This window comes from Eupeodes corollae, chromosome 1 (assembly GCF_945859685.1).
Source record: "Eupeodes corollae chromosome 1, idEupCoro1.1, whole genome shotgun sequence".
Taxonomy (NCBI): domain Eukaryota; kingdom Metazoa; phylum Arthropoda; class Insecta; order Diptera; family Syrphidae; genus Eupeodes; species Eupeodes corollae.
The window spans coordinates 282,144,834-282,216,379 of NC_079147.1; the positions used below are offsets into that span (position 1 = coordinate 282,144,834).

A 71,546-nucleotide genomic window follows, 5' to 3' on the forward strand; every position below is an offset into this window, starting at 1 on the left:
CTGCAAATGAAGTCCCTTATGTTGTCTGAACCTGCTCTTTATACACCAAAATCCTTGGAGAATCTTTATCAAATATTGACAATTTATTTACCAAAAGGTAAACTTATCCAGCGCAATAGGTAAATTTTAGAATCTATTTATTTTATTCGATGTTCAAATGGTAGACATGTGCATTCAAGAGGACACAAGCGTCCACAGGTTTTTCTCAAAACCCACCTCTGTCTATCAACTCCTACTCTCACCTCCCCGCGGTGAACATCGGGTGCCTAGTACCTCAACTGGAGATGGGGTTCCAACCCCAGTGGAAAGTTGTTGGGGGCAGCAAACGAGAGAGGGGGAGAGAGGTGTTTCCACAAAGGCACCTCTCCTTATCCAGGCGGCAGCGGACGAATTCTCGAGATAGAATCAACGGTGGCGTCTACAGTTCCAGTAAGGTCGAACTACTTAGTGAACACCTTATAGGGCTTCTTCGACATATTCGGAGCCCAGGCCTATAAGGAGCGGTTCATCCGGCCCCCTTCCTTGGAGTTATACTAAGGATCTGGCCCTCCAGGTTGGGGGTTGTGCCGTCGGGGTGACTTCCTGGCCACGTAAAAACATCATAGTTTCGAAGCAACAACAAGCCTCGGATATGGACGGATTCACTGTTGACAACCAACGCAAACGAAATAAGGACAACGAACTTTGGATATGTACGTGGAATGTTAGGTCCCTTAGCGGAAGCCCTAAACTGCTGCAAGGCAGATATGACAGCCATCCAAGAAGTGCGATGGGATGGACCGGGCAAACGCAAACTAAAAGACTGCGATATCTACTACGGCGACTGCTACCGAGAACGAAGACAGCGTCTTTTTGGGTGTGGATTTGTTGCTGGAACTAGGCTCAGGCAAAAAGTCTTGAGTTTGAACAGTGTGAGCGAGCGCATCACGACAATCCGCATCAAGGCTAAATTCGCCAACATAAGCCTAATATGCACGCATGCCCCAACAGAGGAGAAAGATGAAGACATCAAAGACATATTCTTCGAGCTCTTGGACAAGACATATGAGCAGTGCCCTGGCTATGACATTAAAATTGTCTTAGGAGATTTTAATGCCAAGCTAGGAAGAGAAGACATCTTTGGTGGCATAATCGGGAGATACAGCCTGCACGACACTACCTCCGACAACGGATTCAGGCTGGTCGATTTCGCTGCGGGGCGAGACGTTCTGGTAGCTAGTACGCAGTTCACGCATCTTAATATCCACAAGGGGACATGGAAATCTCCTGATCAATCAACCGTCAACCAGATTGACCACATTGCGATCGACGCACGACACTTCTCCAGTATCCAGGATATCCGAACATTCCGAGAGGCCAACATTGACTCGGACTACTACCTCGTTGTAGCCAAGGTACGGCTACGGGTATCCCGATCCAAGCCAAAACAAGGAAGTGCTGTGAGAAGATTCGATGTTATACAGCTACAATCGTAAGAGACTGCCATGTCCTTTTCCGATCGAGTCTCTAATAACCTCTTAAGGAGTCCTATGCTTCCTGCATTAAGCATTGAAAAGCAGTGGCAACATTGCCTTGCAGCCATCAGAGATGCCGCCTCTGAAGTGCTAGGTTTCACACGGCCACCACAGCGAAACCCCTGGTTTGACGACGAATGCCAGCAAGCTCACGCAGCGAAACAAGAGGCATACAAAACGGCGCTGCACAAAAGGACTAGAGCTGCTCGCGAGCTCTACGAGCAGAAGAGGAGAGAGGAACACCGGCTTCTTAGATGGAAAAAAAGAGAGCATGAGAAGCGCGCGATCGAGGAGATAGAGGGATGTCACAATAGGAATGAGGTTCGTAAATTTTACCAAAAGGTAAAAAAAACCTCTCAAGGGTACCAGCCACGAACCGAAGCCTGTAAAGACGATCAAGGAAACATCGTAGTAGAACCACAGTCGATGCTGAGAATATGGAAAGATCACTTCTCCAAATTATATAACGGCGATGACGAACCGAATTCCGCTGTAAGGGACATAGAACCACTCAACCTCGGCGACGCAGATCAACAATTCCGCCTACCCGACCTTGACGAAGTGAAGATAGCTATATCTAAACTTAAGTCAAAGCAGCAGGCGATGACTTGGTAGGGAGCATGCACCAACTCAACTGCAAAATATGGTCGGAAGAAAGCATGCCCGATGAGTGGAATCTCAGCATAGTGTGCCCGATACATAAGAAAGGAGACCCTCTAAACTGCGCCAACTACAGAGGGATCAGTCTCCTTAACATTGCATATAAGATCCATTCTGCCGTATGATGTGAACGTCTGAAGCCATTCGTCAACAACCTGATTGGTCCTTATCAGTGTGGCTTCAGACCCGGAAAGTCCACTATCGACCAAATATTCAGGAGCTTCAAATCGATACCCACCATCTCTTTATCGATTTTAAAGCTGTGGATGACAGAACAGAGAATGCACGCTGCTCTATCAAGGTCGGAAAAGATCTTACCGATGCATTTGATGTCAAAAAAGGTTTTAGACAAGGCGGTGCACTGTCATGCGACTTCTTCAACATCGTTCTGGAAAGAATTGTGCAAAACTCAACCGTCAACACTAGAGGCACAATCTTCCAAAGATCCATCCAATTACTCGGATACGCAGATGATATTGACATAATTGGAAGATCAAAGCGTGATGTCAGTGGAGCGTTTTTGAGCATTGCGACGGAAGCGAAGAAGATGGGTTTAGTGGTCAATGAGGGCAAGACCAAGTATATGCTGTCATCAAAAAAGGACACTGAACGACGACGTATTGGACAAAACGTCACCATGGACAGCTATAACTTTGAGGTAGTTAAGGACTTTGTCTACCTAGGCACCGCTATTAATGCAGACAACGACACCAGCGCTGAAATCAAACGAAGAATAACTCTTGCAAATCGCTGCTTCTTTGGACTTAGAGGGCAATTGAGAAGTAAAGTCCTCTCTCGAGCATCTAAAATCATAGTCTATAAGACACTCATCATCCCGGTTCTCATTTATGGTGCTGAGTTCTGGACCCTGTCAAAGAAAGATGAGAGCGTCTTAGGATGCTTCGAGAGAAAAATTCTTCGGGTGATTTTTGGTCCCGTACGCATAGATGGAGAATGGAGGAGAAGATATAACGACGAACTGTACGGGCTGTACAGCGACACTGACCTAGTTAGCAGAATTAAAGTCCAACGGCTTAGATGGCTAGGTCATGTAGAGCGGATGGACATCAACGCTCCAGCCCGGAAGGTCTTCGAATCCAATCCCGAGGGACGGCGCAGTAGAGGAAGACCGCGACTCAGGTGGCGCACCCAGGTGGGAGAGGACCTCAACCAACTTGGCGTGCGAAACTGGAGACAGCTAGCTAGGGACCGAGGTGAATGGAGACGCTTGTTGGTTGAGGCCCAGGTCCGCCCCGGACTGTAGCGCCACCTTAAGTAAGTAAGTATTTATTTTATTCAATGAAAATTAAATCTCTAAATTTAAAATTCGAAACTCAAAGCAAAATCTGGCTTATAATAAATTTGTTCTTTTTTATTCAAATAAAAGAATTTTAAAAACATGAATTTTTAAATAATTTATTTAATTTTTTTTTATAAAATTTAGCTTAATTTATATGGAATAAATTTGTTGTCGTATGTTGATACTAATAATTTATAAAATATTTTAAATAAGTCAAATCTACAATTTATTGACGGTTAAGTAATCTAAAAGAAATTCACATTGGACAACATATTAGAGGCAGAATCGGAGCGTTACATTTAAAAGTTCTTTTATTTATAACATGAAATAACTATTGAAACAAAACAATAACTTTATTTATTATTTGTTTTAAAAAGAGAATAAAATTGCTACTTTTGGCACACCCAATTATGAAAATAGAATAATAAAACCTCAATAAATGCTCGTTTCCAATTTTTGAAACAAAGCGCTTCTTAAGATAAAGAACTGTATTATTATTTAAATTATTAGAATAATTCATGGGTTTAATTTCTTGTAACAAACATTTACATTTATTATATTAAACAACGTTCTGAAATTTCTTCGGAAGTTATGCATCGATCATTGAGAATCTCTCGCTCAACTTTCCACTTCGAACTTCCTCATTACTTTTTTGGATTATTTAGACTATTATCACGGGAAATTAAAAAAAAAAAAAACATTTTGATTTATAAAATACGACGTGTCCAATAAGGTTTTACTTTACACGGATTGAAAACAAATATTTAAGCTTTAAAAAAAATACTCTATTTGGAAGAGAAATTAAATTTTTCTAATTTATCTAATTTTTTTTTCTACGTACATTATATTATAAGTCATCACTGGGGTTATAAATCTTAACACCTAATACAGATAGATACATTTAATTTATGATCAACATTTATACTTGTTTTAAAAACTGAAATAAAGAAAAGAAACAAAGACAATACACACAGGCACGACTTATCAGCCATCACGGCTAAATTTTGACTCCCCAGGAGGAGCTACTCGCTTAAGGACGATTTGGAAATTCTCCGTCACAGCATAATCATCCTTGAAAATAAACACCAAATTGATTTCAAACTCTGTAAAAAATCGAAGCCATGACAATTTGGAAAACATTGGGTAAAAATCTTCAAAATAAGTACCAATTTTGAAATTCTTCGTAATCAGAGTCGGACATGTAAACAATCTTGGCAAAATCATGTAAATTGGAATCTCTAGCTGTGGACAGACATTGCCATCGGCAATTTGAATGGTTTGTATTTCAGTGGCATCTCGGGAGTAACCTTCATCACATCCACAAGTCTCAACTCGAACCAACTGCAGTTCGATGGACTTGATTGCTACTTCAGTATGCTGGACAGACACCTAGAGCAAAGAAAGAGACAGTTTCTTCATAACCAACCCTTTGACAAATATTGCACTTTTATTCAAATTACATGTCCAGTTATTGGCTTTGTCACACAACACTCAGTTTCGTCCAACTTGCCTGTGATCAGGAATCTTGGAATTGATATCCTTTCTTTGGCAGATTTCTGCAACGATTCTGGACTTATGCTGAATGCCACTTCAGTGGGTGGTAGCTTTTTGGCGTCCACAATGTTTGGCTTGTATTGGATGCAGAATTGTTGCGTTTTTTGGAGGCTCTTGGCTAGGAAGCTTCTTTTGACATCACACTTAAGTTGGTAGTTGATGTTCACGAATACACCGTGATATGTTTCGTACAGGATTCGTGGTTCCTTTGTGCATACCAATGGCAGTTCAAAATGAAATTCCGATAAACCTTGAGAGAGTTTTCCCGGGGCACTCAGCTCCAAATTGGTATTGAGTAGTTGGATGGGCTTAACTGAGTTGTAGAAAGCCTCGAAAATGCCAACATTTTTTGTACTTAGCTGAAGGTTGACGATTCCCTCCATGGACAAGTAGATTCCGTCGTGCTTGGCCTCTGTGGGGCAGTTGAATTGGACGACTCCGGTAAGCATTTCCTAGGAAAATAGGGACTTATTTAGGGAGGGGGATCTTATTTTAATGTTTTATGGCAACTTACTCCTTCATAGTATATTTTATTTTCGCGCTTTAGTTTAATTTCGAAGGGTATTGCACTCATTTTTGTGTTTTTTTATTTAATGGGAGGAAATTAAAATTGATTTTCGTTTTTCGATGCACTTTGCCAGCTGAAAATTTGTTAAGATGACATTTCAGTCAATTTTGTGTTGTTTGTTTTGCTCATGTCATTCGTTTGTAGCTGCCTCTAGGATGTGTTCAAAAATGTGGCTGCCACCAAAGATAAGATTTATCAATTTCCGTGATGGGATTATTAGCAAGAAGTTGCATTTTGGGAAGTCAACTTTTTTGGCAGCTGTCCTCATTTAATATTTGCCATTGTTGTAATTCACGACAAAAATAGCCAACATTTTAACATAACTGCTTAAAGTTTTAGAGAAAATCTACCTAACCTTGTTATTTCTCGAAGTGTTGACGATAATTGGCCACCGAGATCATCTGATCTAACATCCTAAGAGCCTGTTCCACAATATAAAAGTAAATTTAAGTAAGTCTAATTAGATGTTAATGTGTCAAGTAACGTATGGGTTGGTTTAAAAAGCTAATAATATGGATAACTGACAGTTAAGAGTGTAAAAAGTATTATCATCAAGAGAAACGTGTTTCGTAATTTTTTTTTAATCAAATGGATGTCCTTTTTCAAACCTTATAAAACTTATTCGATATGTTTTCTTACATCCTTATGAAGCCATTCAAAATACTTCAATTGAAAACAAACTGTACAGAATCTATGGACGGAGTCAACTTTAGGGCTCATTTTTGCTTGAAGAAAGAAATATTGAGTCATGCATTGCTCTTCATACAATAAATATAACCATGTTTAAAGTTTAAAATAAAAATAAATAGCTTTTATTAAGCTTAACTTTTAAAAACGAAAATAAAGGTGCAAGCAATAAGCTCCTACTTTATTTTCGCATTTAATTCTATGTATTAAAAACGAAACATTTTACAGAATCACCCTATTTTTCACATCATGAATATGACATCCCTGACTTTGTTACTGACATTTAAAACTTCAAAACAAACAGCTGTTCTGAAAACTTCATATCTTTTTTCTTCCTATTTTATAACGAACATTTGGTCGAGTAATTTTTGTGCGTGAAAACAAAATAAAAACAAATCCCATTTCAAAGATGTTACGAAAATCCGCGGAGCTCCTCCGCCCCATGCAGTTGACGCGACACATCCGGGTTGCCTCCTTGAAATATCAAGAATTCGACCCCAACGAATCCCGTCTGCCGGACAAAATCAAGCGTGAAATCGATGCCTCAAAGAAAACTCTTCAATGGCGAACTCCAATCGGAGATCGACCAGGTGATTGGAACTCTAAGTTGAAAACATTTGCTGACATGGAACAAACAGCGGACTACATAACCATGATGCAGAAACCAATCGATCTAAGTCCGAAAGCTCTGAAAGAGTGGTGGACAGAGAGGAGAGAACGCACAGAGAGATTCCTCCAACAATACGTGGTCGAGCGTCATGAGCAACTGGGCAATGAGCTGGCCGCAGCACATTTTATCATTTTCCGAGGAGGTTCTGTGAAATTCCATCACGAACGAGATTGGAAGAGAACCGACGAGGAAGGTGAATATAATCTGCCAACAAAGTTCCACCCGGCATGGAAAGTCGAAGCCATAAAGTGTGACAACATGACTTTGTATTACGAGGGTCTTGAGAACATTCGGTGCTTGCCAAACCTCAAATTTCTCTCGTTTCGAAATGTAGCAACTTTCGACGACTGGTGCCTGGATCGAGTGTCAGGATCTGAATTCTGTCGGTTAGAAGTGCTCGATCTTTCCGGAACACAAGTGACCGCCAATGGACTACAATGCCTCTACAGAATACCCACAATGAAGCTCCTCATATTAGACGATCCAAAGGCGTCGGTAGAACTCGAATTGTCTTGCGCCCTCCTGGAGGAGGCAATACTCAATTTAAAGATTTTCCATGCCAAGGACATTCATGGTGAAGCAGAAAAAGAAAGCAGTGAAAATACCTCCTAAATTAGTATTTTGAAAAAATATATAAAATCTTTAAAACTTTATTGTTGACTATTTGGGTTTTGTTTTCATGTACTCGGCTTTGATTTGCTCTCGGTTTTCCGGTTCTGGCAAATAAGGGACGATTCCTCTCGCCCGACGATCTGATCGAACTTTATTCTATAAAAAGAATTATTGTGAGACTATATTCAAAACACAGAGATCTCCAATTTTACCCAAAAATCTTTACAATTGTTGTAATTTGCAAAGAAAAGTTCGCATTTCTCTCGATCGAAATTGTATTTGTTCAAACACTTGTACGACAGTTCTTGTTCCTATGGGAAGTGAAAATGAAACGGACTTATTTATGAGTTTTTGTTGATATTTTTACCTTCAAACAAGGATTATCTCTTTCAGCGTTTGCATTGCGAGGCATTTTTAAGCTTAATTGGCCGCAATTTGTTGAAAATTCAAGTTGTTTTTGTTATATAAAAATAAATCAACATCACGAAATTCCTGAATTTTGGGATCTCAAAAGGTGATACCAATTCGATTTTCTTTATTTTATCTTGACAGTTGTTTCGATAACAAGTTATGGCTGGTCTACATTTGAAAATTGTGCATTTAAGGTATCGGCCGCACCAGAGAATAATTGAACTTGTCAAACATCTTTTTTTGTTTCCGAAAAATATGACCAAATGGAATTGAAAATGACCATTTGACCAAGTGAAAAAATAATGACCAAATTTGGTCACAGACTACCAATGTGGCAACCGTGGGTTGGGTATACCGAGCGAGCTATGAAAGTAGAAATGAAAGATATCTGTCAAAATAATGCACAGATTTAAAAATCCGAAAAATCTTCGTGTAATAATGCGCGAATCACCGAATGACTCTTCAAAACAAAATAGCCAATTAATGCGCATTAAATACATGCGCTGTGTAATACCGGACTAAAGTAGTATTCACATGAGCACGACCAACGAACGACGAATGAATTACAAAATGTGAGTTTATATACTTTTGAAGACATATTTCCACACAAATTCTTAACAAAACGATAGCAATATAGTTTCTATTTGATTTATGATACATACTTTTACTTTACATTATAATGTATTAATAAATTTAAGAAAACAAATTTATTCGTCGCGAAAAAAATTATAGTTGATACGAACTGTCAAACTTTATTCGCGTTCCACATTATCCACACTCGCAACGAATAAAATAATCGCTCGAACTTAACCTAAAAAATCATTCTTGTTTTGGTTTCGGTGGTGTATGGTGTTCGGCTGTGGCTTCATTCGCGACGAATTAAAAACTCTCATGTGAAAGAAACGTCAAAATCGACGAATATTCGTTCATTCGTTGGTCGTTGGTCGTGCTCATGTGAATAGTCCTTAAGCTCTTGACTTGCTTAGTAACAACTTAAGCTTAGTGTACACGATTGCCAGATCTGCAAATATTGCCAGATCTGCCACTGAAAAATTTGTCTCGAATGACTGACAATCGTGTACACACCAAATTAATTTGCAGACAAATGGTTTGGCTCCTAATTTGCAGAAAAATATCTGCCAATTAATTTGTAGATTTCTGGCAATCGTGTACACGCAAGCTAACAACCGTGTACACACCAAATAGATTTGCAGAAAAATTTGTTCATCAATCATTTTGAAGACAAATGAATTTGCAGATGTGGCAATCGTGTGTACACAAAATTCACCAAATTTTTTTCATTTTCTGACGTTTCTTCAAACGTCTGACAATGAATAAATTTGCAGATGCCGTTTGAGGAACATTTGCAAATTTTTTCATTGGCAGACAAATTTGGAGAAAACTACTAGGTAAATTTTAAGTTGTTTTTTTTTCATTTCAAAAAAAATGTATAAAAACGTTAACATTTACTCAAAATAGTCGGAACTGCTACGTTTTTTCCATTTATCTTACTTTTTTAAGTTTCACTTTGTTTCAGTAGCTTTAAAATTTTCTGACCGATGCGATGTGTGACAAATTGTCACTGACAATGAGCTGAAAATAAATTTGCAGATCCAAAATTTGATTTGGTGTGTACACGGTTGGCAGAAAATCTACAAATGTTTGCAAATCTATTGCTAGCTATTTGGCCAAATTAGTTTGTCGAGATTGTCAGACAAATATTTGGCAACAGATTTGCAGATGTTTGTTGATATATGAAAACCGTGTACACACAAATTGAAATTTTCAGTACATTGTCACACATTGTCAGACGTTTGCAGATCTGACAATGATTGTCAGACCTGGCAATCGTGTACACTAAGCTTTAGAAAGAGTATAGCAAACATCTATGAATATGCCTCCATATGACTAGTGAAAATGAAATTAAGTGACAAAAGCTTGGCTACCATTGATATCATCTTATTAGTTGTCAAAATCATTCCCTGGTTTCATTTTATATTTTTTATATTTTGTATTTACTTAATAAAGCCGAAACAGCAAACGAACAACGAAAGTTGAAAATCTGAAGAGTCGTAAAAGGCAAATGAACGCAATACTGAATGACACTTCAAAAGAAAATAAACGAGAACAAATTAGATACATTCGTAATGTATTACCGAACCAACAAACTACTTATCGTTCTCTACACCATATCTTCGGATAAGCAAGAATTATCAATGGACACGTGAGCAAACGTCAAAATTGTATCCACAGTTGCATACATAATTAAATAAGGTGACTCAACAATCCGTTTGCAACTGGTATCTAGTGGCTCACAACTCTCAACTATTTCTGTGTGCGAATCATGTCAGGTGGCGATCGATGGTGGGGACCTTCAGTTTTAATACCGATTACGACAGTCTAATTTGAAAAAGCAGTTTTCGTGACAGCAATTACTCGTGAAAAAATTTTAGGTGGCACAGGCACCTAATATTTTACTTAGACCAAAATCTACGAACGCATCCGTTCTATTCAGTTCTCATCCTATTTTCAAAATGAAAAACCAGGAAATGAAAAAAAAAACAAAGTGAACAAAAGTTATTCACGATGTTTTCTTTCTTTACTAACTTTAAAGTTTTTTTTTAATTTTATAGAGTTAAAATTTGTTCTGGTCTGAATTTCAATAATTGTTGTTTATTTTTATTCTAGCTGTACTATAAAAATAAATACTACGAAACAAGCTAATGATTTTCCTATGAAAACCATAGTTTCATCAAAAGTATTTTTTCTTGGCAGATAACTCTGCGATGTTGATATGATGTGAACACCGCTTTTCTTTTCTTATCGATTACACCCTTTCATAATCGCTACTTTCACTTCTCAATGTTGGCACTACTGAATTCTCCATCACTCTATTTCCAACCGTTCCGCCTTTTGTCTTCTGTCAACCATTTTGTAAAAAGAAAAAAAAATACTACATATTTTTCCATCACTTGTCAAACGTTTACCTAATCCGTAGGCCAAATTTTTTCGTCTACGATTTTGGGAGGTTTTTCTTTTCTTTTAATTTAACTTTTTACTTAATTTATACTTAAAAATAGTTGATAATCTTTTCTAAAACATTAAATCAAGTGAATTTGCATCACACAACATCGCAATTCACTCTCAAAATAGAGAACAATAACCACACAAATCTTCAACAAAAATGACTCATTACGATAATTCAGGCAGCGAAGATGGCCAACTTCGGAGCCCTGGCGATACACATTTTCTCAGGTGGGTATTTAGCTTCGTGAAATCCATGAAAAGCGATGAAAATAATCAAAATATTATCAAAACAGTTAATAACTTCTTAAGAAGTTTTCTCATCTTCATCCAAATACAAAAGATTAAAAAAGTTTAATTAAGTTTTACACAAAAAAGAACCAATAAAGTAAAGTAAATTCCTTTTTTTTGTCACTATCTCGTGTCTTGTGTACCTCGATACGTTTCGAGTACCGAAACAAATACAAAATCGCTTTTCATGGTCGCGGAAGCAAAAATAAAAATTGTTTTTCTCCTCTCTTGTTCCTGGCTTTTGGCTATAATAAATTATAATATGCCACTAAAATAGACAAAAAAAACACAACCACGTTATATTATTTAAAATAAAAATACATAAACACATTTTTTACCTATCATCTTAAGCATATTTAATTTACTTGAGTTTTTTCATTGCAAATAGGCCAGAAAGTGTGTACATGTCCAATGACCGATGCGCGCGATGGCCACACGATCTCTCTAAAATTAAAAAAAAGTTAAAATTAAAAACAAAAAAACATCTTTCCTAATGCGAAACAAATACTTTCTCGAGACGAGTATTGTTTCCAATAAAAATAAAAAAAAATTAAAAATTTGTGTACCTAAAATCGATTTTAGAGTAATGCAACGAAAAAATCAAATCGGGTTCAAGCAACGACGACGACGACGAGGCGAGGCGATGCGATAAAACTCGAAACGAAACGGATGGTTGGTGGCTTGCAGTGGTAATGTGGCGTGGTGCTGGTGATTCTGGTGTTCACGAACTCGCTAAATACCCCGCTTGTACCGCTGCTCGTAATCGAATTCGTCGAAATCGAAATCAAAAAAGAAATCGTCGAAATCTCGTCTATGTTAAACTCGTCAAACTTCACGACTTCATTCTGAATAATGGTGGTAAATTTGAATTTGTTTTATATTTGAAAAAACTTAAATAAATGTTTCTTCTGCTGACAAAAACTGGAGATGAGATTTTAGAGAGTGCTTTGGTAGCTAAATTGTGGCGCATGTGGAATGCTTCGATTTGCATTAATTAAGCCACATAAATAATTGCAAACAAAAAAACAAACAAAATAAAACAACAGCTGCTGTCAACTGGATACTTCCAACTCCTCCTTCATGTGGATGGTCTTCGTCTTTTTGGGTGAGTCTTTTGTGTTTTTTTGATACAAAACAAACAAAAATATATCTACTATTTACCTAGAGGAATGTTGTGTGTGTGTAGAAGATTATTTTATCGATTTAACTCGGGTCAGACGACTTGAGAATGAGATACCTACATATCAACATATGTACCTACATTCAAGTCTAATTGGTTTTGGGTATACCTACTATCATGATGTATGATACTTATTTTCAAATCGATTTTTTTTCTGTTCGTTTCTTTATATTTTTTAAATTTTTGTTCTTGTTTTCTTTGTTGGAGCAACATGTAGTATTTTGATTGTATTGCTGGAGTTTTGTTTGTTTTCCTTTGTGAATCATTTTTTGTGTGTCCTTGTTTTCTTCAATGAATTTTTTATTTAGAAATTAAGGACGATATGTTCAAATTGGATTCAATCCATCGTGAATAATTTAACTGTCTATCAAACAGGAAGTTATTAAGTATTCATCTAAAATTCATTTTTAAAAATTTCTTTCGAAACAATAAATCACAAGTTGTGCTATTAACGATTTAATGAAACATAATTGATTATTTTAATTTTATTTTGTAAAAGAATACCGATTGTACCACTTTATAATATTTAATTAGAAATATTCTGCTTATTCCTTCTTATTGTTCAGAAAACGATAAGTTTCAAAAACTTAATTTTATATGAAACAAAATTTCACCTGCGAATTTTTAAACAGAAGTGTTTCGGGTCTTCTTTGATTGAAGGTTGTACAATTTTAATATTTCTAATAACATCTTTTTCTTTTATCTTCATGGCCTTTTTTTTCAACATATTTTGTTATTTAACTCCTTTTCTTTTTTGAAACAAAGAATTCCACTCAATGATGCTAAAAATATGTATTTTATAAATTATTGACTTGAAACAAAACAATATGGATGAATATAATGAATATGAATATGAATATGAATATGAATATGAATATGAATATGAATATGAATATGAATATGAATATGAATATGAATATGAATATGAATATGAATATGAATATGAATATGAATATGAATATGAATATGAATATGAATATGAATATGAATATGAATATGAATATGAATATGAATATGAATATGAATATGAATATGAATATGAATATGAATATGAATATGAATATGAATATGAATATGAATATGAATATGAATATGAATATGAATATGAATATGAATATGAATATGAATATGAATATGAATATGAATATGAATATGAATATGAATATGAATATGAATATGAATATGAATATGAATATGAATATGAATATGAATATGAATATGAATATGAATATGAATATGAATATGAATATGAATATGAATATGAATATGAATATGAATATGAATATGAATATGAATATGAATATGAATATGAATATGAATATGAATATGAATATGAATATGAATATGAATATGAATATGAATATGAATATGAATATGAATATGAATATAAATATGAATATGAATATGAATATGAATATGAATTTTTAAATTATGCGATAACAATTTTATCAGCTCTTTGAATAAAAAATCTTTTGTTTTTAATCCCTGATTCACTATCAGCATTTTTATGAATGTAGTTTATGCAAATCATGTCGTCTCGTTCGATTAAATATTTATAACATAAGAACTCAAACTACGTATGATACGCGATTAAAAAAAAAACAAGATTTTATCTCGTAGTAATATGAATGTATATAATAATTGCATCAAGTGATTAACATTCATGCCTATTACCGGTGTCGTCTCATTTTTTCGACGACTATCGTTTTCTTTGTCGTGTCGTTTTTTAAGTGGCATTCTATAACTTTTTCGACGCGACTATTTTGTAGCAGATTTTTAAACGCTGAAAATGTATCAGAGATCTGTCAAACTGAAATCAAATTATAAATCATTTCATTACTCGATATTCAACAAATGTGTTTTTATTAAATTATTACCAAATAAATAAATTATTAAAATGATAAGTGTTAAAATGTATTACAACATAAGCAGCGATAGTGATAATGGTGAAGAAGGTAGAGAGCGAAATATTGCAAAGGCACAATTAATTGTACAAATAGGATGAAGCGTCGGCATCTGCATTTGTAGCCTGAATTTGCTTTGACTTATGAATGTCCGGATCATGAAGACGTTGAAGTACTTGGGAGCTGCGATGCACCAATTGCATTTCCACTCAGGCTTAACCATCTATTTATATTTAATTAGATTTGCAACAGCATCCTTAAGGGCAGATAGGATGTGCAATTGGTTTGGCCCTCCTCTATACAAATTTGAATTACAAACGAATTTGTTAATGGTTTTTGTTGCGAGTCTTAAAAATTTCCACTTATGATGAAAATCGTAATATTGCTCAATAAGTTAACAAAGACATAATAAAATACAATCCTGGTCTTATATGCTCAATCAAAAAAGAAACGAGGGTTGATGTACCAGCAAATTGAATGCAGTTTATTTCTGGTTGTTTGAAATAATTTTCTTTACATAAAACAAGAATGCTTTAAGAAAAGTATGTAATTAGTTCTTCAAGTACCTTACAAAATTTCACTACATTTACAACGTTATAAATTATTATTTAACTATCACAATAATTGAATACAAACAACTTCTCCAATGTTAAATAAATAAATCAGGTGGTACAAGAGTCAGTTGAGAACTAAGTTCTAGTGACTTAACAATATCAACCATTCCTGTGTGCGAGTAATGTTGTTAGGGATGAAGGGGACCTACAGTTTTAACCCGATTTTGAAAGGCTTATTCTAGAAAGCATACCCAAGACCTCAGGCATGACAGCGGTCGTGTATCTCACACTAAAGAGGTTGTCCACGTTCCTTAATTGTGGTATATGATATATAGCGGTATATGTCCATTATTTTCATACAACAAAACTCTTACGTTCTTAGCAACTGGTTTTAATTCAACAAATATATGACAGTCCGACGCACTAACCACCACCCCAAGGGTTTCCAATGTTTGCTCCCGAAAAAAAGCAGTACAATGTTTGTAATTTATTTTGTTTTGTTAGTATTAACTTATTCTTCAAGAATAAGAAAAATACAATTTGCAGCAATTTTGTGCTGTTTAGTATATTTATGTTGATACAATCGTCTTAATAACTTCTGAAAGCATCTAATTGGTGAGTCCAACAAGTGTTACTGGGCGAAACGCATTTGGATTACAAACAAAATTTAACCCATAAGTCACTAGGCCCTAGTTCCTTGTTAACAACAAACTGTGGCTGCACCTAATTTATTTATTTTATAATAGTTTACTTAATTTGTTCTTAACCTATTATTTTATTTTAAATCGTATCAATTAATTTCGCCCCGTATGTGGTTTTGAAAATTATCTTACTCAAGGTATAGGTAATTACTTTTATAGTAGCTAGTTACAAACAACTACTTTTTATAAATATTAATTTTAAAAAGCTTATGCTCGTCTGCCTTAAAAAACAATATGTAGACAATTCAAGCAAATAATTAAATGGGGCAATACTTATTAAATACGAGTACCATCCATTTTCTAGTACCCATTTTTTTGTTGGCTTTATTTGAGTAAATGCGCATTAAAAAAGGTTCGGTATTATTTGAAAATAGCATCGTCTATTTTATTTACACGTGTACATCTCTAAATAGATTTATTCATCACGTATTATGCACGTGACACAGATTCACATGAAATTGAATACAAAAAAAAAAAATAGATTTTATTGCCTACGCATTTATTATGAATCTGTTACGATCTCCCCATTCAATATTTTATGTATCAACAAGATAGAAAAAAGTTTCATATTAGGATTGGCTCTTTTCAACATATTAAGTATAAAGCCGTTCCCTCACTTGTTCTTATTATTATTTGTTTTCCAGAAGTTTATATTTCTTGATACTTATTTCAGATTATATGAAAAGGTGTGCAATCAATAATGGAAAACGAAAACAGACAGATGAAAGTGACGGCAACTGCATGTCCTCGATAACCTTAAGTATCATTTTCGTACATCTTATTTTTCGCGTGGCTCTAAAGATAAAAGTCCTTTTGCTAATACGAATGCTAAATATTATAAGGACATATGTTGTAGTTTTTTTTAGCGTAAAATGTTACAATGTAAGCTCCAATGTTGAACTTATGCATTTAAGTTTCGTTAGACAATGTTAAGGCCAATAACCTTTTCTTACAAATTTGTGATTTTGTTGTTTCTTGCGTTTTGTGTGTTATTTAACGTCGGCTTGTAGGTAGCAAATATTAGTAATGCTTTAGTTTTTATTTGTCAAATGTAAAACAAAAAAAGCTTTTCAAGGTGGAATCTCTTGATGAAAACACCCTTAATATTACAACTATTGTCAAAGTTCAGGATACAAAAAAAAACATGCACCTTTATGAGCGGTATTTTAAATATTGTGTGACATTTGTCTCCTTAAGCATAATTTTTAGTTTATTTCCCATTCAACAAAAAGTATTGTTTCTTTAAAGTTATTATATCAATTTTGTTGCTTAGTTTTGGTATTTTAAAGCATGTATTTATAAATATTCATTTTTGTTTGGCTTAGTTTAGTGATTTCTAGATCGAATACCCCTTAACCCAGAAAAGTTCACTTTTAAGGTAAACTTGCGCAATTTTCCGGATCTAGTTTCAAAATTAAGTACAATGGGGCGTAGTCATAAAGAATTACTAAAGTCGTGATCTCTTGACCTACAGTTTAAGGCTTGTTGATTAAATAAGCACAGCTCTTATTCATAGTCAATTTTCCTGATGTGTTTAGTAAAACCATAGTTTAAGGTTGTATTCTACTACAATTATACTTTAAAAGGACAATTGCGATATCAATCGAAATTTTTATTTGATATACATAATTTATTTTTTCAGCTTTTCAATTCACTTTGATTTTAACAACTTAAACACAGCAATTGCTATGTTTATAGTTAATCCACAGATTAAGCCCCAAACTTAGGTTTAAATTTATTTAGAAATAGCCTAAACTCTGGGCTTGATTAATAACAGCTTAGCAGGACAACATTACTCGCACACAGGAATGGTTGAGAGTTGTAAGTCACTAGGCCATGGTTCTTCATAGACTGTTGCGCAACCTAATTTTATTTTTTTTTGGCAGGAGTTTAGCAAACATCTATGAATATGGCCCAATGTTATTGGTCTTTAAAATATTTGTATATCAAATTTGTTGTTTCTCCTCAAAAATTAACTTTTTCTGGGTTGCACGGTATCTGTCGATCTACAGCGACGATATTCCTGATCAGTATAAAAATTACTAAATCATTTTATTTAATTTTTTCAAATTACTAGCGTTTCTAATAATTTTTGTCAAAAACATCATATGTTTTTTTTTTTTCAAGTATTCCATTCACCTTGATTTTGAAAATCTAATTTTTAGAAATGAAAACAGAAAGTCAAACTAGATCACACGTTTTGGCAAATGACCAACAAGTATTTTTCTTGAATACATTTACCTCGTATGTTATACGCATTTTACACTTTTGTTTTTTAAATGTTTGTGGTTTGAATGAAACACGAAACGTTTCTTATTTGAGGGAATGTCTGTTTGAGATTGATACAAAATATAAAATTATGTTATTACTTAGTTTAAATTCCTATTTGCAGTCCAAATAAAAAAAAATGTAAAATTCAAAATAAAATTATGACAAATACAAATTTTCTCTTAATTTTTTCTCACTTAAGTTAAATACATTTAGAGTTTAAAAGCAACCAACCTTTAGCTAAATAATAAAAGCTATATTTTATATGAATACATAGATAGAACATGAACAACAGCATTTTGTATATTCTTTAACAGAATTCTCCACCTACATTTTGTAAAAATAAAAATAGTATTGGTTTTGGAAAAGTAAAAACTCTTTAAATCAATCCTTGAGAAATGCACTTAGTCTAAAAAATCTCCGTACAGCAGTCTAATTTAAGTATTTTTTTGAAAAAAAGTACTAGGAATAAATGTAAAATCCAAAGCGGTAACATTGGAAAAAAGCTAGTTTCCACCTTCCACTTTTTACTAAATTTAAAAAAAATTGTGATTGTGATTTTCAAAACCCTGTTTTTAATATATTGTTATAGTAAATATTTTATATCGAATCGACAAAATGAAAGCTGCTATACGGAATCTTTTTGGACTATGTGTACGCAAAAAGGCTCACAATACGTTTTTTTAACTATGTACGTCTGTTTGCCTTTACTATACCCAACATAATTTGTTTTAAAATATATAAGTCAATCGCTAAATGTAACCATGATAATGAGCACTACGCTTTTTGATTAATATTTTTATTGTATGTTTTTGATTTGTTACATCGACTTTTGTAATAGATATTCATGGATTCTTGTTTTTCCCATATTCAGGAATTAAAAATGTGATTTCTTTCTCTTAAAAAACGATAGAGGCAGCCACTTTCAAAGCGACTTTCACTTCATCAAACGATCGTTTTTTTTTTTTTATTTTACACCACACGGCCCAGTTTGTTCGGACCAATAATTTGTATTTTTAATACAAAACAGTAATTTAAAGAACTTTTTCTAAAGATAAATTTAAAATTTAAATCGGTGATATTTAAGTTAAAACATTGATTTAACTAAGCTTTCAAAAAATATTTTGTCTTGGATCTCTGGTTTTAACCATGCAAACATAATCTTCACATTCAGGCTCTTATTACGAGAAGCGAATCGAACGTTCGACTGAAAGCGAACGTTTTTGACATCACTCACTTCGTGAATATCATTCAATATATTCACGATAAGTCGATATAATATTAATATATTCACTTCAAAAGTCGACTTTTTTAGAAAAAGAGTTATTAACCCATTTGAACGTCGAAATTCACCCATCTTAATTTTGATATATATTGGATTTCTCAAACGTTCGCTTTAAGGGGGTATTCTGGTCTAGAGACATGAATTTTAGGTAATTTTTGAAGTGCTGTAGAAAAAAGCAAGCAACAATTTTACCATCAATTTTTGTATACATTATTTATTTACATTAGAAGCATACAAAAAAAATAAAAAAGTAAAAAAAAAATCAAAATTCCATTAGTTATCAGCTGATGGAGCGGTGCGTCTGAAAAATTTGGTGCGTGACCATACCCACGAATTTAACTCTCCTAGAAATCTGAAATCAAAAACTAAAAAAGATTATTAATCTACAATAATGTCGCAATGTCTGGAACTACGGAAAAGTTACAAACATTTTTTTTTACAAAATGGCGACTGTCTAAAGAAAAATAAAAAAAATTTACAATTTTTTTGAACATTCTTCGATTTGTTAAAAATAGTAAAAATTGAAATTTGGGGATGGCCGTAGTTCCGGACGTAGACAAGTCCCTAAAGAAGACTCTCTTAAAATTTCAAGTAAATCGGTTCGGCAGAACCTGAGAAATCGTGGGTATCAGATTCAAAAAGACAGTTCTGAGAAAAACGCGTTTAAAGTACCCCATTATGTCTTTTGTTCTATTAGTTGCAGCCCAACCGATTTGGATGGCTGCTCAGCAAAATACTTATTTCTCCGAAAATAATTTGAATTTGGGAAAATCCTCTCGTAGACATATTCTTGAATAGTTAAACTATGAAAATATGAAAAGAAAAAAAATTGATTTTTTTTTAATTTCTAGACCAGAATACCCCCTTAAGTCGAATGTTCGATTCGCTTCTCGTAATAAAGGCTATAATAAAATAAATTCGTAGAAACGAGGCAAAACTGTTTTTCTTTTTCTTCATAGAAATTTTTAAGAACTATGTATTCATTTTGTATGCTCTAGCTACCTTTTCAAAATTTTATTTTTTTTCAGAAACTATTTTTAATCAGAAAATTATAATTACACAAAAATTCCAAAAACTTCAATTACTTTAATATTCATATTTTATTTTATGTATGTAAGTAAGCCTTTGCAAGTTTTGTTTTAACAGCATTCTGCTTATTGATGAAATGTTGCAACAATTCTATGGATCTAACTAAAAAAGCTCTTTTTATCTTTGAAAAGAGTTGAATATTTCGAATTGAAGTATAACAGGAGTTAAATTCACCTAGCCTCAGAGTTACTGACGTACTTCTATGCACGGATGCATTGTCTAATTATCCATACTACGCAAATGTGGATTACTTTATTACACTCTGCCTTTCCCCTGCTATTCAGGAATTCAAAACTGAAAAGACACCCTCTCTCCCTTTCTGTATTTTAAAAATAAATAAATCGTAGGCGCAACAGTCCGTTGAGAACTAGGTGCTAGTGACTTACAACTCTCAACCATTCCTGTGTGCTCTAGTAATGTTGCAAGAGATGGAAGGGACCTACAGTTAAAATCCGAATTGGCTAATTTGAGAAAGCACTTTTTATGACAAGAATTATTTTTGAAGGAATTGTAAATTCCTCAGAAGAGGCAGTTACCGTAAACAAAACTTATATGGCACAGGCAGGGATCGAACCCAAGACCTCTGGCATGGCACTCCAACGCACTTACAGTCCCTGGCCATATTATTAGACGCACTTTAGATTTTATTCAAAATCTTAATTTCCAGGTATTTTAATCTGGTTTTCGTATGCAGAATATAAACTACTTCATAGAAAATATGCAACAGATTTAAAGAATTCTTTTTTTAATTTATATTTTCAGTTTTTGTTTTTTTTTTGTTATTTTTGAAGTTTTTTCAATATTTTTTGTTGAACCTCCTTTTGCTTTAATAAGAGCCTTAATTCTGCGCGGCATACTGTCAATGCATGTTTGACTGTTTCCTGCATTTCTGGGTGGTAATTCCACACGTGAATTACTCTTTCAATAAGTGACCGCATCTTTAGCTACTTCCCTCTTCATCAGCTCCCACACGTTTTCAATTGGGTTCATATCAGGGCTGTTTCCCGGCCAGTCCAACAGAGGGATGTTATCTTCCCTCAAATAAGTTTTTATTAACCGGGCCGTGTAACATGGAGCTCCATCTTGAATAAAAATGTAACCATACATCCAGTCTTGAATAATATGGCCAGGGACTGTATAAGAGTAAACAAATCCTCTTGAGTGTTGCTTAATGGTATTGCTAGGCTAGGCGTGTGGGAATTAGTATCGTGAACTTTTTTTTAATTTGTAGTTTTTGAGATAAATGTTTACTTTTTTTAAAGTTTTGCGTTTGGTTTTCCTTCATAACAAAATGATTGTGAATGAAAATTCGGTCTTTGTTTATAAAAAAGTAAAAATATGTAAACAAATGTAATATAATTTTTTGTCAGCATTTACACACACATTTATAGTTCGTCATCAGGCTACGAAAGAATATAATAAATTAAAATTTACAATGCAGAAGCAAACGCAAATAATAATGTAATAATAAGATGTTCTTCTGTTTCCATTGTACCTGTTAACCCTTTTTTCCCGAAGGTATCAATTACATTTTGTACAAATGGATTTGGTTTTCTTCGTTAAACCTCAAGGAACATGTCAGGAAAGTATCAACTTTGTGGCTCCACAGCAAAACGACTACGAAACTAAAGGGTTAATTGAAAGATTGTTGTTTAACGTTTGAAGTTTTTTAAAATGGCTGCATTCAATCTCTTGTTGGAGTGGTTATCCTGAATATCTGGATTTTTAAACATATTCTTGCACTAGTTAGATACCTAAACTAAAATACCTTGCAAAAAATTACAACACAAATTCTCAGCTGGCAAACATTTAGATTTCGAAGTCCAAGATTATAATTAAAAACAAATTTGAATGAGTAATTTTAAAAATTCAATGGAATTTTACCGAAAACTATTCGCATTCGAAATAACTGGGGTTCCTCCTTGAACCATATGTTGAAACAGTTTTTCTGTCAGATACCCACATATACCACAAATTCTTATATAACTTTGGATTTTTTTATGACATCCCAGCTGTTTTAGATCAGTTGTTATTTTACACGTAAAACACTAAGAAAAGGGTATTTGGGTACCCTATTCGTCTGAGATTGAACGTAGCCAGTTATAACGTTGTATGGTGAAAATTCTTCTCTATAGCAATGAGTTCTGCAACTCACTTTTACTTTTACTTGAAACAAAATCGAAAAATATTCAACAAAATCCATCTCGATTCAATTGAATTATCGTCTAAAGCTTGTATAGATTTGACTTCAAAGATTTGATGACATTGTTTTAATAAAAATTAAATTAACTATTTTATTCATTTCTCGAAATGTAAAATATTTCATGGCATCTGTTTTTGTTTAACTTGAGTTTTTTAAAAATCTTAACATTTGTTTGGTAAACTCAGCAAAACATGTTTAAATAAAAACACCTTATCACAGGCAAGAAGATTCTTGATACGAATTATCCCAGAAAGTGTCACTTTTTCGTTACTAAAAAAAAAAAAAACAATTTTTCTTGTAATAATAATTTATTATATTTAATTTATCTATGACTAAGGCTGTGTTGCTTTTGTTGCTAGTTAAAGTATCTCTAAAATTGACTAATTAAAACATACAAAACTTAATCTTAGAACTCCAAATATAACAAGTAATCAATTTTTACAATGAATTAAAATATATCCACCCTACCCCCTTCTTGGACTAGAGTTGTGATGGCCTTATATTTAAAAAGTATATTTATTGTATTTCTTGCATGATGGTTTATTCCATAAATATTAAGCTTATTTTCTTTTTTCTATTTGACTTTTCTATTCTCTTTTCTTTTTTGTGAATAAATTGTTGAACAATATTTGTATAGCAAATAATTATTACACTTTGATCAAGATTTCATTTAAGATTAATAAATCCATATGAAGGAATATCCAGCCAGCTGTTGTTTTATAAAAATCGTCGACATTTCATAAAGAACTCTAAAATCTTTTACCACACAAAAGTAATTTATTTTTCTTCTTATATAATTTTTATTTATTTTTATTAAAATTAAAAAAAAAAAAACATAAATAATTAAATGCCATTGCGCTGTGTCGGACTCTACGACGTTTTGGACTCTGCGCACCAAAATACACACTCTTCAAGTCTGGGTACCAAGCAATGAGATTCAGCCATGGTCACGTCTCTAAATCTGTCATCGCCAAAAACTGAAGAACTCAACGTAGCGGAGAGTCTTGGACAAGAATAAAATCCAAAAAATAAAAAAAACAATTAAAATTTTTAACGTTTTCTCAACAGATGATTTTCCATAGCTTTCTTTTTTGTTTCTTTCTATGTTTTCAGTGGAGGCCAGAAGAATTCTTCAAAAGTCAACAATGATTTGAATGAAGATGACACAGATTCCTTAGATATTAAACCACCGCAGGCAACAATTCACCGCGACTTATCCGGAAAGCGGCGATCAGGCAAAGAGAAAAAACATTCCAAAGAACGCAAGCACAAAAGTGACCACAGAGACAGGGAGGATCGAAGGGAGCGAGGGGAGAAGAGCGATGGCTCGGCGAGTATGTCGGGAAGCATAGGCAAGTATCGAGGTGAACGGGACATGATGGTGGACGATCGCCGGTACATGAAGTACTACGACCGTGGTAGACCTATGTCCCATGGACAGCAACGCCGAGATCACCATTACGACAGAGGAACGCTCGGAGATGAGTACGAGTACCAAAATCGACACAAGCACCGCGATATGTACCATCACCATCAACAGTACCAACAGCCACCTCATCAGCGTTACGATTATCACTCACAGAGGAATTACATGGAACCGCCACCGTACGATACACGCCCCGAAGCAGAGATGCTCGAGCAAGATTTGCGAACAAGACTTCTGACCAAACGCCACAAGTATGTTAAAGAGTCCTCGGGGCCCCACAATCACCACGACAAGAGAAGCAGCCATGATTATCACCGGGAACGGAATGATGGTACCACCGAAAAGAAGAAGGAACCTATAATCGAGGTAATGGACAGCCCCGAGCAACAGGAAGCCCTTAAGAAAAGGCAACACAAAAAGAAGGAGAAATCGCACACAATAGAAGATCCAGAGCTAGTGGCGAGGAAATCCAAGCTTTTGGAAGCCGAACGCGAGATGGCAAAGAGAAAAGAATCGGCGCGAGAAGAACTAGAAGCCAGACGAGAGCTGCGCCGAGAACGCGGCGAAGACCAAATCATAGAAAAGGCACACAAAAGTGGTCACAAACGGTACCAATCCACAGAGGAAAAGGCTCTGAAGAGAAAGAAGCGAAAAGTTGAGAGCGACAATATTTCAGATGATGTTCTTTCGGATAATTCTGATGTTGTTAGCCATAACGGTGGTAAGGATGGTGATCAGGAAGACGACGAAGATAACAGCGATGCATCGTCGACGAAGTCGGAAAAGAAGAAAAAGAAGCACCGTAGGACAAAGGACGTTTCCGCCGAAAACTTTGACGTTTACAGCCACCATGAAGAGGATGATGATGACGACGACGATGATGATGACGACGATGACGAAGATGACGAGAGCGATTCCGATTCCTCTGCCGATTCTGATGCACGGAGTCACAAAAGCTACAATGGTGCTGCCGAAAAGACAAACAAGAAAAAAAAGCAAATTCTTTCAGATGAAGAAGGTATTCTGCCAGACGAAAGTCCGCTGTCAATAGGAAACCTGTCGAAATCACCGCACAAACACAAACCTAATAACTCCAGATCGAGATCGCGTTCCGACGCATCCAGCCGATCGAAGAGTGACAGTGAATTGGACGAAGATGACGAACGACGTTCAAGATCACGATCGCGTACCCGGTCGAGATCCCCACGGTCGCACACACGTTCGAGGTCAAGATCGATCTCAGGCAGCTCCAGATCCCGATCTAGGTCCCGCTCGTTATCACGATCTAAATCACGTTCCAGATCAAGGTCGAAGTCGCGTTCGGAGGAGAGAAACATGAAGAAGAGTGCCGAGGAAGAAGCCCGCAAGGGTGATCCCGATGTAATTCTCGACGAAAAAGACGTCCCGCGCAATGACAAAGGCGAGAAACTGCCAAACTACTTCCCCGGCATTCAGGGTTGTCGCTCCGTGGAAGAGTTCCAGTGCTTGAATCGCATCGAGGAAGGTACCTACGGGGTGGTCTATAGAGCGAAGGACAAGCGAACCAACGAAATTGTGGCCCTTAAACGGCTGAAAATGGAGAAGGAGAAAGAAGGCTTCCCCATCACTTCCCTGCGAGAGATCAACACGCTGCTCAAAGGGCAGCATCCCAATATTGTGACGGTAAGAGAAATTGTCGTTGGCAGTAACATGGATAGAATCTTTATTGTCATGGACTACGTGGAGCACGACCTAAAGTCTCTAATGGAGACCATGAAGCACAAAGAACAATCCTTCTTTCCCGGCGAAATCAAGTGTCTAATCCAACAGCTGCTGTGCGCGGTTGGCCATTTGCACGACAATTGGATTCTCCATCGGGACCTGAAAACATCGAATTTATTGCTCTCTCACAAAGGCATCCTGAAAGTGGGTGATTTTGGGCTGGCTCGGGAGTACGGAAGCCCGCTCAAGAAGTACACCTCCCTGGTGGTCACACTTTGGTACAGAGCCCCAGAGTTGCTCTTATGTTCGCCTGAGTACTCGACGCCAATTGATATATGGTCAGTGGGATGTATTTTTGGAGAATTCCTACAAATGCTACCACTGTTTCCGGGAAAATCAGAAATAGATCAACTCAATAGGATTTTTAAGGTACATAAGAAAAACACGAATTTCTCTATTTTTGTATTAATGTATTATTTTTTTTTATTTCAGGAACTTGGAACCCCAAATGAGAAGATCTGGCCCGGATACAAAGACCTACCCGCCGTAAAGAACCTGCTCAGTCAGAATTCCCAATTCACAGAATATCCTGTGTCCAATCTGCGTAAAAGGTTCATAAAGCGAACGACAGAAACTGGAATATCCCTGTTGCAGGGCTTGCTTACCTATGATCCCAAGCAAAGACTGAATGCCGAGCAAGCTCTGAATCATCCCTATTTCAAGGAGCTACCACTGCCCATTGACCCGTCAATGTTCCCCACATGGCCAGCAAAGAGCGAGCTAGGAGCTCGCAAGGCGTTAGCCTCCTCACCCAAACCTCCCTCGGGTGGTTCACAGTTCAAGCAGTTGGGTCACGATGATATTATCACGACCAAATCGTCAGGCGTTGCTTCGGGTATCATTTCGGGCAGTAAAAAGTCGGCGTCAAGCAGCAATACGGGATTTGTCCTAAATGCTGGAATTGATCAACGTCAATTGGCAATGGGGCCAGGGTTTAGTTTAAAATTTTAAAGAAAACAAAAAAAAAACTATCTTAGTTTTGTAAAATTGGATTTTTGGCAATGTAATTCTTTTTTTTAACAATTGATTGGAGATGAAAAAGTTTATTTTTTTCATTGAATCCCATTTTTTCCCGCCATGTAGAATGTAAATTTTTAAGTATACAAAAAAAAAAAAAAACAAAACTCGTTTCACAAATAAAACAAAACATTATTAAACTACATAGATGTCATCAAAACAAAACAAAAATCAGTCAGGTCCTGTGCATAATATGTGTGTCTTCAAAAAGAAATTGAAGACAAAAAGATAGATATGAAATAAAATAAAGTATGTAAGAAAAATTAATTTTTGAAAAAATACAAAAATGCAATGTTGTTTTAAATGATGATTTTTTTTTGTACTTGAAACAAAATATCCTTAACCAAAAGAAAAAAACAAAATCACAATTACTGATGTAATTCTCCTCTTTGGAATTGGTTTTGGAGACCAAAGATATTCAAACATTTTGGAATACAAACGTGTATAGTTTAGATCATTTATTAGATAAATGTTATACCATTATTAATACGCAATAGAAGAAAAGTAAATACCTTCTATTGACTTAAGTTCCTCAAAGAAAGTAATTAGAAGGAAATACTAAAGAATGAGGAATCCATATAGTTCTTTAAGGGACTTAATATATCTCAAGGTCGCAGTTTATCAATTACCCATGAGTGTATTCAGCGGCACTTAAATAAATGATTCCAAAAACAATTTGCATAAGATTTCTTAGAGGTTCATAATACTAACGGGAAAATAACAAATCGTCCAATGTGTTTAGGTGACCTTACAAAACTACACGTGGAATTTGAAATTCTGCAACTCACGACAGGAAAATGATTGGTCCAAAAACGTACAATCAATGTTAATGTAAGTTATACAGTACCGAGCAAAAAAAATGCAACCGAAAAAGTTGGTACAATCTTTAGCAAGAACTAAGTCATTTTAGATTATAATACTTTGAAATTTAGCATAAAATGTTCAAATTAATTTTTTTCTTTAAACAGATTTGAATTTTACCCAATCTTACTCCATGAAAATAGTAATTGTAAAAAATGTTCCTAAACTTGGATTTTACGCCAAGCAAAAAAAATGCAAATTCGTGGAAAAATTTAAAAATAACGGATTTATTCATCTTTTTTGAAGAAATTTTGTACTTAAATATTTTAATATTTTGTAGCGAAACCTTTATTGGCTATAATGGCGCGTAACCTTTTAGGCATTGAGTCAATCAACGACACCAAATAGCTCGCAGGTATTTGTTCCCATTCAGTCCTTATTTGTTCCATCAACTCGGTACAATTTGAATGATTTCGCTTCCTTATCTCCCGATCTACATGATTCCATAAATTCTCTATGGGATTGAGGTCGGGAGATTGTGCTGGCCAGTTCAAAACATGAACCCTCTTCTCTTCTAAGAAGTTTCTTACCAAACGGCTGGTGTGTTTTGGGTCGTTGTCGTGTTGAAATAAGCTGCTTTCAGGCATATTCGTCCGCAAATGTGGAAGCATATGGTCTTCTAAAATGCCCTTATACATTTGGGCATTCATCCGACCGCTTACTTGACAAATCGGGCCCACGCCTTGACGAGAAAATGAGCCTTTGAAAAAGCCAAACTACAAATTTGATTTCATGAATATTTTAAATTGCTAACCCACACCATTACTGACCCTCCCCCATGTTTAATTGTTGGAACTTGATATCTAGGGCTGTACCTTTGTCCCGGGGGCCTTCGCACATACCTAATGCCATCTGACGAGAACAAGTTGAACTTGCTCTCATCACTCCATAAAACTTTTGTCCATTGCTCACTTGTCCAATGCATATGGCGCTTTGCAAAATCTAGCCGTTTCTTCCTATTGATGGAACTGATGTATGGTTTTCTAGCTGGTCGTCTTGCATACAGTTTTGACTCCACTAATCCTCGCCTAACTGTGTGTACCCCTACGTTAACATCTAAATGTTCATTCAAGTCCTGAGTAACTTCCACTGCAGTTTTAAAGGGATTAACTTTAACCTGTCTTATGATCTCACGATCTAATCTGGAAGTTGTTTTGCGTGGACGGCCACTTCCCACTTTACGATTGATATCCCCTTGTTCCCGATATCGGGATATAATACGCGATATTGTTGATGTTGCTACACAAAACTCCAAAGCGATATCCTGCATCAATCTTCCGTTGTTAGCAGCGTTAATTATTGCTTTTTTGCATCCAATCGATATTTGCTTCTATTAATTGCATATTCTAATTAATTGAAACCAAAGAATAAATTTTATGTACCTACCTTCCTAGTCATATTTGCCATTTGCATTTTTTTTGCTCTCAGTAAAATTATGTTTTTCTAACTAAATGTAAATTTGCAAACACTAGACAGAGACCAATTACATATTGCTATTATAAACAGAATGCCTACACAATGAGTACACATATCCGAAACGGAAAAACAAAATTTTACCGTTACGAAAGATAAAGCAATAATAATTGATTTTGGTGTGACTGTTTGCATTTTTTTTGCTCGCTACTGTATATAAATAATGTTTTTTTAGAATTTTAAACGAAAATGAGGATTTGCAAAATTCATGGGAATCTAAAATTCAATCAAAACGGATATTAATGGTTGGGTTAAAAAATAACAAAGCATTTCATCTTTTCTGATTCATATAATAATTATAAGAATTTGCATGACAAACTACGAAAATAAAATGTTTAAGGTTTTTTAAGTCACCCCAATGTATTTCATTTAAAATTTCTAAATTGCATTCACCACAAAAATTAACTTCTCCATTTTTAAAATACATTCAATTTGAAAATATTTGAGTCTTAGCTGAATTTAAGTTACACATTGGGCAGGTTCAGACGCCATAAGGGACTTGAAAGTAAAGCAAGTTTTTAGTCTCTGATTGGCCAGCTGCCAAAGAATTACCTTCCAAGGCAACTTTAATGGAAAGTTAGTCAAGAAAAATCTCCCTTACTATTAAGTCAATTCTACTTCTATCAAAATGACAGTTGCTCTTGCTTTTTCATTCAACTGAAAGCTGAACTTTATTATTCTGCACAACTCCATTTGATGTTTTCTGTAAATGGTCTCCTTGTCAATTCGGAAAAGAAGTAAGTAATATTTCTTTACAATACAAAACATGATGGACTTGTAGCTTGCCTGAGGAGTGTTTTTTTAGACAATAATGTTTTTGGTAGTTTTTGTACTATGAACATAAAGTAGTGGTTTGCAAAGTAAAATTCTGAATTTTAAATTCATGACACTTGACAAACTAACTAGTTGCCTTCGTCAAAATGCAAGTTCAAAAAATGAAGTTATATTGTCTGAACTGGCCCATTGTTTTCGACCTGTAATAAAATCAACATTTTTAATAGCTTTTCGTCAGTTTAAAAGCTTTGTAGGTAAAGAAAACTTGGTAGTAATAAACCAACCATTGGTTTCATCCCAATGGCAATGGTTGCATGAAGCAAAAACATTTTAGACCTCAAGACTAGTCTTTTTTGAACATAGAAATAAATAAATAATTACTTCAAACCACCACTGGATAGTGTGTGTGTCTCTGAAGAATTAAGAGGACGAAAGAGTAAACAATATAAAGAGCGGTGTCAATAAAAGCGAGTAAGACTAGTATTTACTTACAAATAAATTGTAACGAGTATTTTATCTCCAAGTAAACCGATGTGAATAAAGCGTCGAGTTTGCTTGTGACCGTGTACACGTCTACAGTACTCGTCTCGTGTACAGACTGCGCATCATTTCCTGTTGTGACTAACTAACCTCCCCATCATTACTCACAAGTCAGTTGTCACTCCCGTTTGTTTTTGTCCTCTAGCAGCTATTTGTGTAGCGTTATTGAAAAACTTTAGTGTTGTGCTAAACAAATCCATGTTGCCTTAAGTTGCATCTGCTAAAGAGAAGGCATGTGAATGTTTTTTTTCACTTTTTTATTTTATTTTTGTCACATAAGCGATTGAAATATGAGTAAAGGAAATAGGATTAAATTTATCTCCAAGTCAAAAATGTGTAGGTATTTACATCATCAGATTATTACTAATTTCTAATCGTTTTTGCTAACCACGTCGTCTATTTATAGCTTCATTCCGATATAATGGAGTCGGCTTGACTTGCGAATAGACGAATATTTACTTGCTTCAGAAGTATTTACTTCCGTTTATTCACATTTTCCGGGTTTTATTAGCCTCTCAAGTATTTACTCGCGAGTAAGAGTAAAAACTTGATTTTTTCATTTCAATTTTGGCGTTTACTTGTTATTTTGATATGTTCAAGTATTTACTTGTCCTACTCGTTTTTATTCACACTTCTCAAAAGCTGTCTCCAAAATCATGGAATCGTTCCTGATCGTATGCAGGAATAAGAACTTATTGGGAGTTGTAGTGAAAACGGTATTCCCTAAGGATGTTTGACGTTTTCCTCTCTCAAACTGTTAGAACGTAAATGGTCGCATTCACAAAGCTAGTGGCTACGTAGTTAAGATATTTTGATTGGCTAAATCTATACACAAAAATAGTTGAAATTTTCCCCCCGACGTAGTGTAAAAAATTCAGCTACAAAGTTAGTGGAGAATGATTTTGACGTTTCACAATCAGCTGCTCGGTAGGTAGGTAGAAATGGCGATCTCAAGGCAACCTAGACTGAGCTCCAATTAGCGCTGCAGTGCGCCGTTTTGATACCAAAAACTCGTTGACCTTTGATTGAAATTGATAGATTGATAGAGAAGCTTCATAGCGATTATGTAAGAGCCATTTTGTCGCATTGAGAAAAAAGATTAGGTCTCTAATCTTTGTCTCAGATAGCTCATCGAGTTTTTGAAAGAATGCTTTTCCAAAGCATTTCATTATGGTGTTTGCCAAAGCAGGACATTTGCAGAGGAAATGGATTATGGTTTCACTTTCTCTTTGGTCACTTCAACTACGGCAAAAGGTGTTGTAAGGGATACCCAACTTCTTTACATGAACTCCTATAGGCCAATGTCCGGTACAAGCCGCAACAATCCTGGCTATGTCTTGCCTTGGCCTGCACAGAAGATCGTTTGTACGGGTTTTATTATAGGTAGGCCATATGTTCCTAGATATAATGCAGTTGGGTAAATTGCTCCACCTTCGGTTTGATTCAGTTTGATAGATAGAAAAGATTTTACTCTTCATAGCACCAAGAGGAATGTTAACCATTTCCGCAAGTGAGCTATGAAGGGCCGATCCTTGCCTGGCTAGCTCGTCAGCCCGTTCATTTCCCACGATACCACTATGGATCAAAACCCGGATCAGGGTCACACCGAGGTTAATATTCAGGTTCGCAAGCTCATCGCGACATTGCTGGACCAATTTAGATGAGGATATGGCCGAGTTAATGGCTTTGACAACTGCCTGACTATGTGTAAAGATAGCCATATTTCGGTTTTGGTTAGGGTTTTGTTTAAGTATCTTACATGCCTCCCTTATTGCCAGCAGTTCAGCCTGAGAAACGCTAGCAAAGTCAGGAAGCCTAAAGGATTTGGCTACATTTAGGGACTCAGAAATGATTCCAGAACCAACTCCGCACTCCATCTTTGAGCCGTCAGTAAAGATGGTTGTGTCGACACAATGTCATCCTCCCAATCTTCTCTCGATGGGAAAATAACCTTAAAACCCTTACTAAGATTTAAAGTAGGAGTGCAGTAGTCAGTGTCTACCGAGATAATATCTGAGGGAATTAATTTCGTAGTGTTGCTGTGACCGTAAGGTTTTGACAACCAGCTATTTGATTCCTTCAGCCTAATAGCTGCAGGAAACTATGTATTTAATAAAAAGGTCGATTGGTAGAAGATCCAAAATAACGTTTAAGGCGTCCGTTGGGCAAGTACGCATGGCCCCTGTGGTGCCCACGCAAGCTGTTCTCTGAACCTTCTTTAGCTTATTAATGTTATAGGCTTTGCTAAGAGCAGGCCACCACACAATCGAACCATATGTTAAGATAGGGCGTACTACGGCTGTATACGTCCATAAAATCACCTTCGACTGAAGTCCCCACTTTTTGCCGAAAGTTTTGCTGCAGGCGTAGAAGGCAACACAGGCCTTCTTAGCCCGTACTTCAATATTTAGTTTCCAATTTAGTTTAGGGTCGAGTATAACTCCCAAATATTTTGCACTGGAAGACAATGATAGGATTTGACCATTGAGTCGGGGTGGCGTGAAGGGCGGTACTTTAGTTTTGGTAGTAGAGAGCAACGGTTCAGTTTTACTTTGGTTAACTCCTAGTCCACAACTAGTAGCCCAGTTGCTAACTTTCTTCAAAATCACTTTCTTCACTAATCACTGAGGTGTACTTTCCTGACACCAATAGCACCAAATCATCGCATAGGCTACTGCCTTCACTCCACATCTCTCTAATTTAACGAGAATTGAATCCATGACCAGAAGTCATAGAAGAGGCGAAAGAACACCACCATAGGGAGTTCCCGAATCTTCCTACCACTGAGCATGGAAATAATCCATTCTCGAATGAAGTCTTCTACACCGAACTTAACGAGAGATTCTTCTATGGATTCTGTAAGGACGTTGTTAAAAGCACCTTCTTTGATAGGAATGTGGCAAGAGTAAATTCTTTATAATGGATTGTTTGTTCTACAGTACGCACTATCTCATAGAGGGCAGTCTCCGTAGATTTGCCCTTAACATAAGAATGCTGAGAGCTTTCGAGAGGTCGTCCAACTAGGATTTCTCTAACATGGTTATCAAGAATGCGCTTCAAGGTTTTAAGCACAAAAGATGTTAAGCTTATTGTTCTGAAATCCTTCGTGGATTCGTGACCTCGCCTTACCACTTTCGGGATAAAAAATACTTTGACCTGTGTCCTCGACATGGGCACATGTTTAAGAAGGAGTAGGCCATTCATGCCTGGGGATTTATATGGAGAGAAAATATTGATGGTCCACAAAATATTTTCTCTGGTTATAAGGGAATTGACTTGCTCCACATGAGCTACGTTTAGCTCTGTGGTTTCAAGCGGTTCGGGGTTATCACTCTCGCAACTCGGAAAGTGCGTCTTCATCAGTAGCTCAAGAGATTCGGCTGGAGAGGCTGTCCAGGTTCAATCAGGCTTTTTTAGAAATGAAGGATTAAAATATTCCTTCGATAAAACTTTGCTGAGCCTTGCGGAGTCCTTCATGCCTTCGATTGATTGACAGTATTCTTTCCAGCCTTGTCTTTTGGCTGATGACAGGGCTTGTTTGTAAATTTTAAGAGAGTCTTTATACGGTTGGTAAAACTTATGTTTGTGGCAGATATTGAAAATTGTCTTCATTCAGTGAGATTCGGTAAGTTGCTTAGTTTGGAATTCGCAATTTGACTGAATTTCGTCCAGTCAGTTCTTTTGGGATTTCTGTAAAGTGGAGGGTGCTCGGTAAAGACACACGAATTCTAAATGAAATGAATCGTTCAGTATTTAAATACAAATATAAATCAATCAAATTGTGTCTTAAATTTAATTTTATTGAATTTAAAAACACAAAAGATAAGTTAAAGTTATCAAATCAAAAATGTTTCTTATTTTATATATTTGCATTTGTCAATAATATGACAGTTCCAGATTGACTAGCTTTGTAGTGTAGTTTTGCATTCACAAAGCTAGAATTTTGACTACGTAGCCACTAGCTTTGTGAATGCGACCAATGATGTTTAAATGTTACCTTTGGCTTCGAAATTGATTATCAGGAACATTTGGTTGTATTGGCCTATTAAGATAAAATTATAATTATTATTTTCATTTAAGTAAAATTTACGATATCTTTTTTAGTTTTATAAAATTTTAACATTTTAGAAAGTTTGATGAGTACACTTTCATCTTTAACCTTCCTTAGTCTAAGTTTTTTGTCATTTGAATAAAAGGAAGCATTAAATCCGAAAGTTATTTATTATGATATATGCTTATTTGTTTTAATTACAGTTTTAATCTCAATTTGAAGCACTTTTCATGACAAGAATTAATCTTTCTCGTAAGAGGCAGTACCTGTTAAAACTGTAAATGACACAGGCAGGGATTGAACGTAAGACCTATTGTATGAAAGTCCAACGCACTTACCATCACGCCTATTTATATTTCAAATTTTCCACGCAAGGTTTCCAAAAGTGTGAAAGCTAAACTTATCTTAAACAAAAATGTCATTAACCATATCTTCTACCGGAAACGAATATGTTTTAATGTTCTTCTACAACTACTGACCATGACCACTTATTACACAAAAGTATAGCATACATTGTTTTCGATTCTCCAAAAAAAAACTAGAATTTTGAAAATTTTGATTAACAATTAATAACACCTTCATCAGAATAATGTAGGTGTTTTCTATGCTGGAAATCATTTTTCTTTAAAATTTCCCCTACTGGGGACTTTGATCCGATTTATACACTCCAATGCTATGGTAAACCTTATGACCAATATCATAAAAAACTGTCCAGACAGTCAAAACTGTGGGATTAAACGCTCTGCCTGATGTATATAGTAATTGGATTGTAAACATGCACAATATCACAATATTTGTATAATATATTTATTACTTTATTTTTATTGAGAGCTGTTGTAAGTTTCAATGGTTAAATATTTCATCCAAAATATTGAATTCCAATTTTCAACTATTTAATTTTACCTGGAAGACAATTGATTTTTAGAAAATTGTTCTTAATAAAGAATTTGAACTTGAATTTGAACAAACAAATTTCCTGATATATAAAATGAAAACCTTAAATAATTAAGATGATCCAGGCGTATACTTACTTTAAAAATTACCAACATAATTTTCTACTTTTTTAAATTATCGTTGTTTTTTTTACTCAGCACATACCCTTTTTAAATATCGCAAAAATAAGCTTTAAAGCTCTGGTGATTTGTCATGACTCATGAGCTTACATGACAGATGTGAATTTGACAGATTTTTCTGCTTAACCTCTCTTTTTCTAATTCTCAATTATCATTGTAGTGATTGTGCTTTTTCTCACGAGTCACCTCACAACCCCAACAAGTTCACGAATCTCGCGATTTCTCCAGATTTTAAATCTCCCACGATACCAAAAAAATAGTTATATATCCATTACCAAACGCTCTTCTCTATCCATCCAGCTGTCTTTTTCTCTATAGAATTCATTCCCCCTTTGCCCACAAACTTTTTTTTTTGTTTGAATTTCCTTACCTAAGTGTTGACGTCCGTCGTTGTCGTTGTCGATCTCGAAGCGTAAATTTTTAACATGGGCTCAGTCGTTGGATCACTTTCAAAGAAGTCTGTAGACATGGCAAGCCCCACAGCACAATTCGTTCGTAATCAAATCCAATCCAACAGAGTTGTGATTTTCTCCAAGACTTATTGTCCATACTGCACCATGGCCAAAGAGGTTGATTGCATTTTTTTAAGCCTTTTCTTTACAAATTCATAAAACTTTAATGCATTTGTTTTGTGTTTTCGATTTCAGCAATTCAAGAAACTAAACGTTCCAATGCACGTGATAGAATTAGAATCTCGAAATGATTGTGATGAAATTCAAGACGTCCTTGGTGAGATAACTGGAGCACGAAGTGTAAGTTCAAAGAAGTGAAAAAATTATTGACTTTTAACCAATGTCAGAAGTCCAAAAAAAAAAAAATTAAATGCGAATTATGTATTCTTGAGCTAGACGATAAGCAAAATCAACATTGTTTATTTTTATTGCACTTTGGCGTGGTTATGATTCAATCATTAATTTTAGATTCTTTTTTTGTTTTTGAAATACTTTTTCGATTCTTTTCTTTTTGTTATTAAATTTTGTTGTTCTTTCCCATTCTAGGTCCCTCGTTGTTTTGTTGATGGTAAATTCATTGGCGGAGGTACTGACGTCAAGGCGATGTACGAAAATGGAAAATTGGAAGAACTTATAGCATAGAACTTGTTTGTGAATAGTTAAATTCTTAACTTTTTGTACATTTTCTTAATTTATCAATTAGTACACTCATTGTGAAAAGTTTTATGTTAGGTAAATGTTAAGAGTAAATAATAAAAGAAATGTGTTACTTGGAATTTATCAGACATTTTGTATTCTTTGACAATTTAAACATAAGTTTCATGAAACATGTTGGAAGAATTCACAGCCTTTTGTGATTGTGATTGATTTGATATATGATTATGTGCGAATTTCAATGGGGAATACCTGTACCAGTTCGTGCGTCGTGACTAATTTTTAATCCATATGAGAAGTACTTAATATGTATGACATTACACAGAGCTTGAAAACGTAACACAAATAATAATATTAAGTTCTATAAAACCGGTTGGTTACGTACCTAATACTTAGAGGTATGTTTATCAAGAAAATTGATACCTCAGTGCGAAAACATTTTTTGCGGTTTTGCAGTAAGACTAGACCATAAACTAATTCAGCATTAATAAGACCATACAGACATCTCCAAGGGTAATTCTACTCCCTTGGAATATTTGTTTTCTTGGCAATATTCAGACCTTACAAAAATTCCATTGAATAAGAATCGAACGCATTGACAGGCAATTTTTTCTAATTAATTTACAGGAAGCTTTTTAACATCATTTACATTCCCAATGTTCGACATAAGGAAACATTCAAGAGGCAACATTTTATTTGTGAATTCTATTAGGAAATTAGTTTCCGAACTGCCCCCATAAAATTAAGCAAAACATTTAAATCCCTAATAGAGTTAAATTTCGAATGAAATGATATTTCTAAAAGATCAAGTCATTGAAGATCAATCATTTTTCGGGAGAAATTCAATACGAGGGGAAAGGGAAATGAAGTATTTTCGTGTCAGATATACAGTTGTGTTCAAAAAATAGGAGTGCCTCAAAAGTTGTATAATTTTTTTAAATTATTTTTTTCTTTTGTACAAAATAGGCAATCCAGTCTTTTATTATTATGCTTAAAGACTATTTTGTTTAAAACAAATAAGGCAGTAAAAACATGAATTTTATCAAAATAAAGCCAAAACGAATTGTTCAAAATAATAGGAGTACACAAAATAAAGTATAAAAAACTAAAAAAAACTACAATATTAAGATTTTTTTGTCAGTATTTTGTGGAAAATCCTTTGGTTTTTATAATTGCTGCACATCTGCGTGGCCTCGAATTCATGGGTCTTCGACGAGAAACACCCTTTTTCACATCTGCCCATAAATTGTCTATGGGTCCATGACCTCAACCCCATTGACCCGAAACCATTCCTTGGCAGACTTACCTACTGGTGTGTTTCGGGTCATTGTCTTGTTGAAACCGGCATATTCCAACTCGCATTAGGCAGCATCACACTGGACATTATATGCACATAAACGCGCTGGTCCATCGTGCCAATGATTTGATGTTTGGGGCCAACGCCAGCATATGAGAAACTGCCCCATGCCATCACTTTAGCACCTCCATGCTTTACCGTTTTAATGGTGTACCGAGGCTTAAACTCGGAATTTTCTGGACGTCGGACGTATTGCCTAGAGCCAGTTCCACCGAATAAAACAATTTTGGCCTCGTCATTCCACAAAATGTTTCGCCATTTCTCTGCAGTCCAATTAGCATGGCTTCTTGCAAATTTCAAACGAGCGGCTATATGTTTTTTGTAAGCATCGGCACTTTTCGTGGACTGCGAGCGGAAAGATTGTGTTCCAACAATCGCCTTCTTATTGTTACGCTACTTACTGCCAGTCCTAGATCTTCCTATTTTGCGTCATCTTAGAGGACGTAAAATAATCCTTTCGGTTGTAGCGAACAATACGACGATCGTCATTTTCACTCGTTTCCGTCCCCGGGTTTCGACTTTTTTTTTCATATTTTGCAGCATTGGCGATCATTTGGTCAGAGCACCCCAACGTCAACTTTATATCCTTATACGTTTTTCCTTTATTTCGCAACTTTTTTATTATTTCCCGTTTTTCGTCGGTGCAGTGCTTTCCTCGGCCCACTAAATAACCAAACTTGTTTAGATATTCGATATTCCAACTATTTAATATTCCTATTTTAATTTAGTTATACTTACTGATTGAGAGTAAAGATCATTTGATCTCTCGTTACAAATGTAAACGGTTATGAATTGCAAACCAGTTCATTGTTTTATCATCTTTAATGTCCCGTTATATCTACCGGTAGAGAAATGGGCTGATTACCAATATACACATGGTAAAAAACACTTTAGCAAATTTTGTAAAAGCACTCCTATTATTTTGAACACTGCTGTATGTATTCGAAAAAACTTCATGATTGTTAGATTTCACCTGTCTTAAATTTATTTTAAAGAAACACTGAACCAATATAGCTTAAAAGGTTTTTAACAGGAAGAGTCAAAATGTAAAGCAATTTTTGTTTTGTTTCCAAGCTTTTGGAATACATTGGAAAAATGCAAAATATTGTTGAAAACGGGTAGGTACTTATTTATAAAATTTGATCAGATAGATAAAATCGAAGTTCGGATTTGAAAATTAATTCTCGAGGTATCTAAAAATTTCGTCGAACGAAGACTGTAATGAGAATTTCCAGAAACTAAGTATAAGTAAGATACTTAATGATTAAAACCTTATCTGGAAGTCAGGGACTTATGTTCTGATACAAAATCATCATACAATTTATGTATTTATTTAAAGAGTCATATTTAAAAGCTGATTTTATAGAAAAATTACAAGAGACTCCAGTTCAGGACATCTGAGTTCTTAAACTAGTATTGATTTGTGTATAAGCCATAGATAAGGTAACTTATCTATCCATTTGAAAGATATACAAATATTTTCATTCAAACCAAAATAAAATTGTCAATATCAATAAACTAATTTGATTATTAAAAAAAAACATTCCATTGTAATTAATGTGACTCTATTGTGCCTTCTATTTTAATTTCATTATGATTAATATTGTATGGAATATTTTTATATACGAGTAGGTTTGAAGTTGTTATTAATTTAAGTGGTTGAGATATGGAATAAAGATCTAAACCATTATCAGTAATTTAATAATAGCTTACTAGTAATATACATACATACCTACCTAAGTATGTTTAGAGGCGATAATAAGAATGTGGTTTAGAAACAAAATAATAAGTCTTATCTTTGCAATGAAATTATTTGGTTTTTAGTTTTCTATTTAATTAAAACTTTCATAAATCATAAATAACAAAGCCGTTTAGATAATAATTACAAGACAAATTTCGTGACCTTTTTCTAGAGCACTGACCCCGTCAACGATCTTCAAATAAGATCTTCTATAGAAGATAGGAAGAGCTTATATTTTGGTGCAAAAACAACTTTAACTAAAAAAGCGATCCATGTTGTAGTTCCAAATATGCAAAATGGTATAGTTAGGGATAGCTTATCGAAAGTTCGACTGGAAAGAGACACATATTTTAATGATAATTTCAAAAGGCAAACGTTTGAAAACGTTCCTTTGTGTAAACGACATTAAAAACATTGAAGAACCTTGGATTTTCAAGATCATTCATTTGAGTTGAATGTTCGATTGATTGTTCAAAATTTAAAGCCATATAAGGCATTCGATAGCATAGCACAGGTCTAGAAGGAAAAGTTACTGTTCATATTGAAATAAACACCCTTATTCCCATTATAGAGCAAATTGTTTTACTGAAACGTTAACCATCCGTTATCCAGAGTCTTGTAGTTTTAGAAACCGAAATATGGGTAGTTAAATAAGAATAATGACTTACAGAAATCAAATTTTTTTTAAAGTGCTTTTAAATTATAAAAATTTCATTCTCGAACTTTGAAGCCTTGTTTATATTATTATAAACATAAATAAATAAATTGGGTGGCGCAACAGTCCCTTGAGAACAAGGGCTTAGTGACTTACAACTCTCAACCATTCCTGAGTGCGAGTAATGTTGTCAAGAATGGAGGGGACCTACAGTTTATATGCCGAATCCGAACGGCTAATTTGGGAAAGCACTTTTTCATGAGAAGAGTTACTCTGGGAGAATTTGTCAAATCTCCGAAAGAGGCAGTAATTGTGAAAAGACTTTAGATGGCATAGGCAGGGATCGAACCCAATTATTATAAACGTAAAAGTTTATAACAATTGATGTTTCTTACTCTTTAACAAAAAAATGAATGGACCTTATTTATGAACATCGCAAATGATAAACGCATAGGATATTGTAATCTTTTGAGTTCAAATGGCATGTCAGTTGGAATCATAGGATACTCGGTATCAATAACACTTCTCCTTTTGACTTACCAGTTAAGATTATAGCTTCAATTAAATTTGGCAATAACTTTTTCACTGTTTTGATGGATTAATGCTTCGCAAATATATAATCAAAGAACCAATTTTTAGATTCAAGCAATGCGGAGGTATACCAGCCGGTTCAATGAATTTAAAAATTCGATTGGATAATTCATTCATTCATTCACAAAGCTAGTGGCTACGTAGTCAAGGGATTCTGATTGGCTAAATTTAACTACAAAAGTAGTTGAAATTTCCCCTCCGGCGTAGTGTAAAAAATTCGGCTACAAAGTTAATAGAGAATTATTTTGACGTTTCATAATCAGCTGCTCAGTAAGAACACACGAATTTAAAATTAAATAAATTGTTCATTATTTAAATACAAATATAAATCATTGAAATTGTGTCTAAAATTTGATTTTATTGAATTTGAAAACACAAAAGATAATTTAAAGTTATCAAATCAAAAATGTTTCTTATTTTATATATTTGCATTTGTCAATAATATAATATGACAGTTCCAGATTGACTAGCTTAGCTAGTTAAATTTTGACTACTTAGCCACTAGCTTTGTGAATGTGACCAATCCTTATCTTGATTCATGACACTGTCAATTGATTTATATGCCGAGACTACACCTGGCAGTTTCGCTTGAGTTTGAAAATTAATGACATTGATATGAATGTTTTTATTTTGGTGATATATCAAAAGTCAAACAGTGTAAAAAGAAATAAAGACAAAACAAATTAATATATAAACACTAAATTTCTTGAAAACTATCATCTAAGTCCGTTAAAATGTGTAATAAACTCATCATTTCTGGAAAGTATCGTTCTTGCAAATCTTTTTGACTTCTCATATGCCTTAAGGAAGAAATAAGTGGATCCGAAGAGGTTGCTAGTATGTTAAATAGGTCCTTATTCTGCCGAATCCTTGAAACTTTACACGTATTCTTATATCAATATTTCTTGTAGTCTTTATTTTTGCATTCCTGGACTTCCTCTGACAGTTCTCCAAGTGGCAGTGAATCATATTCAATGATATTTTGACTATGAACCAATATTTTGTGTAGAGTAGGTGTGAGTAGTTTTCCAGGATACTTTTGTTTATAAGCTCTGCCGTTTTCTTAGTATACTCCTCAAATTTAACAGCATTCACTACTTCTCTGCAATTTAAAACGTTCAATATTACTTTGAGCCTCATTATAACTTCTGCCGTACCCGTGGCATGATATATACTGCGTTGGACAGTCATGCAAGGGGTCTGTGTTCAATCCCTGACCGTGCCACCTTAATTTAAAAAAAATTAATTTTCGCGGGTACTGCCTCTTGCGAGGAATTGACAATTCCTTCAAGAGTAATTCTTGTCATGAAAAAGTGCTTTCTCAAATAAGCCGTTCGGATTCGGCCTAAAATTGTAGGTCCCTTCCATTCCTGACAACAGTACTCGCACACAGGAAGGGTTGAGAGTTGTAAGTCACTAGGCCCTGGTTCAAAACGGACTGTTGCGCCACCCCATTTCATTTCTCATTATTACTTCTCCATTGACTCCAGTTATTCGAGCGGTGGCATCTGACTGTTCAAAAATCTTCAATTTTTCCGTCATTATGTTTCCTAACCCTTGCTTTGGTTTATCCACGTCAAGGCCCTGCTCATCGCGAAAACGCCGTTGGATCTTCTTTTTTTCGCCTCCTTGGTCCCAATCGATTCATCAGTATCTCCTCCTTCTTGTCGAAGAGTATACGCAAGCTTCAAAATAAATTCCATGCATCTGATTCTACCGCGCAGTGGAGAGATTCCATATTCGTAGTTATGTTCGTCATCAATTGATTCATCTATATTGAAGTTCTTTTGTGTCCTTTTGCATATCGGACATGACCGCGTAGACTTTGTTTCAATTAATTCGTTTAATACTCTTCCGTCTATCATAGTTAAAAAGAACTCTAGATTCACAGTTATAGTGGTTTCTTCTTTAAATTTATATATTGTTGGTTGAATATCTGCTTTTTGACTATTAATGGAAATTATTTTAAAAACTGTTACCTTAAAAAGCTTTACCCTTTACCGTTAACGCATATGTATAAGATAAGCTGGATCAAAAAAAGTAGTAATATTGAATTTGGATGTTAGACAGCTTCATAAATTCTTATTTTACTTGCGTTTCTTTGGCAATATTCTAAAGTAGCATACGTGTTATAACTTCTGAAAATGTAGGTTTAACTGAATGGATATCTCACTTGCATTCGATGATTCTGAACTTAAAATGTACCAAATTAGACTGAATCATTTAAGTTGTTCCCAACTGTAGTTAAACAAATTAAATAAATTGATTTTTTTTTAACTTTTTCCATATTTTGAAAAATAAAAGAACACTTACAATGAAATTTGAGAAAAATATTTATATAAAGGTGTTTTTAAAATTTCCTTTTTTAAAAAAACCAATGGCACTGTAACATCTAAACGCTCGGTGGTAAAATTTAGAAGTACAGTTATTTTATATATATGTATGTATGTATATTTAGTATTTAGATCTAAAGTCTAAATGAACATTTTTTGTATAGTATTTTCCATTGAAAATTTATAACCCAGTAATATGAGAGTCCTTCTCCAAAACGCACTTAATATGCTCACTAAATGTGCTAATCACTGCGGACTTAGTATTAATCTTTAAAAAATAGACCTCGTCCAAACAAGTGGCAGCAAGTACAGCTATAAGGCTCAACGCCTCATCTCAATGGACTAACAACAATGTGGGACACTCCATCATTTTGAACCTCTTTGGTTCTATAACAAAGGACATAGACTACAATATTTCAAAACACCAGGTATTAATTCCATCCAGAGATGAATGGGAAGACAAAAAACTCTTGGATGAAAAAAGCATTCATTTTTACATAGATGGATCCAAGACAAATGAGATAGTTGGTAGATGGAGATGGCGCAGCAATTTAAGATTCACCTCTATTGGGTGCCGGGCCACAGAGATATCACAGGAAATTGTAGAGCCGGTGAACTCGCTAAAAATGGAACCTTCATACCTATTTCACCTAAAAGGGAGAAGATAGATAAACCGATAGCTACCTGTAAACTTCTGCTTAACGCTTAATACGCAGTTATAGTTGTCCATGGTGACGTTTTGTCCAACACGTCGTTGCTCAGTGTCCTTTTTTGATGACAGCATATACTTGGTCTTGCCCTCGTTACCCTCGTAAACCCATCTTATTCGCTTCCGTCGCAATGTGCAAAAACTCACCACTAACATCGTGCTTCGATCTGCTTATGTCGTTTCGAAAATTGCGGCTCTACTTTTGACGGTTGAGTTTTGTACAATTCTTTCCAGGACGATGTTAAAGAAGTCGCATTACAGTGCATCGCCTTGTCTAAAAACTTTTTTGACATCAAATGCACCGGTGAGATTTTTTCCAATCTTGACTCTATCTGCTCTAAAGCGTGCATTCTCCATTGTCATTCTGCAAAAACGGAAATGTTTAACAAGGATTCCAAAACTAGGCATTGCTTTGTAAAATTCTTTCCTACAGATAATGTCATACGGGGCTTTGAAATCCATAAAGAGATGGTGGGTATCAATTTGAAGCTTCTGGGTTTTTTCCAAGATCTGCCGTAGTATGAAAATTTGGTCGATAGTGGACTTTCCTGGTCTGAAGCTACACTGATATCAGGTTGTTGACAAACGGCTTCAAACGTTCACATAATACGGCAGAAACGAACTTATATGCAATGTTAACGAGACTGATGCCTCTGTAGTTGGCGCAATTTGTAAGTATCGGGCAAACTATGCTGAGATTTCACTCATCGGGCATGCTTTCTTCCGACCATATTTTGCAGATGAGTTGGTGCATGCTCTATGTATAAGCGGATCGCTTCGCACGACCCCGTCTGCGGCACTGGACACCTTGCTCTACCTTACACCTCTTGACATATTTAGTAAACAAATAGCTGCAAGCTCTGCTATCCGCCTCAATGCTTCGTCGCAGTGGACTAACAACAACATTGGCCACTCCGTAATTCTAAGGTACTTAGAATCAATTCCAAAGCACACAGACTACACCATCCCCCAACTACAATTCGATAGGAATTTCCAGATTTCTATACCTACCAGATCTTTTTGGGAGGATAGGACATTCTTAGAGGATGAGTCAATCCACTTTTACACAGATGGCTCAAAGACCAAAGAAGGGGTTGGTGGTGGTGTGTACTCTGAACGACTGAAATTAAGTCTCTCATTCCGCCTTCCCAATCATTGTAGCGTGTTCCAGGCGGAACTTTTGGCGATTAAGGAAGTCTTGTCTTGGCTCAAAGAAAACGTGATATCAACATCTGATATCCGTATTTTCTCCGACAGCCAGGCCGCTATCAAATCTCTGGACTCAGTCTCTACAAACTCTATAACTGTCCATAACTGTCGATCATCTCTAATGGAGATGGCACAACAGTTTAATATTCACCTTTGCTGGGTGCCGGGCCATAGAGACATTCCAGGTAACTGTAAGGCAGATGAACTCGCCAGGAACGGTACAGTACAACCCATCCTACCACGTTTGGCAAGTACTGGCATACCAATCGCTACTTGTAAACTGCTACTAATGCAAGACGCTGTGAGGAGGGCAGGCACCAGGTGGACCAACATCACCACGTGTCAAGCCACAAAAAACATCTGGCCAACACTGGATTTAAAACGTTCAAGGTGCTTGCTCTCTCTAAGCAGATCGCATATAAGCTCGATAATAGGTGTCATAACCGGACACTGTCTAATAGGAAAGCACGCCATGAGACTAGGCGTATTCTCAAATGACTTTTGCAGAAGCTGTATGGACGAGGAAGAGGAAGAAACGGTTCTTCATCTTCTCTGCACATGCCCTGCTCTAGCTCGAAAACGCAAGAATTACCTAGGAGAATTCTTCTTTAACGATCTAAATCATATCGGGATAATCAGCCTCTCACGTTTCGTAAGAGACTCTAACTGGTTCCATTGAGCTTAGGAGGAAGCCTCAAGATTCATGTGGTATCACAACGGGCCATTAAACTGGCCTAAGTGTGTCCGTTCCATCTTGGACAGCCACTATAACCTAACCTAACCTAACCTAACCTGGTGCATGCTCCGTACCAAGTCATCGCCTGCTGCTTTGAATAGTTCGGCAGCGAAGCCGTCAGCTCCAGCACCAGCTGGTACCCTTGGGAGGTTTTTTTTACCTTTTGGGAAAATGTACGAACCTCATTCTTGTTGACATCCCTCTATCTCCTCGATTGCGCGCTTCTCGTGCTCTTTTTTTCCCCTCCCCTCTTGCGCTCGTAGAACTCTGGTCCTTTTGTGCAGCGCCGCTTTATATATCGCTTGTTTCGTTGCGTGCGCTTGCCGGCATTCGTCGTCAAACCAGGGGTTTCGCTGTTGTGTCTCTGATGGCTGCAAGGCAATGGTGCCACTGGTTTTCAATGCTTAATGCAGGCAGCATAGGACTCCTTAAGAGGTTACTAGAGACTCGATCAGAAAAGGACATGGGTCTCTTGCGATTGTAGCCGTCTAACGTCGAAACTTCTCACAGTACTTCCTTGTTTTAGCTTGGACCGGGATATCCGTAGCCGTACCTTGGCTACGAGGAAGCGGTCCGCGTCAATGTTGGTCCCTTTCGAGTTACGTAGTTCCCAGTTTATTCGAAAGTTCATAAGAATATAGTTGGCTCTGCTAGAACTATTCGATCCTTGTTTTGAAAGTAGTCAAATAAATAGATACATAGTACCAATCTTTGGAATTCTAGCAATTTCATTGTAGAATCGAGTTACATAGTAGGGCTCCAGGATTCTTAAAAGTTCATTATAGTCCTGATAATTGAAAAGCGACCCGAAGTACGAGAATTTTATATTTTTTTTGTGAATATTTGTTGTAAGTGTTGATATTTTTCTAACTACTGTTAATCACATTAGCCCCTTTTATTACCCATATTTCGAAAGAAATTCCAATTGATATTAAACGAATCATTAAATGACCTTACTCCTTTATTAATAATACACTAATAATTTGTTTAGTTTTTCTTAGTTTCTTTTACAATAATCTGGAAAATACACACACAATTAATAATAATATTTTTGTGTAATATATATTTATATATTATAAATACAATTTTTAATTTTGTTTTTCTTTTTGTGTAAACACAGTACAATTACATTTATTTTTGTCTTCCTTTTTTTAATTCAATGTAATCTTGAAATCTTTATTATTTTTCTTTTAAATTATAAAAAATAAGAACAAATATGCAAAAAAAAAAAAGAAATTAACTTAAGAAATCATGGCAGGATCTAAGAAAACAACATGATCATAATAGAGGGCTTTAGAAATCTACCATTCTTTTGTATAAACCCCTCAAAAAAAAAAAAAAACTAATACATTTTCTCTAAAAAGATAATTTTGAATACTTGAACATATAGGTATGTATATAAATTGTTATGAGTGGTATTTTTGTTTGTTTCTATTTGATTGTTTTTTGTTTTTTTTTTGTTGCTACCATTAATACTAAATAATAAAATAGCATATTTTTGTTTGTGTGTTACATTACTATTACAATATTCTTTTAAGATTAATTCTGATGCGTCTTCTTTTCTTTTGTTTGTTTATGTTTATGTTGTGTCTGCCTAAATATACCCAGTCCGATATTTCGAAGTTTTTGAGTGCGAGTAGGTATGCTTGTTGGTGCTGCTGTACGGTAGTGGCCTACTTCGAAATTCCCCACTTGTTGCACAAACGACCTCTGGATAAAATTCGTCTCAGTACGGTGCATAACGACGACCTGGAGGTGACGGACCTCTTATTCCACGCGACAACATACGATCATCAAAGGAATCTCTACTAAAGTCTTCATAGCTTCTGCAAAACCAAAAACGAAAAACCTCGTTTAAGTAAAAGTGTTCTCTTGTTGTTGAAAATATAAATATATTTTACCCATAACGACCCAATCCATTGCTACTTCTGGTGGGTGGTGGTGGAGATCTACGACTGAACATAGAATCATATCCACGCGATATGCTGCTTCCTCTCAAACTGCCACTCAATGTTGGCGGCAATGGCATTGGTTCGCGTCGTGATAGCGGTGGTGGAGGGAAATCACGCATACGCGAACTCTGGTAGCGTCTCTCGAATAGATCTCGGCTGTCATCAAAACGTCTCTCATAGTAGTCATAATCCTGTTCAAACAACAATTTCGATTTCAATGAATCGGAGCTCTGCACAAGAGTAATTAATAAAAGTGTTTCGTTTGTTAAGTGTGACAAAATTATAACAACAAAAAAGAAGTTCTTAAAACTGTCATCTAAATTGTAAGTGTTTTATAAGTTAAATTCTACTGATTTGTTTTTAAGACGTACCTAATCTGTTTTTAATTATATAAATATTTTGTCATTTGTTTCATTCTTATAATTAAGACTTCAATTTTATGGTCTTTTAAAGGAATCTAAATACCTACAAATTTTTAATGTTCCGAGTTTTTAGCTCATAATTTATTTAAAAGATTAAAAAAGCTTTCGATCATCTTTGACGCTGCTAAGGAGAACCTAAATTAATCTACACTAAGCTTTATCATTTAATAGTCCTGGAAATTTTAAATCAACGCTTTTTGAGGAATACATTTTGAGCTAAGTCGCAGGTTCCGAGGAGCCCTATACTTAATTTGTCTTGTTTGTGTATAATTAACTTATTAGCAATAGTTACACATCTCGGAATATGCTTCTTAGTAAACCGTTTCGTTTCTAGATAGATTACCGACTCACCTATATTTTTTTAAACTTTAAACAAAGTTGTAGTGAAATTAATTCTTATTTTTTTTTGTAAATAAATTTTAAGAAGAAAAAAATAAAATTAAATGTTACCCTAAAGCCATCCATAATCCTGTCGCGTAGGAATGGCGGTGGTGGTGGCGGTGGTGGGTATGGGTCACGTCCGTACATCCGATCTCGATAACCGCCGCGGTCTCCGCCTCCGCCGCCGCCGCCAAACAAACGTGGACACTCTTTCGACCAATGTCCGGACCGTCCGCAACGATAACATTGCTCCGGATCGCCCATGCCCGGCTTTGGCCGCACGCGACTCGTCGACACTTGCACCTTCAATGGCTGTCCATCGACCACACGTCCATTCAATTCTTTAATCACTTCTTGAATGTCTCCCACACTGTCCAAATGCACGAACCCATAGTTCCGCACAATGTCACACTCCACGACCGTACCATATTTCTGAAATAATTCTCGCACTTCTGGTGCTCGGGTCTTGTCCGTTAGATTGCCAACAAAGATCTTGGTTGTTGGCGTGTTGGGGGCACGACGACTTTTGGCCGCTTCCACTTTAATTGGATTGTCGTGCAGGACGTAACCGTTCAGATTCTGAATTGCGTCGCGACCTTGTTGCTCCGATTCCATATGAACGAACCCATAATTCTTAACGACATCGCATTCGACGACGGTACCGTATTTCTCGAACAGCGGACGGAGTTCGCCAGCTTGAGTCTTCTCGTCGAGATTTCCAATGAACAATTTGAATGTGCCAGCGCCCGGCATTTTGTCGTCTGAATCAGACTCAGGCGTGTGGCTGGTCGGAGCAATTTTAATTGATTTTATTTATCAGAATTTCTTGAATTCTGATTCTTGATTCTGATTGAGTACGTTTTTATGTAGATCTAGTTTTAATGATGAATTCACGCGGAGACGTCGAAGCGCGGCTGCGGAATTGTATCAATCCTATTGTAGGAAGGAGCTACAGCTAGGATGGAGTTAGTTAAGAGCCCGAAGGATTAAACTTAACGCATAAAAACAACACTGGGCGGTTGCCGTTGCCGATACGACGAGGACGACGTTACGTGTTCCGTTTCGTTCCGGTAGCTTGTAGCTCTAGTGAATCAAATAAAATCAATAAAAGATGTTTCGTATAAGCGACAGAGAAAAATATTTTTTTTTTATTTTGCTAGAGAAAAGCAAATTCGAACTTTCAATGAATTATTCTTTCAGTTTTTTGGTATTTATTTGCAATGAAAATTCGAAAAGCGAAGCATTTATTTTAATTTCAATTTCTTGACAATTTTTAAATGAAGTAACAACGAAAATACACTTTCTTTTCTTCTTTTGATATCAACCGTTGTTTTATTTTAATTTGTAGAATCTTTTTAACCACGCACTACGGAAAAAAAGATGGCGTCGTTGCGACCGGAGATAAAAATTCAGACAAATTTGCAACTAAATCATACAAAAAAATGGTTTAAAATTTTCTATATTTAATTACCTTGATATTGTTTATCCAAATTGTTGAAGTTGATTTTCTTTTTTTTGTTTATATTCGCTGGAATATAAGGAATTAAATTATTTTTATGGAAATTTGGAAAATTTTCGCGGACAAGCTGCAATTGTTCGACCGCCGGCTTGTTCAACTTTTTCTTTTTCAACTTTTTTCAAGTGGAGTAAAATAAAATGGCGATATGTAGAATGAGAGAGTTAAAAAATTGGTTGGAGAAAGTATATTAGAGGGAAGAAGATGGTTAGATGAGTAGCATTGCTAATTATTCGAGTCTCGAGGACGTCGGGTGCGTCTGGAAAATTGTATGTTTAATGTAGTTTTGAATTATTTTTGGGGGAAGAATGAACCGATTGAACTTAAGGCGTCGTTTCAACTTCATGTACCGGCAAGTTATGAGTGGTTTTGTTTGCTCAACTTTCATGTACTACAGCACAAATTTTTAATACATTTTTTGTTTTTTATTATTTGATAGATATGTGAAAATATATACTAAGTTTCGCAATTTTAGTGAGAGAAAGCATATTTATATTTTCAAATTCACTTTTTTACATAAAACACACGCAAAAATAGATTTTGACTTCACTGTTGTCTTTGTATATATAATTGAATAGTACTATCATGAAGATGAAACGCTCGACCTGACATCTTCTTACGACTTCCTAAACAATTCGTTCCACATGTTTTGCATGTGGAATGTATTGGGGTGGGAGTAAAAATGAGCGAGAATTCCAACATAAAATAATAAATTTCCAGATTATTAGAAAAAACAGAAGATAGAGAAGAATGTATACAAATTAACGAAAGTTCGAGGGAGTCAATGAAAATATATTTTTGTTATAAATTATTATTTTTATTTTGTATAATTTGTTATTTTGATTGTTTGATTGGTTGATTGAATGAAATCATTTAAAAAAACACACAGGACAAAAAATTGAAGAAAAATTAGAATACAAACTTTTTGTGGTTGCCAATTAGAAAAATTAAGGTTTTTCCTTTTTTTCTAATCATTTTCAAATGAGACAAATATTTTTAAACCATGCTAACAATAGTGCGAACATTTTTAACTTAACATAGGAAGTTATTGTAATGAGTCCGATTTGTCAAATTCAAAATTTTGACATTTCTCGACGTTCAAGGTCCCTAGAGTCGAATTAAAAGATTTTTAGAGAGTTGTCTGTGCGTGTACGTATATACATACGTTCGTGCATCCGTAAGTTTGGGAACTTTTTTCGTCATCCATTGCTCAAGAATCAGTGGAGATATCGACTTCAAATAAATATTTTTATACCGACAGATAATAATGCAGAAAGATGCAAAAAGGGCTCTCAAGAAAATTGCATGGGTGGTTTTTTTGACATAGTAATTTGAAAAAAGGGTAAGTATTTTGATTAACCCTAAATATCTCACGACGATACCAAAGAAATATATTTTTTGAAAAATTACAATTAACGTTTTTTTTTGTAAATCAAAAAAACTGAAAAAACAAAATATTGTTCGCCTAGAAAATTATACGAACAAAAAATGATTTTATCTCCAAATTAATTTTATGTAACAAAAAATAATGTTTTTGACATCTGGTAAAATTATGAGAAAAATTTAATTGACAGTTTTTGTACAAAATATAAAAAAAAAAACAATACTGATACTTGGTAAAAATGTACTTTTACCTCAAATACCTTTTCAAAAATTAAAAACATTGGCTTCAAATTAGTTTTATCTCACAGAAAATATTATTTGCCACATTTACCTAATTTTTATTAAAATTCAACAGTTAAGTAGTTAATCGGAATGGGTAGTTATCAGTGCGGGTTGCGTCCGAGCCGCTATACATTGAAAATATACTCATGTTAAAATAACAGCTTTAATCACTTATTTAAAAACTCTTTTTAGTTAATTTGATGTTAGCACCGTAGAAATAAATCAAAAGTAATTGAGGTGAAGATTAAAATTGACAAAGATTTTGTTGGAAATAAAAAATGTATTTAATTTTGATATGAAATTTGATGTGTATTTCTTCAATGTTAAGGTTGTTTGATCTTTATTCCTTTTCCTTAATTAAATTCCTTAAAATTAGAATGTCAATTTTGTAACTTGATTACTTAAATAATTAATTACACCTGACAAGCCAAAACCATTTGCCCTTTTTCCTAAGAACGCAAGAAGCAAGAAGAAGATAGTGTAGTAATCTTTAGCCATTTCCGTTCCGTTCTTTGAAGCAACCAAAATGAGGGTGAGGAAAATAGTAGTTTCCTAAACTGATTTTGTTACCTTTATGGTTTAATACATTAATTTAACAAAATTATTTCCTAGAAACTTCCTTACATTTTTATCTACGCAACAACCTACCAACCTAAGGACATACTATCGTACTTATTCATGTACCTTTTTCAACTCCAAAAGGATAAATATAGAAAAATATGTTTTAAAATAGGTAAATATGCATAAATTCTCATTTTTTCCAATTTTAACACAGTTGTTTCGCACTGCAAAGTATTAAAGAAAAAAGTCTGAAGCTACTATAAGAAGGTCAATGTAAACGGTCAACGCGTTGACTCTGACGTAAAAAAGGCATCATTTGTAGATCTACAAACTAATAGTTATGTAATATGCTTACACTGTACCAATTTTAACATTCTTTGACACCCTTATATGAAAAAAAAAATAAAAATATCGTTAGCTTAAATAAATATTATTTTGTCTAATCGTGTGATAGTCAACATCTTAAGCATTGACGCTGTGAACGTTGACGGTGCCTGCGTTGACACAGAATATTTACATGTTTTTATGACGTCAGAGAGTCAACGCCTTGGCCTTTTAAGTTGATTGTTTAATTCTAGCTCCAAATACCAAACGACTTAAGTCCTTACAATTCAGCTTCATACACACCAACCTCCTTAATACTTAATTTTCTGCTACCTACCCACCCACTACCCACATTACAATACAAAAGAAAAACAAATTTAAAAAATACCTACATTGAATGTATTTGCTATGGAAAAAATCAAAATATGGCAACGTAGCATTGTATCAAAACTGAAATTTGAAAACGTTCCTTTTAAATTTTCAGATTTCACAAAAATAGAAAATCTAAAATCAAATGAATCAATTTTCTGCTAACAAATCTAAAACACATACAACCAAATGTATTGTATATGCATATCTTCTATACATTGATAGGTATGAATAAAACAAATCTCAGGTAACGTTGGCAACGACTGATTTTTGTTTACATTTGAGTAATTTATTTTATTTATTTATTTCAATATTTTTATACTTCCAGTCGCTCTTAGATTCCACACTTAATTTTCGTACAGGCAGCGCCCCCATGGTCCGCCTTTCGTACCAAAATTTTGTGTTTCATGATAATACTATTCAAATTAATATACAAAGCTGTTGTTTGTTTCAGTTTTGCCATACTTGATTTTTGTTTGGGGATTTCATTTTAAGACTTTATTTTTAAATAACTCATTAATTTAAATATAATTTCACTGAATTAAAGGCAGGTCCTTTTTGAATGAAACAAATAAGATTTTGCATATAACCAACATATCACCGACCAGCATGTCTGCCCTTACATGTTTGTTTTAGGCGTGTAGAGTGGCTCAAACACAAAATACAAAAAAAAATGTAAAGTCCGAAAAAGAAAATATTTGTCCTATGACTTATCCGTGTTTCTATTGAGACCCCTGCTTCAATGCTCGAAAAATCAGAAGGAAATTCATATTGCGGTAATGGAATTCGACCCGTTTTGTTTGAGGTTTTCAGTTGACATCTTCGTATATATGAGATATTTAAAAAAAAACCTTCCGCAGTAGTTTGGTTTTTACATTTTCAAGTTGTTACAACTAAGCAATTTCCAGATTAATATTAAAAAGATCAGAAATGATGTAAGACAATAATCAGGAATAATTTTAATTTAATTTTTTTTACATGTTTTCCGTTTTGCAAATTTCATCCAAATAAAACAAGAAATGAAGGTAAGGGATTTGTTCGTAGACTATGGTCTCAGTAAATTAGTTCCTTATGTGCAACACATTGCGTTGAAAACTCCAAGATCGATTTTATGCTGACGTTGAAAACCAGAATGAGGAACAATAATTTTGTACTGTAACTTTGTTGGGGAACTTGACAAGGGTACTATTAAGGATTTATTTTGAAAGGTTATAATGCAGTTATAAGAAATTAAACTAGTTAGAATTATTGGAAATATATTTAAAAGGTGTTTTAAAATGACAACACTAGGTTACGTATTTTGCACATTTGGGCTGAGTCAGCCCTCTCACGAATTCCATCGTAAAAAATTCCGCACTGACATCTACGCCCCCATCTACGACAAACTATCATCACAAAATCCGAGTGGAATCCAAAAAAGCATTGCCACATTGAACGCTTTCATTCTTGTTTTCGAAATCAGCTGTTTTATGTCAAAGCTGTTTTATGCAAGCAAAACTGTGATATTAAGTTTAAAAATTTCATTTTAAAGAAAAGGAAGCTCTTTTTGCACGTATTTAATAAGTTAAACAAATATCTAATCAACATGGATTCATTGGGATTGACATTTATTGTCAGCGGCGATGCAGAAGCTGCCGAGAGAAGAAAACTTTCTGTTCGAGAAGCTCTTCTTGAACTCTATTCCTCCGCATCATTTCTTGCATTTGTTAATTTTTCAAATCACAAAACTCTACTTTAACTTTTCCCAAAAGTCGTGAACCTCTTCTTTTCCCAGCTTTGTAAATCCTTGGGCCAAGTCCGGATTCTCACTCATTAATTGAAAAAGTCTCTGGTATTGAGCCTTGTTTGTTGTTTTTGCCCTTTATAATTATGAAAAGTATTTTATAAAACCAACAAAATTGTATAAATACTTATATTTTCGTTAATATAACTGTACATATTTAATGTCCGACACAAATAACTTGTCGTAGAAAAAGATGGCTTCATTCGATTCCATTCGAAATCAGTGATGCCAATTTTTATGAATTTCGAAAATCGTAAAAAGTTTTTCACTCCGAGTTCACTACGAATGGAATTTGTGATAGTTTTATCGGGAAACGGAGTGAATTTTGACTACTGACTACTCACCAAATATGCCAATGACTAAGAGTGAAAACATCGAAAGTTGTCTTCGATATTCGAATAAAAGTCAAATCTGTATCCACAGCAGCTTTTGATTGTACGTTTTTTTTGGCAGTGATTCTACTGTGGATGCAGTAGTTGTGATTCATGAAAATTTCTATTATACAACGCATTAATTTCTTAAGAACGTTATAATTCAAATTCAATTTATTACTTAAATAACAAGACAAAAGTGCTTTAAGTGGACCCTTTATAGTGCTCGCGTTGGTAATTGCTGTCAAAAGTGAAGATCGATTGCAAAATATGTGCTCTTTATGCTGCAAAACACTACGCCAATGCATACAATATTATTTAGCATTAAGAGCATAGCAAGCATAAGAAGTCTACGCATAATAAATATATCTTAAACGATAATATTAAATAGATTAAGGGATGTTGTTTGTCATAGGGACTAAGAAATTACTTTAAGTAAAAAAAAACATAATTTATTATATGAAATGATTGGTAATAGAATATTTTTACTTTAAACAAAATATATATAAAGGAGCGAATATTATAGAATTAGTAATGATTCGATGTTAACAATTCAATAAGCAATTAGTGTTTGGAACGAATATCATTTATGAACAACGGGTAAGTAAATCATACATTTTTTTTAAGAATAACAAATTTATCAGCATCATCCAGTTGACATTTTTTGTTTAATGATAAAAATATCATAAAATCACTCCGAATGCTTTCTCTACTCATTCGTTGAATTCCGCATTATTACCATAGTATAGTAGGATTTTACACGAATAACAAAAAAATATCCATAGTATGAATAAAACCGATAAAAGTTAGAGTAGAATCTTACTATGGATGGGTTTTTACCATTTATACGAGTCTCGAATGGATATTATGTAATTTCGTTCTCAAATGTTGATACGATTGATATTGCATTTGTATATCGATGGATGTGTTCGTTGAGTAGTTGTGCATTTGGAATCGCGGGTGTGTATTGGGAAAAAATCAATCTATTACTGTTATTACTAACTGGGCTTATTTTGCAAGAGAAAACAATAGAAAAGATATGTATGCTTTGCTATGCTTCCACCAAAGGTTTATCTCAGTCTAGATTAAAGAAATCTTAATGGTGTTTCCACAGCACAAGATTAAAAATGATTAAATTTGACAGCACTTTCTAAAATGCAAATATTGCTTCGATGTTTTCGATGTGTGAAGTGCAAGGGAGATAGTTTGATTTGTGTTAAACAATGAAGAACTGATTAGACTAGCACTATATATGAATACCTACTGATAGAATTCCAAAAAAACGCACTTATTGGCGTTGGTGTCGAAAAGTGGAGACATTGACGGGAGTGAGAGGAACATGTTATTTTCATTTCCATAAGCAATCCTGCCAAACTCGTCCGTTTATGCAACATGACCTTAAAGAATTTACTCTGCTTAATAAAGGTTGCAAACAACTTAACAGAACCTTTCGATGTCAAAAAATGTTTTAGACAAGGTCATGCGCTGTCATGAGATATTTTTAACATCGTATTTGAAAGAATAGTGCAGAGCTCACATTTCAGCACTAGAGTCACTTTCTTTCAAAAGTCTGTCCAATTAATAGCATATGCTGATGACATTGACATAATCGGAAGAAGTCAGCGTGATGTCAATGGTGCTTTTGTCAGTATTGAGGCAGAGGCGACAAAAATGGGTTTAACGGTTAATAAGGCGAAAACAAAGTAAATGCTGTCGTCAAAAAGGACCTACAATACAGACGTCTTGGTCAAAACGTCACCATCTACAGATGTAACTTTGAGGTAATCAATCAAGTTCCTAGTTCACACAGGACTGTAGCATCACATTTAGTGAGCAAGTAAGGGTATTAATGTTACATAAATGTGCTACACACAGAATAACGGCTTATAAACATTGAAAAGCTAAAAAAAATCACCTGTAAGCATGTTAACATTTCTTTCATCCACTTTGTAGACAAAATATCAAGCATTTTTTTTTTACTTTTCCGTTTTTCATATAAAGCCTAGTACATACTTGTGAACCATCTCGTGAACCCATACAAATTTCAGTTTTTGTTTCACCCGTGAACTTGGTCGTGAAGCTGAATGGAGAACAAAGTGGAGAGTTTTCGTTCACGGGCAATTCACGTGCAAAATGTACGGGAACTGTTGGTGAAGCTTTGACATTTGGTTTCCGCATGTTCACAACGTGTACTCACAAGTGTGTACCAGTGAGCAATGTCAAAAGTTCACTTTCTCCATTGGCGAACGTTCACTTCACGAGGAAGTATGTACTAGGCTTAAACATGAAAACATATACAAAGATGATTTTAAACTCGCCAATCTCTCCACTTTCCGACACCAACGCCACTAATGCGGGCTGTGGTCGCCCTAAAAGTTTCTGCTCATGAGAGTATAATGGTTTTATCTTTGTATATGAATTTCATATGCAAAGTTTTTATATACAAAGGTTTTCATATTCCTACAAAGATAAAGGTCATGCGCCTTAGTATGTCTCTAAACCAAACATTTGTTCAGAAATATATTTTGGTTCTTGTATTCAATCAAATTTAATGGAATCATTCAAAGTGTAAAGCGAAGTCATACCTTGACCGTAAAGTAACGCTACGTAACGTTATGTAACAGTCTTCGTTATTTCTTAAGTTGAATTCAAATATTTATAGACTCTAAAATTTAGCTCATTAAAATCAATAGACATCTTTAAATTAACATACAAAATTACGTTCATACCGTTTTTATTTTGTTTAAAAAAAAAACAAAAGGGTAGGGTACTTTTAGCACAAAAGTGAAATATGTTAACAATCACTAGATTTACTGTCATAAATGCCATAGGTAGTATATTTGTTTTGATATTAAGAGCAATATTTAAGAGAATTTAATGGACTTTTTTGCGAAGAGGAAGGTATATAATATATTCTCTTGCAACTTCATGAATTCTATCTTTCAGGTCTGAATCGGTTATGGAACATTGGCAAACAGTTTAGCTTTCTTTCTAAGTCTCAAAGAAAACAGGTAATAAATGAGCAACTGTCACCTCTTCCAAACATCAAAAAAACTATTTTTGAAAAACTTCGAACAGTGAACTTTAGTAATTTCAATGCATTTAGTAATGGCAAAATTTAACTAGTCAAATGTCAAGAGATGACAGCTGTCCAAATAGCACGCTATTAAATGAAACCAATTATTGACAAAATGGAACAGGGAATCGTGATACATTGACTTAAATTTTATTGTTGAAATTTTGGTTTTGTTGCATTTAATTTAAGATTTTCAACTGTCTTCTTTTTTCCACATTATCAACTGCTCATGTGTCGCGTCAATCGTTCTTCACCTTGGAATTACTATAGTTGTTAAGTTAGATGTGTTCGATTGTCAAAAAGGGCTAGTTTGAGTTTCTGCAATCGTATTTCTGTGAAGATTTAACAATTTCCACTATTTCTAATCTCTTACAGATTTAGAAAGTTAATTCAATCGATAAACATCCGTATTATTTGAGACTACTTTAAGAATGTTAAAAATTAATCACGTTTAATCTCGATTTAAAAACTTATGGTAGACTAACACCCTTCTGAACTTAGAATGTACAAAAATAAAAACAAAATCGAAAAATATATAGTTTTTTGAGAATTTTTTTTTATCAAAATACATGAGTCTTAAAAGTAAATAAATGAGGTCAAAAATTAGTTTAGTTTTCAAATTGCCAATAAATTGTAATTACTGTGTTAACAAAAAGTAACGATAACATTACACTAGTTTACAGTACATCTGTTGCCAAAAAAATTTTAGTTGTTGCTGACTACACATGATATGATATTTTCAAAAATATAATTAAAAGATTTGTATCAGCTCTAGTTTCTGAGATTCAGCTTTGTACGTATTAAACAGAAAAAACACGTATTTATTAAACAAAAAACTTTATTTGAAAGAATTAATCTTTAAGTTCTTAAAAAAAACTTCGTTTTTAACCTGTCCAGGTGACTATGGAGGATGTGGAGTTTTATGCTCATATTGCAACTCTTATTTTTTAACTGTATCAGAAGTTCTTTTACAAGTTCAATATAATTTCCGGATTTCTTATTTCCGAGAAAATTTTGAATTACAGAACGTGCGTTTTGTTCGCATTTCATATATAGTAAAGTGAGAAATTCCCAACAAAACGATCCGCAGTGGCAAAAGGGGGGTTGTTCGTAGACTAGTACATTAACATGTGGTGTTGAAGCGAGCTTGAAGCTCGCCTCAATTCTTTATATACCTGAATCGAGTTGAGATTTATCTATTCCAAACTGAGATAAACCGTTTTTGGAAATATATCAAAACATAAATATCTTTTCTATTGTTTTTTCTTGCAAAATAAGCCCAGTTAGTCCATTTTCACTAACAAAAATAAATAATATCAACAGTAATAGATTCGTTTTTTCCGCAATGGAAAACAAACATGATTCAACGAACACAACCATCGAGATACAAATGTAATATCAATCGTACTAACATTTGAGAACAAAATCACATAAGATCCATTCGAAGCTCGTATAAATATCAAAAACCTATCCATAGTGAGATTCTACTCTAACTTTTATCGGTGTTATTTTCACTATGGATATTTTTTTTGTTATTCGTGCAAAATCCTACTTTACTATGGATTGATTTACCAACAAAACACGGGTAGAGACGAAAGCTGTCGAAGCCTTTAGTTCTAACTCAGTCATAGAATTTATAAATTGGTCATCTTTCGTCAGTTGTCTGATTTGGGGGCCGAGGAAATTTTTGGTAGATGAAAGCAAAACAGTTCCTGTCTTTATCTAGTGATTTAACAAGCTGTTTTATGATACCTAGTTTTATATGTAATGCTGGAAGGATAATTTTGTCACGAGCTACTAATGAATTCTGGACTATGTTTTTCTTTCCAGGCTCCATATTTTCTCCCAACGACCGTTTCTCCTTATCCAATGCTCTACTGTCCCAAAGACATATAAAACAGGGAAATTTAGTGGAACCACTTTGTTGACCGAGAAAAATGTTCACCATTTTTAAATCGACACAAATATAACAATTATGGTCAATGTATTTAATTTTGTTCAAGACTAGCGAAATGTTAAAATATTCTTCATTCAACTTGGTACTTAGGGCAATAGGTACCCAGCATATTTGTTTTCATTATGTAAAAGAATGCATTTTAGGCTTCGTTCAGCTGTCAATGAATAAACACCATTCTTTTGGTTCGTATTTTTTTAAGCTTATTTTTAACAATAAGTTTTTGATATCAGAACAAAAGGTAATATCGTTTTCTTCTTTATCTCTCTCACGATAAAAAGTTATTTTAGTATCTGATCACATTTTTTCTTTCAATCTTGATGCTAGCAGTTCTGAAGCTTGATTAGACAGACTTAAATCTCTTACAAGATCATTTAACTCCTTTTGGGAAAAGCATTTTGACTCATTTGACATACCTTGAAGATCAGCATCAGCATCAGTATTATTTTGTGATGAGCTTGGTCCTTCAAGCACTGAAGAGTCAGGTGAACGCTGCCCTGGACGTTGAACAAAACTAGTACAGGGTGTCCCAAAATTAACGCAAGATTTGAATTAAATAGAAAACGCAGTTTTTAGTCTCTTGATAGTTATACTTTTATTGACTCGTAAAGTACATAGGATAGGGTTATGTATGGAATAACACATCGGACGAATGGCCTCCACGGCTTTGCATGCACATGCGCACTCTTTTGTTGAAATTTTCCATGACCATTCTGCATAAATGTGGCTGCAGATGCAGCGTTGAATTTCCTCCTTTAATGCACGGGTGGTTGTGGACTTGTTGACATAGACTTGTGATTTCAAATAACCCCATAAAAAGAAGTCTAATGGTGTTAAATCACACGATCTAGGAGGCCAATTTTGATCACCGAAACGAGAGAGTACACGACCTGGAAATGTCCCATGCAGTAATTGTTTCACGGGCTGTATGACATGTGGCACCGTCTTGTTGAAACCACATATTGGACACATCAATATCATCCAATTTTGGCAGATAGAACTGTGTAATCATGTCGCGATATCGAGCACCAGTAACAGTCACTGCTTGACCAGCATCATTTTCAAAAAAATATGGCCCAATTATGCCGCCAGCCCAAAATCCAAACCATACAGTCACGCGTTGTGGATGCATTTGTTTTTCGACAATCACATGTGGGTTCTCCGAACGCCAAATGCGGCAATTTTGGCGATTTCACTATTTTTGAAATATTCTTTAATAATGAAGACACGTTGTTCTATCGTGTAACGCTCCATTTTTAATAACCCTATACTGTTAGCTGTCAAATTGGTTTTTTTTAAGGGTTGCCAACACTTCACTGCACAAAATGGCTGCAAATTCAAATCTTGCGTTAATTTTGGGACACCCTTTACTTGTGTACTGTCATTTAGCTCGATTTTTAGTGTTTAAACCGTTTATATTTACACTACAAAAATAACAGTCCTCGAGATGATTTCGTGGTTCTCGCCAAATAGTCAATGTTTCAAACTTGAAGGCACTTCTTTTACCACTTTTCCATAATCTTAAATATTCTGCACACGACTTACAAATATAATTGGGAGCCCAGCACTTCTCATTTCTATCCAAGAGGATGCCAAAATACTCAAAATAGGTGATTTTAACAAACACTGATATAACTTTTTTACGATTTTGTGCGAGTACTGTTGTCAGGGATAGGAGGGACCTACAATTTTAAGCCGAATCCAAACGGGAAATTTAAGAAAGCACTTTTCATGACAAGAGTTGCTCTTGGAGAATTTGTCAATTCCTCGCAAGAGGCAGTGAAAAAAACTTACAGGCTTCAATGATAAAAATCAAAACCAAAGTCACGCGAGCTGCTAAAGAAAATTTAACGGTAAATTTGAAACAAACAAGTCATAAGTAAGTACTATCAATTACAAAATTCCAGGCACCAGACAAAAATATAAATTTTGTAGACCAGTGTAATCTTTTCTTACACCCAGAGTATTTGAAATTAGTCTTTGTCAATGTTCTAAAAAACCCAATACCTAAAGCTTTAGGACTTTTAGAGTCATAAAAACGGTTTGCTGTGACATCCTGCAGTCTGCAGATACAGATATAGGCTATCTTGCTGAACGCCTTTTTCAACTACATCAATTCGTCAAATTTTAATGAATTGAAATGCATATTTCACTTTCTGAGCAACTCTAACCATTAATACCAAACGTTTATTCCAAAGCAATTTTTCGCTGGCGATTGTTTCTTTTTAATAGGACCAAGCATCATCAGTCGCATATTTTCACTTTGCCTGTAAGGCTTTCGGTAACACGGTCTTATCCTTGTGGCGATTAATTTTTGTCCATGGTTCTTTGTCCTACACTGGAGCGATTTCTTTCTTTGAAAGAGTGTAAAAATCAACCCCTCAATTTGTATGGCGGGAAAAATGAAAACAAAAAGGATTCCAGTCACATATCGAGTCCATCGATTTCCGGTCGTCCAAACGTCATCGAGGTTCTGGCGATATGGATGGCGCCCAACTATATGCACACACTTCTATACAGATCACAGGAATAACTCCTGTTTTATACTCAATTCCAAGTGAGAGAGCGTGTGCCGCCTCGTGTCCCTTTTCTATTCTACTTTTTTTTCAATGAAATTGAAATTCCCAACGGACCTTCATGGACAAACGTGCAGAACTTTACGGAAAACTCTTGAAGAAAAAAGAAACACAATTGAATAGGACATATGGGTATCAACTGAAGGATATACTCAATTTTCAATGTAATTTGATTTCTTCTTTTCAACGTATCTAGAATATATACACCGAACTGGATACACCAACTCTGGTGGATTCTGCCAAGTTCAAATGATGCAATTCGGAGTGTTAGGTCAAGTGTGTGGCAAGTAATCGTCTTGTGACGACAATTCAAGAGTATTGCCTTTAAAATTGTTTTCCAAATGGGGAGTGTATATTATGTCTTCTGAATTGTGTGTGTTTTCCCTCTGGAAAAGTTTGACAGAACACACACAAAATGATTTTAAATGCATAGGCATTCATCACTTTGAAAAGTGTAGACGGGCCCTTAAGAATTGGTTGGAATTACCTTATCCTAGATAAACTTTAGCTCGGCAGTCAAAGAATTTAAATAAAAGGTACAAAATTGTTCAACTTTTTAATACCACTTGTGCTATAGAAATATCTACTTACATTTCCAAAACGAAAACCATAATAGTTTGACACTCAATCAAATATGAAAGACATAGAGTGACATTACCTGCCATCGAGCCGGTGTCAGAGATATTAAAACCAAGAGATGAGAAAATCAATCGGCGACGTGTGCATTGAAATTCCTTACACCACGTTATGCAATTTTTGATTGCTTCAGTGGATTGAACTTCAACAACGATGACTGCGTTTCTCGTCGTTGTCGGTTCGATATATGTACTATGTATATATGGCATCATCGACTCGACAACACGATATAAAAACATACAAGGCTAGGAGGAAGATATGATGTCTGGAAATACGTCTGCGAAGATGAGAACGATGACTACGACGACGACAACGACGATATCTACCAACTATGGGTGGAATAATTTCAATTTATTCCTCGATAGACCCCCGACAACATTGACAGAATGCAATTGCCATTTTCTTTAGGAAAAACAAGAGACAGGAGACACCAAAAAAAGAACTCGCACTCAACCTTCAAGCTTCAATTCAACACCATCATCATCATCATCCTTCGTTTCTGTCTCTGTCAAGGACATGCTTCTGGGATCTGGTATGGGTCGAATACTGTTCTTGGGATAAAAGGTGATCCATTGACGTTGTCGTCGACCAAAAATAGCATCGAGAATGCCATTGCTTACCCAACAAACGCCAAGAACGACGTCGATGTCAAGATTTCATGAAATAAAATCTAAGACTCCAATCATCCATCACAACTGGCTCATGTTTTTTTTTTTGATGGTTATGGTGAAGTGAAGTAAAGTAAAGTACCTATCCACCTACTGGGAAAAAAAGGAAGATCAAAACGTTACGACAGACAAGAGGATGACTTAAGGTAAGACGAGGAAGTAGAGCTTGGAGAATGGAGACTTTAAGGAAGGTGTAATTGAAATTCATTTTGGCATCTGGGCTTTGAGTGTTCTAACCTGTACAACAACTTGAAATGGTTTATGAATAGGCAGATAAGTGCAATCAGTCTATAGAGGTGCGCCTCTTACAAAAGATGTAGTCAAGGATGATGATTTTTGGTGATTCGGTGGTGAAACGAATGATAGAACCTATTTCCGAAATTGCTTCTGTTTTTTAAGGAACAAGGACAATAAAAGGAAGTTAACATTTATGATCGCATGAAGTTTTAGATGCTAAAACAGTAATGACAATCCAAAACTGGAATTTGACAGATGATAAAGAAGACACTTTGAAATCATGGGGTACGTTCAAAAATAGTGAACTTCATAATGCAACTTATTATAGTGTTTTCAATGTCACTCATTTAAAAAAAATTAACTTTCCTGGTTATTCAGATTTTTTTTTTGGGTTACTTTTCAGTCATCTTTTCAGTTATGCCTATCAGCTAAAGTTTCTCTAGAAGTAACCATTGATTAATAAAACCGATATAGAAATCCTATGATCTTTCGGATAAAAAAGTTCATATGTTAAATATTTTGCGGGGGTAGACTTTTGAAAGATTTCACTCTCTATAATAATTCGTCAATGGTTAAAAACAAAGGAGTTGAAGAAGTGCGTTCAGCACTAAAGTATTAAGTAGATACTACGATTTCATGGGTAATCGAAACAGTATTAAATACCTTAGATACCTGAATCGGACTTTAATCGATTTTTCAATTCTATTTTTAACTTCCCATAGGAAGTTATTGTAATGGGTCCGATTTGTCAAATTGAAAATTTTGACATTTCTTGACGTGTCAAGGTCCCTAGGGTCGAAATAAAAGATTTTTAGAAAGATGTCTGTGCGTGCGTGTGTACGTACGTTCGTACGTCCGTACGTCCGTACGTCCGTTCGTCCGTACGTTCGCGACGTTTTTTTCGCCGTCCATAGCTCAAGAACCAGAAGAGATATCGATTTCAAATAAATGTTGTTATACAGATAATAAGGCAGAAAGATGCAGAAAGGGATCTCAAGTAAATTGCGTGGGTGATTTTTTTACCATAGCAGTTTGAAAAAAAGGTGAACATTTTGGTTAACCTTAAATATCTTACGAACCAAAAAAGCTAGAGACTTGAATTTGTCACCTCCAAAATTTTACGACTAAAATATGATTTCATCTCCAAAAAAATTTTGTGCAACGAAGAATAATGTTTTTGACATCTGGTAAAATTTTTGAGAAAAATCGAATTAACAGTTTTTTTTTATAAAAAATAAAAATGATAAAAATATAAAAATAAGTTGACAAGAATTGAATGTCGATTCAAATATCTCTTCAAAAACTTGAAACTTAGGCTTCAAACTCATTTTATCTTATAAGAAATATTGTTTTCAACATTCCGGAAAATGTTGAGAAAAATGGAATTGACAGTTTTTTTTACAAAAATAAAAACTTAAAAAAAATTAATAAAAATTGGTAAAAATTGATTTTCGACTCAAATATCTTTTCAAAAATTTGACATAATAGCTTCTTACTAATTTTTACTTATAAGAAATATTTTTTTTTAACATTAGGACAAATTTTGGTAAAAATCGAATTGACAGTTTTCTCACAAAAAATAAAAACCTAAAAAAAATTTATAAAAGTTGATAAAAATTGACTTTCGACTCAAATTTCTTTTCAAAAATTGTAGATATTGGCTTTAAACTACTTTTATCTTTCAAAAAATATTGTTGTTAACATTCAGTAAAATTTTGAAAAAAATCGAATTGACAGTTTTTTTTTACAAAAAATTAAACTCTAAAAAAAACAACACTAAAACTCGGTAAAAATTTACTTTCGACTCAAATAGCTTCTCAAAAATTAAAAATATTGGCTTCAAACTTATTTTATTTCACAGAAAATATTGTTTTCGATATTCAGTAATTTTTATATAAAAATCCAACGGTCCGTTTTTTTCATAAAAAAGTAAAATCTACAAAAAATAGTACGCAAATTTGGTAAAAATTGATACGAGTACATATGGACAAACTTTTAAGACAAATCGACAGACGGGATGGGAAGTTATCAGTGTGGGTCGCATCCCAGCCTCTTTTTGTATTGTTGAATCGGAGAATTGAAGATTTGAGTTCACAGTTGATTTGTCATGTGTCATTTCGATTTCTTTTTGAGTGTCACTACTCGTATGTATCGAACAAAATTCTAATTCGATTGAATTTCAAAATCTACCCTCATAATGTGGAAACTCTTACTTAGTTAATTTGGGGCATCTTTTGGTTTAATCCAGATTAACTGTCTGATGAAAACTTAGCTTAAAACAGAATCAGCTAATATTTTGACATCAGAAACCAGCAACTTGTCTCATCTTTATGTTGGCTGAACGCACCCATTGAAATGTTATTTTTGTGAAACTGTGAAGGTTATTTTTTGACAGATTGCCAGTAACATACTATTCTCAATTTCACGGCCCTTTTATAAACGTACCCATTAAATCGGTAGGTATATATGGGTTTTAAAATTTGTTCTAAGGAGTCGAGTTCACAAGTAGTTTTTGTAAGTCATTAAATTCCTTTTGAGCGCCACTAATCGTATGTAGCGATTGAAATTCGAATTCAATTTGATTCCAAAATCTACTTTTTTAATGGGGTAAGGCTTTGAGTAAATTTGGAGTACTTCTGAGTTAATCCAAATTTACCGTCAGAACATAGCATAAAATATAATTAGCTGTTTTTTCATATTAATAATTTGACTACAAGTTAATCAAGATTTTTCAATATAATCAGCTGATTTTTTGACATTAAAACATTTGACTTCATGTTAATGAAGAGTTTTCTTCCATTAATTTTTAGTCAGCCCTTTTATGTTGGCTGAACGCGCCCATTGAAATGTTATTTTTGCGAAACTGTGAAAATTATTTTTTTACAGATTGCCAGTAACAAACTATTCTCAATTTTACGGCCCTTTTATTAACGTACCCATTTAAATGGTAGGTATATATGGGTTTGAAAATTTATTCTATTTTGTTAGTCATTTAGATTCCTTTTTAGTGTCAGTATTCTTTTGCAGCGTTCGAAATTCGAATTCGATTGGATTCCAAAATCTACTTTTGTAATGGAGTAAGACTTTGAGTACATTTGGATTACTTCTGAGTTAATCCAGATTAACCGTCAGAACATAGCATAAAATATAATCAGCTGCTTTTTGACATTAAAACATTTGACTTCGTATTAATGAAAATTTACAATAATGATCAGCTGATTTTTTGACATTAAAACATTTGACTTTATGTTAATGAAGATTCTTCTTCCATTAATTTTTAGTCAGCCCTTTTATGTTGGATGAACGCGCCCATTTAAATCTTATTTTAGAGAAACTGGAAGGCAACTTTTTGACAGATGGCCAATCACAAACTACTCTGAAATTCAAGGTCCTTTTATGAACATACCCAATGAAATGGTATATAATAAGTTAGACATTTTGTTTTAAGGATAATTCATACGAATCGAATATTGTTGTGCAACAGATTAAATTGGAAATAAAACCCATCCAGAAATAAATGACTTTAATGGTTTTTCCTTAAAAATTAGATTTCAACTCTATACAATTTTCTTTTAAAACATTAAGGAGAAGCTTGAAGTATTGTGTTAGGAAGATATGTGTTTTCTAACAAAACCATACTCATTTTGGGAACTTTTTCAAAAGCAAACTTACGTACACCTCCAACACGAAAGAAAGACTGCTGCTCCTCTTATATCCTTATAAGTTTATTCCTTGAATTCAATCTCCCCAAATGCGTCCTTATACCATCAAAAATACAAAACACCAAGTCTGGCTAAAGATACTAAGGTTTAGGTATAAGGAAACAATTCTTTAGAAAACTAACACAAATGACTGGAAGAAGAAAAGTACGGAGATTGAGAATACCAACCGACAGGAGACGCAAAAAAAAGGGAAAAGAAGTGAAAGATAACTGAAAAACAAAATTGAAATTGTCCGGGGTTAATTGAAATTCCTCAACTTTCTCAATTAAACTTTTTTTTATCTTTCGCAATTTTTATTTTTACTTAGTTACTTATTTTTATTTTTTCGTTTCCGTGTTGCTCGCTACTAAAAACTCTCAACTCTCAAAAAAGCTTTTGCAATGATGATACGATGCTGCTGCTAGCGCCTGTTATCGCTTTCTCATGGTTTTGTTAAAAAAGTTTTCGAACATAATCCTGGATGAACAATTTAGGTAGCCATAGTTATTGTTAACTTTATGGGAATTCCATTATTTGTTTTGGAGGTTTTTTTTTGTTTGTTGACTACTTTTTTGAGCAATACTCCTTTCAAAAAATTTGATCTTTTTTTCTTTGCCTTGAAGTTCGACGTCTTTTTGCCTTTTGGTATTCATTATTATTATATTTTTAGTGGAAATAGTTTCAATCGCTTCCTTTAACACTAACAGGCTCTCATCGCACTATAATGCCAGCGCGGTTAGAAAAGGGCTGCGAGAGGATAAACTTTTTTATCCGGAATTATTTTAGTTGAGAAAATGTCTATCGGTAAGTGACGTTTGCGTAGGATGTGGCCTTTATGCCTTATACCTATCTACTCCTTTGAGTAAACACCTTTGTTCAATTGAATTATGCCAATCTGGCATCAACATTGTATCTAGGTATAGAGTATAGACCTTCCAAGAGCCAACCGCATGACAGGATAAATCTTTTTAAAATCAATTTCAGTCATTCCTTTTTACGTTTACACAATCGTTCATTCAGTTCAGTAGCTGAGCCGGTGGCCGAGGAAAATTAATAAATAAATTCCCGCCCGCCAGTCAGCTCAACCACATCATATTGTCGGTTGCCGGATGGTAATTGAATAACGGTGATGTAAAGTTTTACATTGCATAGAGCACCAGATTTATGGCTGTCATCTATTTTTGTGCACAGTAGCGGTAAAAAAACAATAGCATGTTCATTGTTCATATATGAAAATATGTAGGTTTTGGGATAATTAAAAAAAGTGTTACTACGACTTTAAGTAAGAGTAGTTTGACAGGCATGGATTTGACGTTTAACAGCTGCAACTCAAGTTAAATGTAACTAAATGTCACTAAAATAAACTAAAACTTACTGCATATGACACCTAATCGGAACCTTAAAAGTTATGAAATATGAGAATTTATGAACGGTACTCAAGGAAAAAGTTTTAAGAACAAATTCATAGTAGTTTAGAATTTAGATAATTCATATTCAGAAAAATGTGTTTTTAGTAATCTCTGCCATCTGGTGTCACAAATAAGATGTATTTTTGTCAGAACTTTGCAGTTTTAAGCCTTAAGCAGAATTCACATGAGCGCGACCAACGGACGACGAATGAATTAAAAAATGAAGACATATTTCTACACAAATTCTTAACAAAACGATAGCAATATAGTTTCTTTTTGATTTACGATGCATACTTTTACTTTTCAATATCATACATATATTAATAAATTTAAGAAAACAAATTTATTCGTCGCGAAGAAAATTGTAGTTGATGCGAACTGTCAAACTTTATTCGCGTTCCACAATATCCACACTCGCAATGAATAAAATAATCGCGCGTACTTAACCTAAAAACTCATTCTTGTATTGGTTTCGGTGGTGAATGGTGATCATTCGCGACGAATTAAAAACTCTCATGTGAAAGAAATGTCAAAAACGACGAATATTAGTTCATTGGTTGGTCGTTGCTCGTGCCCATGTGAAAAGTGCTTTAGCTATCAAATACTGAGAAAAAAATGTGACACAAATGTTACATTGGTCAGGTTCGGACTGCATTCTTTGTACGTAAATTTAGACCAAAGCTACAAGTATGCTTGTCAGTTGTTTTCATAAATTTTAAACGTAGAACTTAATTTCACTAACCTTTACCTTCAGTTTCTCGCAAAGAAAATACCAACAAATTCTTATCTCCAAAGCAATTCCTCACAAAAGGTACAAGTCCATAAAAAGATGTGTGTTTGTATTTTTATTATGCCAAGGACGTTTTTATACTAAGCTTTAAATTAAATTGTGTAGAAAACTTTTCAACTGAATGAAAAAAAATGATCAGCTGACACTTTGACACATGTAAGGAACATTTTACTTGACTAACTTCCAGTTCACTTAAAAATAATGTTGTCTTAGTTTGAAGGCAATTTTTTGACAGCTGGTCAATCAGATATTTAAAAACTTGATTACTTTCTCTTACCTTATGCCACCTGAGCCTGCTTGTGTGATAGTCATATTTAACCGATTCCAACTCCCTAAATTTTGAATATGATTTTTACAGCATATTTTGTGCAGCTGTCATATATGACATCTTATGACATTTAGTTGTGTTCAGTTAACTAGTTTTATATGAATTTTATGGCTAAATCATAAACACGCTTTAGCTTCGGCTTCGCTTGACGTTTACAAGTTTAGCCATAGGAATTCAATGCATGCTATCTCAATGGAGCTTCGAACTCACGCTTCGTTTGACAATCGTAAGGAATAGAACGTAATGTGGCTCCAAACGGAAGCCTTACTTCAATTATCTGAACATTTGCTTTGTCTGACAGCTCAACAGCTGTAAAAAAAATATTTGCTCTTTGGAGGGATGAAATTATAGAAATATCATTCAAAGCAACTTAGTTAGAAGCAGGCCCACCGTAACGCAGACGAAGCCGAGGCTGAAGCGTGTTTGTGATTCAGCCATTAAGAGTTTGAAGGTAATATAGATTTTACCATTCACATCTTGTTTTTTCGTTCAATGTTTGACTTTATCTGAATTATGGTTGAACGAATTCTTTTTGACAGGAAGGTTTTTGACATTTAAAAATTTTGTTTTGGGAAGATATGATCTGAGAGTTTTCAGTCAACTTAGTTTGTTTGCTGTTATTCTTTCTAAGACTTAAAGAACAATCTTTGCATTTTTACTTATTTTGAGATCTTTCTATCCCGAACTCACATAAGACGTTTTATATTGGCAAATTTATACGCAGCGCAGCAAAACCTTACACACTAAACAACAACAAAGAAATAATGCGGATAAAGAAAGCAGTCAAAATAGTGCATATAAATAGTTCAGATAAAGTTTTGGGATGGTTGGAATAGAATGACACTTCATCCAGTTCCAGAAATATTTTTTGTACTTAAAAGTTGGCAGGATTTTATTATTTGGGATGCGTTCGTATTTGTTAGAAAAGTCAAGACGGAT

General features: G+C 34.5%; 6 protein-coding genes and 1 long non-coding RNA gene across 10 annotated transcripts; 3 read left to right on the top strand and 4 right to left on the bottom strand.

The window, feature by feature from the left end:
* Nucleotides 1-3,966: 3,966 nt before the first annotated feature.
* Nucleotides 3,967-5,655, bottom strand: LOC129954089 (vacuolar protein sorting-associated protein 26C). Its single transcript, XM_056067761.1, has 4 exons — nt 5,543-5,655; nt 4,935-5,480; nt 4,641-4,863; nt 3,967-4,577 (listed from the first exon to the last, which is right to left on the bottom strand). Exons 1-4 carry the CDS (start codon nt 5,600-5,602, stop codon nt 4,459-4,461), a joined length of 948 nt encoding a protein of 315 aa, XP_055923736.1. The 5' UTR covers nt 5,603-5,655; the 3' UTR covers nt 3,967-4,458.
* A 947-nt stretch (nt 5,656-6,602) lies between these two features.
* On the top strand, nt 6,603-7,606 carry LOC129954090 (distal membrane-arm assembly complex protein 2). The gene has a single exon (XM_056067762.1). It carries the CDS (start codon nt 6,693-6,695, stop codon nt 7,563-7,565), a length of 873 nt encoding a protein of 290 aa, XP_055923737.1. The 5' UTR covers nt 6,603-6,692; the 3' UTR covers nt 7,566-7,606.
* Nucleotides 7,567-8,100, bottom strand: LOC129954092 (coiled-coil-helix-coiled-coil-helix domain-containing protein 7). Its single transcript, XM_056067765.1, has 3 exons — nt 7,933-8,100; nt 7,778-7,876; nt 7,567-7,721 (listed from the first exon to the last, which is right to left on the bottom strand). The coding sequence occupies exons 1-3, from the start codon at nt 7,975-7,977 to the stop codon at nt 7,614-7,616; spliced, it is 252 nt and encodes an 83-aa protein (XP_055923740.1). The 5' UTR covers nt 7,978-8,100; the 3' UTR covers nt 7,567-7,613.
* Nucleotides 8,101-10,777: 2,677 nt separating this feature from the next.
* On the top strand, nt 10,778-26,983 carry LOC129954086 (serine/threonine-protein kinase PITSLRE). 3 transcript variants are annotated; one of them, XM_056067756.1, is made up of 4 exons: nt 10,782-11,231; nt 11,680-12,149; nt 23,589-26,031; nt 26,095-26,983. In XM_056067756.1, exons 3-4 carry the CDS (start codon nt 23,812-23,814, stop codon nt 26,611-26,613), a joined length of 2,739 nt encoding a protein of 912 aa, XP_055923731.1. In that variant the 5' UTR covers nt 10,782-11,231; nt 11,680-12,149; nt 23,589-23,811; the 3' UTR covers nt 26,614-26,983. The 3 variants fall into 3 exon arrangements, with proteins under 3 accessions (XP_055923730.1, XP_055923731.1, XP_055923732.1); XM_056067755.1 differs by lacking the exon at nt 11,680-12,149 and having other exon boundaries at nt 10,778-11,231; XM_056067757.1 differs by lacking the exons at nt 10,782-11,231; nt 11,680-12,149 and adding an exon at nt 12,163-12,396.
* Nucleotides 11,424-11,999, bottom strand: LOC129954093 (uncharacterized). The gene is made up of 3 exons (XR_008782637.1): nt 11,858-11,999; nt 11,630-11,735; nt 11,424-11,559 (listed from the first exon to the last, which is right to left on the bottom strand). It is a non-coding gene; the product is annotated as an uncharacterized LOC129954093 (long non-coding RNA).
* Nucleotides 26,984-35,604: 8,621 nt separating the features above from the next.
* On the top strand, nt 35,605-36,683 carry LOC129954091 (uncharacterized). The gene is made up of 3 exons (XM_056067763.1): nt 35,605-36,020; nt 36,099-36,203; nt 36,450-36,683. Exons 1-3 carry the CDS (start codon nt 35,877-35,879, stop codon nt 36,543-36,545), a joined length of 345 nt encoding a protein of 114 aa, XP_055923738.1. The 5' UTR covers nt 35,605-35,876; the 3' UTR covers nt 36,546-36,683.
* Nucleotides 36,684-46,831: 10,148 nt separating this feature from the next.
* LOC129954088 (RNA-binding protein lark) lies at nt 46,832-50,279 on the bottom strand. Of its 2 annotated transcripts, none has more exons than XM_056067759.1 (4): nt 50,115-50,279; nt 48,713-49,726; nt 47,790-48,031; nt 46,832-47,714 (listed from the first exon to the last, which is right to left on the bottom strand). In XM_056067759.1, the coding sequence occupies exons 2-4, from the start codon at nt 49,394-49,396 to the stop codon at nt 47,615-47,617; spliced, it is 1,026 nt and encodes a 341-aa protein (XP_055923734.1). In that variant the 5' UTR covers nt 49,397-49,726; nt 50,115-50,279; the 3' UTR covers nt 46,832-47,614. The 2 variants fall into 2 exon arrangements, with proteins under 2 accessions (XP_055923734.1, XP_055923733.1); XM_056067758.1 differs by having other exon boundaries at nt 47,790-48,070.
* Nucleotides 50,280-71,546: the final 21,267 nt, after the last annotated feature.

Bases quoted from the DNA above. Each gene is read 5' to 3' on its own strand.
- LOC129954089 (XM_056067761.1), bottom strand. From the start codon at position 5,602: ATGAGTGCAATACCCTTCGAAATTAAACTAAAGCGCGAAAATAAAATA. The intron at 4,864-4,934 runs GTAATTTGAATA...TCTTTGCTCTAG, and splicing joins CAAAGCCAATAACTGGACAT to GTGTCTGTCCAGCATACTGA. The intron at 4,578-4,640 runs GTACTTATTTTG...GATTTTTTACAG, and splicing joins TACGAAGAATTTCAAAATTG to AGTTTGAAATCAATTTGGTG.
- LOC129954088 (XM_056067758.1), bottom strand. From the start codon at position 49,396: ATGCCGGGCGCTGGCACATTCAAATTGTTCATTGGAAATCTCGACGAG. The intron at 48,071-48,712 runs GTAACATTTAAT...ACTCTTGTGCAG, and splicing joins GGATTATGGATGGCTTTAGG to AGCTCCGATTCATTGAAATC. The intron at 47,715-47,789 runs GTAAAATATATT...TTGGTTTTGCAG, and splicing joins AATGGATTGGGTCGTTATGG to AAGCTATGAAGACTTTAGTA.
- LOC129954086 (XM_056067755.1), top strand. From the start codon at position 11,161: ATGACTCATTACGATAATTCAGGCAGCGAAGATGGCCAACTTCGGAGC. The intron at 11,232-23,588 runs GTGGGTATTTAG...CTATGTTTTCAG, and splicing joins GGCGATACACATTTTCTCAG to TGGAGGCCAGAAGAATTCTT. The intron at 26,032-26,094 runs GTACATAAGAAA...TTTTTATTTCAG, and splicing joins AACTCAATAGGATTTTTAAG to GAACTTGGAACCCCAAATGA.
- LOC129954091 (XM_056067763.1), top strand. From the start codon at position 35,877: ATGGGCTCAGTCGTTGGATCACTTTCAAAGAAGTCTGTAGACATGGCA. The intron at 36,021-36,098 runs GTTGATTGCATT...TTTCGATTTCAG, and splicing joins ACTGCACCATGGCCAAAGAG to CAATTCAAGAAACTAAACGT. The intron at 36,204-36,449 runs GTAAGTTCAAAG...TTCCCATTCTAG, and splicing joins AGATAACTGGAGCACGAAGT to GTCCCTCGTTGTTTTGTTGA.
- LOC129954092 (XM_056067765.1), bottom strand. From the start codon at position 7,977: ATGCCTCGCAATGCAAACGCTGAAAGAGATAATCCTTGTTTGAAG. The intron at 7,877-7,932 runs GTAAAAATATCA...CACTTCCCATAG, and splicing joins GAGATAATCCTTGTTTGAAG to GAACAAGAACTGTCGTACAA. The intron at 7,722-7,777 runs GTAAAATTGGAG...TTCTTTTTATAG, and splicing joins ACAATTGTAAAGATTTTTGG to AATAAAGTTCGATCAGATCG.
- LOC129954090 (XM_056067762.1), top strand. From the start codon at position 6,693: ATGTTACGAAAATCCGCGGAGCTCCTCCGCCCCATGCAGTTGACGCGA.